Genomic DNA, 72,089 nt, shown 5'->3' with positions numbered 1-72,089 from the left:
AGAAATAAGCAAATATACCTGTAAAGTTCCTGTTGGTGACACCAAATAAACTTCCTTCATAAGAAAACTGGTAGAAAAAGACGGTCACATACTGCGCCAAGCTCTGCACCATTCGCCTTATAGGTCTGTTGAATTGGTCATCACTGATGAACTGTAATTCAAAAACCGTTAATATACAAAAAATAATACTAATAAGGCAGTAAATAACCTCGATGATACCAACGGAACCCGAAGAAACCGACTCAAGTCCAAAATAGTGAACCTTAACACGAACTGCTGCTAATAACCTGCTTGAGGAGGAATTGGTAAGATCATAAGGTGCCAAGTTTTCCACTTCTACGTCATATATTAGCAAATACAAACGCAAAATATCTAAAAATTATAAACAATTGTATCAGTTGCCTTAAGAGGCTCTGCATCATATTGATGTGTTGAAAGTACCCGCTTTTTGGTTACAATTTAACAATCAATATTTGCTGTGATAAGAAATATGTTACCAGGTATGACGCCTACTGCAGCTGCTTCGTTTGAATTTAACCCTAGAAGAACTGGTACTTTATTGAACGCCCCCTGTTGCAGTAGCTCGTCACTCATACCCACCACGATGGCACCGTCATGTTCTGGTTCAATTACTGGGCTGAAGAAAAGTCCTTCAAGGGGATTCTCTAATGTAATCTAGAAAATAAACATTGCACATCATAAACCAATCACAGATTTTTTCCAGTAGTTTTTTTAAAGCTGTCAAAGTACTTGAAGCAAATTATCAATTTTCTCAGTAAGAATTATTTTCTTACCAGTGTTGATTCTATTGTAGCGCTGCTTTGCAATGTTTCATAATCAACTTCTCTCAGTCCTTCTAACAGGACAGAAGAATTATCTGTCGCAATACCCAGAGATGATCCAATTTGGAACGCTATCCTTTTGGCTCTTCTGTTTAGTGACCAAAGACATAGAGATGAACCACTTTGCAGTATTGCCTTGTTGTAAAGACCTTTGAGAATAAAAAAAGTCATAACGATAACCTTCGATTTATTTTATGGAAATGTTGGTCTTAAAATGTGTTCAAAAATATCTTTTTTCCAAAATACAAGGTTTGAAGTTAAATTTGTTTATTTGGTTGTTTTTAAATTCCTAATAATGGAATGCTTTCTTTCTCTTAAAGTTTGTGCAAATGAATTGTCTATTGGAAGGCATGTTTTAGTGTAAACCAAAATTTAATCACCACACCAGAAACCTACATACGAGTATTTTAATCATTAATAGACACCAGGAAGTTTGAGAAAAATCTCACCAGTTGTCCTATTACTCAGAAGCAGATAAGAAATACTAGCTGCACCAGCACTCTCCCCGAAAATAGTAACGTCACTGGAATTTCCCCCGAAGTTTTGAATATTATTCTGAACCCATTCAAGGGCTAGCACCTGATCTTTCAAACCCCAGTTGCCCGGAATTATCGTGTCTTCGGTACTAAGGAATCCAAAAATTCCAGTTCGGTAGTTGAATGACACAAAAACAACACCTTGATCTAACAGATAGTCTGGGCCAGTGTTTTCGTATGTTGAATTGCCATTTATAAAAGTGCCCCCATATATCCAAACCATAACGCTTCGGCTTGTCCCATTTAACTAATTATAAAAAAAAAGAAGATACCAAATAAATTTGTTCCATTTCTCCACAAATTTAACGATATACATTACAAAAATAATCCCAGGCTTTATATTAAAATATTCGCAAGTTTGTACTTACGCTAGGAGTGTAGACATTAATAAACAAACAATCCTCCTGTCCTTCAACTGGATAGCTACCTTGTACACAGCTGCTCCTGTCATTCGTCGTATTAAGTATATCCGTCCAGTTTGAAACTTTCACTGGGGCCTAAAGTAAATTTTGGAACATGATTGCATGTACTTTATTGTACTTTATAAATATTAAGACAAGTCGAACATATCAAAAATTGATTTCTTAAAAAGAACCAAATCAAACAGTGATTTCGATACCAGGAATGTAGACATACAAAAGCTATCAAATCCCCAGACAATATTCCTACTTCAGAAAATTCAGTGCCGTAGAATTTTGCTCCTTAATACTTATAAAGAAATATTTAAAGTTTCTACGCCAATGTGTTGTTAAGGAATGATTTTAGAAATTTAAAAAGGTCATAGAAAGCAGAAAAAATTAATGAATTTTATAATTTTTTTCTATCTACCCTAAAAAATGTAGGTAACTTTTTTTTTCAGAGAAATACATATGTACAGGCTGTTTCAGAAAGACCTCCCGTAAATACAGGGGGTGATAATACGACAAAAAAATAAGAATTTTTTGTCTTATGAACTGTATGTCTATCTCCTCTTGTTTTCGAGATACAGAGTGACAAAATAAAATTTTTTAAGTAGATTTTTTTACGAAATTTCCAAACGATGCGAAATATTTTTATGAAATTTGGTATTTCGGGGTTTTTAAGGATGCCAAATACGCTGGTCTAATTTTTTTTTGGATATTTCATAGAGGGCGTTAGTTGTGCTACATTCCTATTACATTTTAAGTTCCATTTTTTTTTAAATTAGGTTTTTTACCATTCGGCTCCAATTTCTAATATGTAATCTTATTTTCAAAAAATAATGTACTCTTGCTAGAACTTCCTAATATGGACGGTTTTCGAGAAAAAAAGCTTTTAATTAATCTCTTACAATATTATGGTGTATAAAATAAGTGACTTTTCTCAAAGTAGGCTTATGTTAAAACTTATTGATTGATGTCTCATAAACAACGCGTACATTCTTAGTAACATTTTAAACTCTAATTTACCTTATATCAAAATTGTAATGATTGTTAGCGACTGTAGTTAATTAATTGTTATAATTTATTTAATAAAAATTAAAAAATCTATTTCTCTGAAAAGATAGTTTACATTTTTTAGAATAGATTGAAAAAAATATATATATAAAATTCATTAATTTTTCTACTCGATTTTTTAAATTTCTGAAACCAACCCTTAACTTATAGCCACCCTAACTATGTTAATTTTAATAGTACAAGAAAAAGTCAAGACCAATTTTATGTAGAATTTTATGCTCTACAACTTTTATAAGAAACTTTTTTTTCTCTTACCCCTTTTGGATTATTTTGAAAAACCACTTTATTTTATCTTCTTTCACGCCTAGCCGGGAGTTAAGGAAAGAATTACTGTCACTAATTGCGATTTAAAGGCCCATTCAATTGGACTAAAATAGTTATATTGAAGTTAGTTGTATTAAATTTAGTGCCTTGACTGGGCCTGTAACATTAAAATATGTACATCTAAAAAGTCAAATAAGTAACGAAATTCACATAAATTAGCTTTTAAATATTTTATTATCTCTATATTGATACTTTCAACATGCACATGCAACATAAATATAGCAAAATTATGTGTTCCTCGTGTAAGAGAATAAAAAACTTTTCACGAATTCCGTTCGAGCGTCAACAGTAATTCTTTTATTTCCCCCATTGTTATCACTTATAAAATACACAAAACATTACATTTAAACTTATAGTTATATTTAAAAAATTCGTCGATAAAAAAATCAGTATGAAATTCTTGTGAGACAATGCGAATAATAATGATAAGTAAATGATGGGATACAAATAATAACAAAGTTATTTTTTTCTAATTTTAACTTTTGTAAAAATTAGTTCAAAGAATCACGTTACATTTTTTGATATAATTCAATCTATTGCAACAAAGCTTACTTATATTTATCTTTCTCTCTGCACTTAGTAAAGTAGCACTTAACTAAAATATTAAAAATAATTCTTACACTAAATCGCAAATTTCCTAGGGGTGGTTCAGCGTAAGGAATCCCTTGAAATGCGTAATATTCCGCATTTTCGTCCACACTGTAGGCCTTTTTACCCCTGATTTGTCCACTTTCAATAGTTACAACTGGATTTTCATCACTTTGACCCAGACATTCGCGGAAATTTAAAATAGTATATAAAGTCAGAACAAATATTGAACTAGTAAAATACATTATCTCTCTTTAAAAGTTTTACATACATTAAATGAAAAAAAAAAGAGACTTCTATATATTTCAAAAAATAGAACGTACTTTATCTAGCAAAACAAATATTTAGTTTTCCTTATATGTTTTCATTTAATTAATTCTAAATTATAATAGAAGGATTAACATATTTAAAATTTTTATCAACAGACCATGTCAAAGGATGTTGTTGAAAGTGTAACTAATGCTCAGTACACACACTTTGATAGTTTGCCAAGTTGGGCTGTACAAGTAAGCCGGAGTAGGTTTACTGGAGTATGTGGACAGTATAACTATACTGATTTGGGAAAATGTGAGACAGTTTGATATACCTGCGCCGAAATGTTTACGCAGTCAAATCTAAACGTATTGAAACATAAGTAACAAAATTTTACACCACACCTCAACAAATTACGTTTAATAAGAAAAAAAACCTGAATAGCTACTACTTAGTTACGGTCGGGCTAAACAGAACCCAGAGTGCATAGTAAATATACACTACTCCCACCTTGCCCGGCACTGCTGTGCGATGGTAACCATGGCCACCGCTGTAAACACTTTACATGTAGGAGCGAGCTAAGAGGAGACCACGTATTCAGAGTTTTTCAAACGAAGCCGAGTTAAATTGACTACACATTACAAATTTAACATTTCCTACTTCTCATAAGGCTAATCTATTTAATTAATCATTCAGTATTTTTCAAAATTCTCGAACGGGAATAGTAAATGATTTCCGTGTTCTTTCACTGCGAAAAATTAAAGGAATCCTTGTACTTCAACATTTTCATAATTTACATTTTGTTCTCATTGTCTTACTAAAAGTGCGATTTCTTGTCCACAGTGTGTCCGTGGTAAGGGTGAATAAGAGGAAAAACTTTTTTATTTCAAATAGAAGGTTGTGAATAAAATGACATTTTATTCTTCACTTGTGTCACTGTACTTCGTTGAAAATCCCTAAAAATTATTAATTATCGGATATATCGGCTGACGTAAATATTTGTAAATAATCAAAGTAGGCCTATTTTTCCACAAATTGGAATTATGTAGTATCATTTAATTTGGAACAACTTTTCCTAATGACACTTTTCAGAAATTAAAAATATAAGTGTACTCTCGCGACATTTTTAGATTTTTTTATTTTCTGGACACCCTGTACATAAAATGTTAAGTTCCACCATGGCAACCTCATTTTAAATTCAAGCAAAACTTTGTATCAAGTGTGCCTTTTTTTCCTAAAATGTAAAATAAAAAAATGTTTCCTCTTATTGACCCTAACCGCGGACATACTGTATAAAACGCCAACCTTAAGTCAACGACACAGCTCAGAGACGCGCTGGCCAGCGTCACGTCCACATGCCAAACAGAAACGGGAACAACGGAATAATTTGCTTGATTAAAAACCTAATTACGTGACCGCTGTCTTTCAAATTGCCTCTACATCCTTCCTCCATAAAATCTGATTGGAATTAAAGCTGGCGGTAGTTGTAGTTGAACGAAATTCATTTCAGCCTCTGATTTAACGCGAAAGCTCCTTTAAAACGGGCTTTCAGGTAGGCTAATTGGAGTGTACATATCACGAACACGTGCCACATCAAGATGGCCACGCCGATTGTATGGAAGGTGCAAGGGGTAATTGCGCCAACTTCGTTTCATACATACAAATGGGTCGCTGATTGTCGCGCCGGCTCATCCGTATCGCTCGACTTTCAAAGAAATTTCGCGCTGGCGTATTCGTTGGATTTTAAAAATTAGAAATAACAATAAAAACAAAACAAACAAACAAAATAATGACACAACGGGCTCGAAAAACATTATTAATTAATTTACTGACACGCGACAGCCAGCGTACCGAGATTCAGGCAATGCGCGATCCATATAAAAATTTGGAATGACTATCCATTATTAAACTAGCCCGAGACTCTAAAACTAAGTAGACTGTTCAATGTGGAACCCAAGGAAAAACTGCCTGTTTTTCGGAGATCTCTCCTGAATTCGACACCTCGCTTCGACACGCTTTGGCATAAGTATGCCATGTTAATAGTTATCTAATGGACTGAATTTACATTTATATAAATAATTCTGTGACTAACTGGACTTAACAAGTAACCCTAGCCTTCCTCTAGTGACTCCGTGTAGTAATACGGGACGGATTAGTCAATCTCATTCAGTCTATTCTTATAGCTTGGAAAATCCGCCTAAAAAACAGCTATTTGATCTATTATTATTTTTCTAACAACTTCATGCACTTAGCGCGTTATTTGAAATATCGATTTTTCTCTTTATACCAGATGCTCAACACATGGCCCCGACAGTCTAAGTGAACTTGTTCAAAAAAACATTGCTAAATTTCATGGGGCCTTCTCCGAAGGACGGCCTTGTGGTGTCCCTAAACCTACTTGAAAGCTCTTAACTTTTTGATAAAATTAGTGTTGACTGAAATATTCAACTTTTGGCCCATCCGTTCCGAGAACTAACAAATAAATTACTACGCGTCCCGGCTTTTGTTACAAAAGTTTTTATTTAAAAATGTTAAAGTGTGCTCTAGTAAATTTTTGGTAACGTCACAATTTCGCTTTATGCGAACGTCGCCTTTCACGGGCAGGCAACCGGCGCCTCCGCCAGACGTGTGCACGTAATAAATGGCATTTTATATCGATAAATCGAGGAGTGATAGCCTTATTAATAATGACAAGTATGTGGTGGTTCAATACGCGATTTGTGGCTGTGCAGATCACATCAAGATGATAAATGATATCTGTCCAGAGCACTCTATCTAAGCCTGGCGAGATTTCTGCAAGCGATTCCCAGCTAATGAGGGACCACCTGGAGGGCATCAGGACACTACGGGATATCGCCGTTGTGGCAGGAAATGGAACGGACAGGACCGGACTTGTAAACAACACTTTTATGGTCAGTTCTCGGGGTCAATTTTTTTAAAAAAATTTGGGTCAAAAATCAATTTTTCCAATATATTGGAAAAACTATTGATTTTAGAGAAAAGTGTTCAAGAGACGAAATATGCGCAATAAAAAAACTGCCGATAGATTAAAATCGGATAAATTGTTTAAAAGTTATTGCAAAAAAACATAAAAATACGTGGAAAACAGCATTTTTCAATTATCCATAACTTGGTTGTTATTTGTTGGAATTTTATCAATATGCCTAAAAGTTGTGTTTTATTGTTATTCAAAAATGTACGAATGATGGGCGCTGTGGGCCCAATAGTTTTTGCAACATTCTATTTTTTATCCCGTCAAGGGCAAAACTGTATAACTTTAACCTTTTGTCTCTCCGAAAGTTATTAACAAAAAAAGATTTAGGAAGTCGATTTCTAAACCTTAAAACCTAACTTAGGTTTGTATTTAAATAGAATTTTGATTTATTGCCAGGGGCCCTTTTTTTTTTGATGACGTATCTGTCATTTTTTATCTGTGATATTATTACTATACTGATTACTGCTGATTCCTGGAAAAACGAAAGCAATTGTTTATTTTTTTAATTATCTAGCTGCCAAGATGTAACGGTAAAACACACCATTGTTATCATTCGGAAAAGGATTACTCCAACTACAATTTCACATAACTGCTTTCGCGAGATCGTTAGTTTTGGAAACTCAACCTCAGAATTGATAAATTACAGCCCTGTCTAGATATAAACACCAAACATGATCTAAACGCGGCCTTCTATGGTTTTGGTATCTAATCCAATAAAACCAAAACCCACGCAACTGCACAGCTCCAATTAATGGTAACCTAAATTGAAAGATGAAACCACCAAGTATACGTTCATTGTCTTACAGCACCTATGTGTTAAGTGTTCGATGTAAAAATAAATAATTGGATGTAAAGTCGATAATTAATATGATCTGTTCTACAAACAACAAAAAATGTTATTAGGGCTCAAGATCAAATGATTTTTAGAAGCAGATTCAAATATGTTGCTTTAATTAATAATATTTCGACAACTATAGTTGACTTCTCATAGGTGTGTTTTCTTCTACATTTTCATTTTCTTCAGACAAATTTAGGCAGATAGTAGCTAGGTTAACTATTTTTTTCTTATATGAACATAATAATCAAATTACGTTTCTAAAAATCCCGAACTCGCTGGAAAACACCTCAAGAAATGGAAATAGTGGTACGCAAAAAACACTCCGACACGGTCAAATCCAGATACCAACTGAATTTCATATTGGTGGTTGCTGGACACCTTAGTACCTCGTGTTAATAAACCGCCGCGCCGTTGTCACATTGCTGGATTAGAATTTTGTCGCTGGTTACTTCAACAACATGACCAAAATGATTATAATAAACATAATGAACATATCTGGGCGTTACAAAAGCACATGCAATTATATAAATCAAGACGATTTCAGCAACGTTTCAGTCTCAACGTTTGGGGTAGCATTTTCAACAATAATTTACTGCATGTAGATGTTTTAAATAATCGTTTAAATGCAGATATGTATAGAACATTCTTGGAAAACAACCTTCTCGATTTTATTGATGACGTAGGGCTTAATATTGTTCAAAATACGTGGCATCAGCACGATGGTGCACCAACACATAGAGGGAGACAAATAACTGCTTGGTTAAACGATCATTTCCCGAATAAATGGATAGGTCCAATAGCATGGACACCACATTCCCCAGATCTAAACCCATTGGACTTTTATTTATGGGGACATATGAAGCAGCTTGCCTACCATGTTGAGATCACCACCCGTCAGAAGTTAGTTGAAAGAATGCCAACTGTTAGTCTAGTTCGTCTTAATGGTAACACCAGTGGCAGTAAGTCATTTGACACGTACTCTATTCAGACGTCTGAAAACGTCTCATCACATTAAACGAGATTTGCAAGAGCGTGTGCACACCTGTAAGCAGCAAATAATATCACCTTGATAAAGAATTTGATTCGTACATCCCGGCAAATGTGATTATTAAACATATCTCCAGCGAAATAAAATCATAAAACCCAATAAATATTAAGTGGAAAGAAATCCGAAGACAGCATTTTGATCATATTTATTTTAGCGAATGTCGAACATACAATTCCAGGGTAAGGGGCGGAGATAACCCCAAATCAGTCTACCTTGGGGGGATGAAATGGACAGGCGCCGCAGAATCTCGCGATGTATCCGACGCTGGGGTTTAAGCGCCTCAGTAGAGTGAGTGGCGTCGTGACGGCTGGAAGCGCCTGGAACGCTGGACCAGGGATGAGGGTGCAAGTGGCAACGCCACGAGGGTGAGTGGACAAGTTTATGTTCCATTACATTTTACCTCCCTGGGAAAGTTTCAGTAGTTATCCTTTTTTCAACCTCTAACCTTGTACGTAATTATGTACACTAAATGCCGAAGAGATTAAGTCATTCTAGTAATTCTATACATATTTTTATTTCTTTTAATTAAGCAATATTTTTATTTGCATTTGCTGCACCAATTTAGAAAATCCAAGTTCATTTGTGTTGATCCAAAACTTTCATGCAGTATTGGCAACGAAATTCTCACATTAAGCTTTTCAAACAAGTAGAGTCAATGAACTTTTGTTCACATGTTTATTTTAGTATGTAAATAATGTCTGAATTCTTTATTTGTAACGTAATTTTAGTTTGTTGCCTGCTTATTTGAATGTTTTCAGCTAAAAATCAAAATTACTTTATTGTATTCTAGTACCTTATTAAGAACATGGTATGCTCAAAAAATATGATTACTAGCGTATTAAAAGTAAAGGAATATCGTATTGCAGTCGATAACTTCGTAAAATTAATTTGCTAGTTATTGAACTTGTTCGAATTCGAAGCTTGAATTCTGCGCAAAATATCAACTAGGACTTAAAATTATCTCTTATTTCAGTAATGCATTTATCGATAGATTGTAAAATGAGACCCTAGAAAGAGCTTGTATTTAAAATGAGAAGCCAACTCTATATCTAACTTTTGATACAAGATATGTATGTTGTTTTTCCATTCAGATCCAATATATTTCGCATTCACTACTCAAACAATACTTGCTTCTTTTTAAACTATCTCTTCTGTGAATTGTAAACTTGCCTTTGCTTCATAAAGTTTGTTTCTCATTCGCAAGTTAAAATGATCATTTAATTTACGTCGAAAAGGAAAGAAACAACATATCCACACGTGGAAAAATGTTTACTGTATCAACTAGATATTGACTGTTCCATTCTTACGTCGAATAGTGGTCAGAATTTCCCAATGCTAGGGTTTTTGTTCTCATAGTCATTGCATTCTTGTGGTTGGAATGAACAAACTGAAGGAATGTGGATGCTAAAAGGTATTCGTATTACCCTATAAGTATTCCAACAATTCACCTTTTGATAATAATTCGGAATACTTGTACTACATCTTCTCCAAATTGAATGACTCAATTCGATTGTTAAAGGAAAGTAGTATATCTACAACACTAATATAGTAATATATTTTATTTACTCTGTTATCTTTCAGTGTACACATTGAAAACTGAACTAAATTTTAATAACGTCAGTACTGTAAGTCTCTTAATCTTTCAACTAGAGTTGATGTGAGTTCATAAAAATGTAGCTTCGTTTATTAGGATCTTAATACTTCAAGTAGTAACAGAAAAGTTAAAGCAGATAGACAATATATCGACTCATTTGGTTAAATTGGATGAAGCTGAATCGAGTAATCGAGTTAGGATTATTTCAAACTAACTACACCCATAATAGACATTAACACGGAAATCTAATCCAAGTATAGTATTTAGCCCCAAATGAAATCCCTAAGTAAAGGATAGGATTAAGCTCACGGAGAAATAATAGAAAGCGAAGTTCGGGATTTGGGAAGCCCACCACCTAACATGGCATTGCCATAATCGCTTTCCCTAAGAGGGGGACAATCTGAGTTCTGTACAAAGTTATAAATAAAAAAAATCAGGAATGGAAAATCATAACAGTAGGTTTCAATATTCTAAACAAATTGTTTAACCAATAATAATGTTTGTGGAAATATTGCAGAATATCAACGGAAACAAAATTCAATCATCAAAAACAATATTTCGTTAGGTATCTGTAAGTACGCCGCACGAAAGAATACTTATCCTTTATTATTTGATTTAACTTATTGAAAAATTACACTGAAGGTGAAATGAGACATTGTAGAATAATACAAATGATGCAAAAGCTTATAAACATACAAATATTATGTTTCTAACTCTGGATACGATATAGTAGTTCGCTTTGTTTGGTATTAAAGAGCATATAATTTTAAGATATTTTTATAAATTAACCTCATATGATTCAAGGGAAGTAAGAACACACAAGCAAATAAAAAATATACTACCAGTTGCTTTTTTAAATTACATTTGAAGTTAAACACATGTTTAGAATTCTTTCTTCGCTAAATCTGTGATTTGATTACAGATGTTTATGTCATAAAGAATATTACGAAAAATAATAACAAATATATATATCTAATACTTTACTCAAATTTCAATGCAACTCGCTTGACAATAAAACTAAGCCTCTTCCCTCGCAAATAAATCCGAGCTCTGAAGCTTTATTTCATTTCATATTCAAGAAATACAACCGGTTCTAAACTTAGAAATTCTTCTGTAAACTCTAACAGAATAGTCAAAATGTAAGCACATGGCTGAATGTATAAAGGAGGTAATTCATTCTCATTCGGATCATAATCAACGACAAATTGTACCGGTGAAAAGATTTAATACTAAGGCCACAAACAGTTATGCTATGCAAAATTAAAAAGAAACAATTCACATGTCCGGAAACGATCCGTTTTCGAGATACTGGGTATTGACCAAATCAATTCAAATTTGGAACACTGAAATTTTCGCAAAAATTGTATTATTTAAAAGAAACAGAGTATTTGAAACCCATACTCTTTTCGGAAGCACTCATTATATTCAAGAAAATTATCTATTTCTTTGGAGTTTGGACTTAAAAGTTTGGAGCAAGTAATTCATTTTTAAAATTAAGATATAATTTGTGATGACATGTGCATATTGTCAGGAAGAAATTTTACAGTTCGACATGAACTTTGATATATTTTGATTTGGGCATCATAAGACATTATTGTATTTAAATAAAAAATGGCTATTAATTACTTTCGCAATATTCGTTTTCGAGTAAATAATTAGTAAACCGTGTACCAAACAACTTGTACTTTCCAGGCCTACTGTTTTTTTATCCAAATGAGAGATGTATTTAAACGGAAAACAATACTTCCATTTCTTTGAAGTATTACCGCAAACAAAAGAATGCCGCAGTTAGAATAAATGGGACGTTATGCGCCAGTTTTTTGTTTCAGTTAAACGCGAGGAAGAAAAACGCAAATCGGGGAAGTTTACTAGCAGGAGAAATTCGAAATATAACATAGATTGATGTTTTTTTTTTTATTTTGCAACGCGAAAATATTTAAATAAAATTAAAATATAAAATATATAAAAGTAAATAAATTATACTTCAAAAAGTTTGGGACGATATCGAAAAACTCCATTAGGTAATTTGAAACGTAATAAATTTTAATTTCAAGGGCTAATGGGAATTTATTTACGTAACGCAGATGTTGCTAAATTACACATTGGGATACGATAATTAAAATAAAAAACCGTTATAGTTAATTTTTCCAAAAATTATTCGTATTTGTAACATTATTATTCATTCCTCAGAATTTTTTTTTAATATTGAAAGGTATTCAAATTAAGATTGCATTATAAAAGCACTTCACTTTCCATTTATAGAGATATTTTTACAATAAATATTGCGTAAAACTGCAATCTCTATGCAACACTCTACTTCTGCTAAGGCAATGCAGAAAGTTAATTATACTACGTTCGTTTTATATATTCCAATGAAGTAAATAGTGATCAAGCGCTTGCTAAACTTGTAGCTGCAAAACTATTGGTCGAAACGGATCGAATGGCGTCCTCACCAAAGGACGAATACAGAATCATGTGTGATTTAATTTTACAAGTCGAAGTTCCCTTTTCAACGACATTAATATGGTCGCCTAGCCGAGTGTGTTGGCCGGTGGATTTCGATCTGCCGAGTTAAGCATCACGGACGCAGGCTGGAACTTGGATGGGTGACCTAGGGCAGGCTCGGGTAAGGAAGGAGGTTGTACAAGGGGCCTAATAAGGCCTAAGTGCCGCGGTGGAAAAGCAATTCCACCACCCTACGGCATACAGACAGAATGCCGTTAACTGTTGCTGACGCTTCTTAAGTTGTTGCATTGATTGAAGATGGACGTAGTCATCTATATATGTCTCGTTCGTTGGGAATATCTCGTACTGCCGTTCAAGATGGGTGGAATCGGTATCTGGAGATTAGCAGAGTCACGAGACGACTAGGATCCGGAAGAAAAAGAGTAACAACGGCGCTTGATGATCGTTTCGTTGTGCTCATCAACACACTGAAGGATCGCAGGTGAACAGCAGTTCAACATGCAAACAAAATGGTTTATCTTCACGGAGGCCGGCCACAGGACCATCGTAACTGAATATTTAAACAAGGTCGGTATTCGTAAACTTGATTGGCCCTCATGCCGTCCGGACCTTAACCCAATTGAACATCTTTGGGATAAACTTCAGTGGTCTATTCGTCGTAGACCAGTCTTGCCTCATACTCTTCAAGAGCTAAAACTGGCCCTTCAAGAAGAATATGAAGCAATTTCCCGAATACGCTTAAGAATTTTGGTTTGACTCAATTTCACGACGGTTGAATGCTGCAATTCAGGCTGGAGGAGGACATACACGCTATTAACAATAATCAGGAGGTCCACCATTAAAAACACTCACCATATTTTTTTAGACATAAGAAAAAAGTGTATTTTTGTTTCTTTTCTGTAATTGTTTTAATTATATATAATTTTGTCTTAAATAATGTTTTTAGTCGAGAAAATAAAGCACTAAAAACGGCCTTACCTCCGAAATCTGTGCAGTAAGATGGATCGTGATGCAGTTTTTTGCATTCGATTCATTAGAGCGTCCAGAAAGAAGAATGCATTTTGAAAATTGCATCTCGAAGAGTTAAAAAATGAAAAATTTATAACTTGGAAAATATTGACGGAAACGAGTTCAATTTTGCTACTCGGGGATTTTTGGGGTCGCTGAACACGAATATCACGACGGCAACGGTCTCCGAGGTACCTAGTGCCCAGGGTGGCCGATTTCCACGTCGTCTCCTGGAGTTTTGTGAAAATTCGTTATAAACCTAGCCGAAACTCGTTCCCTCGGGGTTTTTGAGGTCGCTCAACATGAATATCACGACGGCAACGTATTCAGTGACCCCCGAATAGCAAAATTGAACTCATTTCTCTTCGAGATGCAATTTTAAAAATGCATTTTTCTTATGCACCGATGCAATTTTCATTTCTCATTTACATTCTCAAGTTACATTAATTAATATTTAGGTGCTTTTATGAAATATTTTAGGGCGGACGGTTTTTTTGCTGGTGAATGTAGATTGTAGAAAAGGTTTTCTGTGACGCAAAATACCTTATTTTTGACAAATGACATCACCCTTATAAATGAGGATATAACTTTCCAACAAACTAGTACCGTCCCATTATGTCAGCTTAAAATATGCTGTGTTAAGAAAGCTAATTAATTCCTTTTAAATCTAGTTTCAAAATTCACCTTTAGCCTAATTAAACTGTTTTTAACTTTATTTACAGTCTTTTCAGCTCGCCGGCAAATTGTTTTAAAATGACACAGCAAATAGGGAATGTAAATACCTCCCTAATTAACTACAACGTGAATTAAAATTGAAAACTTTCCAATTTTTCCCTCAAACTTTTTCAATTCCGTTCTCTGGCGCGGGGTAACTCCTACGTGCGCATCAGCATAATGCCAGAAATTTCGCCGAATGTGTACTAGTTTTCAAAGGGATATTTAAGAGTTAATAACGCGCATCTAACGGGACGTTGCCGAGCGACGCGGCGCATTAAATGTATTTAAGCGCCGGCAGAAGCGCTGTGCAGTTAATCTAGATGCAAAATCGGGCTGAACTTTTCCCGAATACGTGTTCAAAAAAACGAGAAAACTTGTAAATCCGAAAAAGGGACGGGATTTCCTAGAGTAACAACTATGTATTTCGATATTACGCAGTACTCGTACATACACAGCAATAAAATTAGTTTATATGCTCCCACTATAGTAAATAGTCTATTAATACATTGCTAATACATCAAATCCTGTATTAGCCAGTAACGTTGCCGATGTTCTTCGGCATGAATGGCCTGTATATGTTTCTGGATTTGCCATATTCAGGAATGAAGCAACTATTGAGGGTACGTTCGCCAATGTCTTGTGTTAGGCGAATTGGGCGCAGAGAAATATATTTTTTGCATATTTCAACAGCAGTCACGCAAAATCACACGCATGCAAAATACGTTAATATTTATTGACACAAACCTACTTAGAAAAGAAGTAGCAATACCAGCGTCTGAAACAAAATCACCACAAAATACATTGAAACTTTTAGATGCAAATAACTGAGAAATCGATAAAGTTAAGTGACCTGAACAAGAGTACATTATTTATGTAGAATTGAACGTTCTTTTAGATTTTTAACTTTTTTTAAACGTCAAAATAAACTTCAAATTCGTAATTCTTACACCAAAAAACCTGACACTACCAAGTTTCAGAGTCATGATATCAAAACTTTCTCAGTTATTGAGAAATTTCAGAATAAATTTGAAACCTTGAACACCCTGTATTTCTTAAACTCAAATGAGCTCAAACATAATATTTTGGTGTCTAGTATCTCCAGCTTAGTGTTGACCCATTCCTTCTGACTCACCCTGTATATACATAACAACATGTAAAAGGTAAAGAGATATTACCTTAATCATTAAATATTCTTTATCGGAAGCCCCAGTCAAAAATTCTTCAATATGCGCTGTTTCCAATACTGCAGCTTTTTTTGCTTTGTATCTTCTCGATTCACTCCTCAAATAAGCAGTAAGCTTTTTATATTTTCCAATATCTACAGGGTGGTCCAGATTTTAATAGACAAACTTCGGGAAATTATTAAACAGCAAAAATTAACATCACTTTGCTCTATGAACATAGGCGCAGAAAGCTACCATTTATGAGATACAGGGCGTTGAAATGAACAAAAATAAAACAATTTTTTAAAATATCTGGAAAACGGCTTCATCAAATTTATCCGAATTTGGTACCCTTTTTTTTTTCAATTTCTCCTAGTTCTGTATGCATACAGTCCAAATTCGAAAACAGTGGCGGAGAAACAATGATATCGTTCCCCTATTTAAAGTAAAACTTCTACGCCACTGAATTAATTGTTAATATGAATACATTTTATAACGATCTGAAACATTCCGGATGAAAAAAAATTCTTTTAATTTTGTCTAAAACTGAATGGTTTACGAGTTATGAAACATATTATCCAAGTACCAAATCTGGCGAGTTAGGAGGTTAAGGTCTTCCGTTATGACCCTTTGAATGAAAGTTCCGTCGTCAAATTTTGCTGCAACTCGATGCATGTTCAATTTTTCAGTCAAAATTTCATGGCATGACCCAATTGAGATGCTAATCTCTTCTGCAATTTCTATGGCAGTTAATCGACGATTTACAAGCACCAGATCTTTGAGTTTCTGAACGTGGAAGTCATCAGTCGAAGTCGAACGCCTTCCTGGTCAAGGTCATCTCCTTAAGCTTGTTTCCGTGAAAGTTTTCTCCAGTTTCTCGCAAAATTTTACTTTGTCCCAGAAAATCGCATATTTCTAAAACCGTCACTAACACTTAAACACGTTGCAGTCAAATAATAATACCACGAAAACTAAATGAGATATCAATAGTCCAAGAACATGTGGTTACTGAGGAGGTTATGCGCAACGCAATGCTGCCAACTGCATCTAAATAAATATGTCCATCAATGCGTAATTCAAAAAGTTCCGCTATTTTCTGCTGCACTACTGACATAAATTTCCATAAACATTCCACTACACTACACTACACTACAGTATACTATATTCACTTAAGAACAGTGTATTTGTTGATTATAAACAAAGTTTGTCATCAGTAACAGCAACATTTAAAGAATAAAGGCAAGAAGAAAATCTGCTTTCACTTAACTGTCACAGCAGTTGTAAGAAAATTTTCTCTAAATCCATTTCTAGTTCCATTCATTGCTCTATTCAGAAATATCATTTTCACTCGATGTTTGTCAATTCTGAATGTCCTGTCCACATTATATACCTACTTGTCAAAGCTTTCCTTTAAAAGAAATGTCCCTTTTTTTATATTAAATGTTTGCCTTCAAGATAATAGAAAAAGTAACTTCAAGAAACGCAGAAATTTTATCTAATCTGTAGGTTCCCCATCCTAATACAGACAAAGGCTTCATAAGCACGTTTTATGAGCAGGTCTTTGATCTAAAAGGACGACGAAAGATGACATAAAAGATCTTTTTTCACATTTTATAGAGGGTCCGGTTCGCAGGAGGTCCTTACGCCACAGGCAAAGTTAAGGAGAAGCCGTTAATAATAATGGTCACATTTCCTCTGTCAATTCACCAACCCTTTATGTGCCTCAAAATCCGACCAGTTTTGAGGGTCCTGACATCTTGGGCAAGCTTTACATTAAATATTCACCTATGTTTTTAAAGTTACAATAGAGTATGTCTTATAACTAGAACTCAACATTTTCGGGTTGAGTAATAAATGTATAAGCATCGATTTAATTTAATTAATTGTTCATGTTAATAAACAATATTACAAACATGATACATTTTTTGCACGTTTTTGCTGGAGAATGTGAACAAAAATACCAGCAAAATATATAAAATATTTCACAATTCATATACGAATATGTAATGTAAATGTAATTTTATTCATGGTAATTTTATTCACGGTACGAATACCTAAAGCAAAATTATCTTCGGACTGACCTTTAATAATGTTGCGCGTTTATTTTAAACGGAATTCATTATTCAGTATTAAGGGAGTCCTTTTATAATATCACTTAAATCGTTTAACACGCGCAAGTTCTAAATTTGAAAGGATTCTGGATACAACTACCAAGTAAACGGGGCAAAAGTTGCGACGAATTAGAAATATTTTCGAAATATGTTTCTCTTTAATTAAGTACCTACTCGTTTTGGGAATTTACATGATTTAAATTTTTTTAGGTGGATGTGAGAGGGGGCAAGCAAATTTTTTTCTGGATTACCTTTAGTACAATTCACATAATAAAAGTGTAGATCCCTAAATCTGGGCGAGGTCCGAAACATTTTCAAAATTGCAAAAATGTTTAAAAAAATACCTATTTTATCTGAGTTTTTTAATTATATCTTGAAACCTATGCATTTTGAAAGAATATTGAAGAGGAAAAAAGTTTTAGAATTGAATTTTGTACAATATCCTATATGTGAAAAATGTTTAAATTTATTACCGATCTTGCAAAATAGCAATAACTGATGAAAAAAAGGCAAAATAATCAAGTTTTTTTGATATTTTTTTTTACATATTTTAGTTGCTCCGAGGGCATTCTAATTTTGGTAAAAAAAACTTTAGAGTATAATAAAACAACACACCAAATTTCATTTAAATCGGTGAGATAGTTTTCGCAAATTAATTATTGAAAAAAATTTTGAAAAAAAAAATTTCGAATTTTCAAAATGTTGCACAGCCTCAAATAAAGCGTCTTGAGAAATTTTTCACATTAAAAAGAACGCTCAACCCTTCAAATCATTTTTGAAAAATTGAAATCAATTGATTAGGACGGCCAGAGTAAATTTTTAAAATTAACACTCTTTTTTTTATTTTTAAACAATTAGATTACATTTATCAATTTGCAATTCAGTATTTTTAAAAAATTATAATTTTAAAGTATAAACAATTTAGCAATAATCTTTGATCCAGTGGCTTCGTTTTTCCCAGTTCTAAGCTGGAAAAAAATTTCATATAAATCAGCGGAAAAGCTGTTGCTCGCACGAACGAAAAGTGACTCAAAACACGAAAGTGGGGGGGGGGCGTTCGCTCCGAAACTGAATTCGGAGGTTTAAAATGTGAAGGTACGAAAAAAATTGCATTATCTCGACTTCTAATGGACCAATTTCGATCTTTTTTTAATCCGATGTCTCGCGAGCCAAGGAATTCGAATATCTTAATGCCAACTGTCTAATTTGCACATATTTTGTTATAAAAAAGTTTATTATTTATGCATTAAATATACTGTATATGCTATTTCATTTTTTCAATTAAAAAATTTGTTTACATATATATTTCAACACTGAATATGAATGTATTTAGTTATAATTATTACAATTATTTAAATAATTTTTTTAAACAAATTAAAACAAAAAAAAATATTTTGAAATTTATTTTTTTGTTAAATACAGATAAAATTAAGAAAAGATAGTATACTTTAAAATTATAATTAAAAAAAAAATTAAATTGTAAATTGATATATGTAATCTAATTGTTTAAAAATAAAAAAAAAAAGAGTGTCAACTTTAAAAGTTTACTGTGGCTGTCCTAATCAAATGGTCTTTTCTATGCAAAAAAAATTCATGTATGTAGATGCTTTATTTGAGGCTGTCCAACATTTTTAAAATTCGAAAATATTTTTCAAAAAATTGAACCGATTTTAATGAAATTTGGTGTGTTGTTTTATTATACCCTAAAGTTTTTTTTTACCAAAATTAGAATGCCCTCGGAGCAATTAAAATATTTTTAAAAAATTGTCCAAAAACTTGATTATGTTGCCTTTCTTTCATCAATATTTTGCAACATCGGTAATAAATTTAAACATTTTTGACTTACAGTATATTTTGAAAAAATCAATTCTAAATCCTCCTTTTCAAAATTCTTTCAAAATGCATAGATTCCAAGATGTAAGTAAAAACTCAGATAAAATAGGTATTTTCTTAAATTTTTTTAAACATTTCTGTAATTTTGAAAATGTTCCGGACCTCGCCCAGATCTAGGGATCTACACTTTTATTATGTGAGTTGTACTGAAGGTATTCCAGCAAAAATTAGCTTGCCCCCTTTTACATCCAAAAAGTGGGATTTTTCGATAGATCCGCCCTGGTCTAAATAAGAAATGACGTGAAAATTTGTTCCTATTTATTATTTGAGAGCGGATTAATAAAATATCCAAATAGTTGCGTATTATTTTTTATAAAATTTGCCTGCGCCGCTGTTTTTTACTGTCTTGTCCACCTAGTAAAAAAGCCACGGGTCTCACTTACCCACAATGTCACGAGCCGCCACTGAGTCACTCAATCATGAGAACATTTACTCCGTTTTAGGTAGAATATGAGTTTATCTGCAGAATTTATTTAACGGGTGTCTATATTTGAGTAAAAGTACTCAGTTTTATTTCAAATATCATCACAAATAAGTAAAATTATAAAAATGCTCAATATTGAGTGAAAATGTACTCAATAATTTCACTCAATGTATCTTTATTGCTTTCACTCACACCGATTTTTTTTTATTTTTATCTTGTTTGTCAACACCCACCCTGTAATTGGACCTTACTATGATGTAATATTTCGTTCCGTACAAACTCCAGATCCGGATCTGAGTGCTAGAATAATGTAAATACACATTAATGCTCGCCCTGTACTTCGACAAATGAACCATTTATTCCTACCTACACATTCCCTCACAATATCCACCGATAAATCTCCGCCTTCAAACAGGCATTCCGTTGTTTATCCAACAAGTGTCCCCCATTGTGCGGGGTAGATGGATAGTCGGCAGTCTTAATGTTTCGTTAATTACGATCCGGGTACGGTGTCGTGGATAACTAGATTTAAAAGCGGCGAAGCTTAAATAGTCCGCCGCCGCCGCCGCATCTTGGTAATCAGATATCCTTCTGCCCCCCGGCATTTATTTTGTAATTACGTTTTGGTCTTAGAGCGGGGTCGGCCACGTAACCCCGAAATGCCCCGCCAGCGGCGGCGAGCTGGCTTAATGGGATTTGTGGCTCACTAGGCTCGCTGTGGGGCCCTGCCGCTAATGCCGTTTCATTCCGAAACGTCTGAAATTGGTTGCCATACAACGGCTGGTAAAAATAAGGTATGTCGCGAACGACAGCCTAAGGAAAAAATTTTTAGGGTAAACAGAGATCCTTCCATAAAAAGATTCTGTCTTCATAACTTTGTCAAAAAAAAATGTAAAACATATCTGTCAATTGTAATCTCAAGAAATCATTTTGACAGTTCGTAAAAGATGCCTAAATATAACACTGTTAAGAAATATTTAAATATAGTCAATTTTAAAATAGTTATTTAAGATATAAGTGTAAAGAAGGCATTCTTTATTGCACGTACAGCGATGCTAGTGTTTTTAAATCCTATGTTTTAGATGCTTTGTTTTAGAAGCTATGTTTTAGAAACTGTGTTTTATAAGCTGTGTTTTGGAAGCTAAGTTTTATAAGTTATGTGTTTTAGAAACTATGTTTTAGAAGCTATGTTTCAGAAGCTGTGTTTTAGAAGCTATGTTTTAGAAGTTGCGTTTTATAAACTGTGTTTTAGAAAATGTGTTTTAGAAACTGTATTTTAGAACCTATGTTTCAGAAGCTGTGTTTTAAAAGCTATGTTTTAGAAGCTGTGTTTTATAAGCTGTGTTTTGGAAGCTGTGTTTTATAAACTGTGATTTGGAAACTGTGTTTTAGAAGTTTTATTTTAGGAACTGTGTTTTAGAAGTTTTGTTTCAGAAGCTGTTTTAGAAGATATACTTTAGAAGCTGTGTTTTAGAAGCTATGTTTTAGAAACTGTGTTTTAGAAGCTATGTTTGAGAAGCTGTGTCTTAGATGCTATGTTTTAGAAGCTGTGTTTTATAAACTGTGTTTTGGAAACTGTGTTTTAGAAGCTTTGTTTGAGAAACTGTGTTTTAGAAGCTGTGTTTCAGAAGCTGTTTTAGAAGATATATTTTAGAAGCTGTGTTTTAGAAGCTATGTTTTGGAAGCTGTATTTAATAAGCTGTGTTTTGAAAGCTCTGTTTTGGAAACTGTGTTTTAGAAGCTATGTTTTAGAAACTGTGGTTTAGAAACTATGTTTTAGAACCTGTGTTTCAGAAACTATGTTTAAGAAGCTTTGTTTAAGAAGCTATGTTTTAGAAGCTGTTTTAGAAGATATATTTTAGAAGCTGTGTTTTAGAAGCTATATTTTGGAAACTGTGTTTAATAAGCTGTGTTTTGAAAGTTCTGTTTTTGAAACTGTGTTTTAGAAGTTATGTTTTAGAAACTGTGTTTTAGAAACTGTGTTTTAGAAGCTGTGTTTAAAAGCTATGTTTTAGAAGCAATGTTTTTTAAGCTGCGTTTTAGAAACGGTGTTTTAGCAACTTTGTTTTAAAAGTTGTGTTTTGGAAGTTGTGTTTTAGAAACTAGTAAGTGCAATAAACATCTACTACGTTTTATTTTCGATCGTACAAATTCTCTTAAACTTTGAGGGCTTATATTATTCGGTTATTACGACTGAATCAACACATAATTATTAAATATTAAGCGTTCTTTTAAAACTGTATTTCATTAGTGTGATTGCGTTAACGATAACATTAAGTTTCGGTAACGAGTAGCAGTGTGAAGTCTATAATACAGATCATATATCAGTTTGATGTGAACCGTATTTCATCTTCCCTTGACGATTACAGACCGCGCGCCCCTGCCTTTATCTGCCAGGTTTACATAACGCCATAATCATCTTAATATTAATTCTGTATAATCCTAATAATTACACAGACTATTCCCATGAATCGCTTAACTTGCTTTAATTTTGGTGCTGGCGAATTAAAATTTATCAGCGGTCTATTTACTTTCGTAAACGAAATGTTTCGCCTCGTTTTAAACGTCACGAAATATAATTTCACAAGAAACTAAGTTCCTTGTGCATAATTAAAGATATAATTTGCCTCCTAACACACCATTAGATCTCACTGTTAAATTTAAAATGTGAAATAAAATTTTATAATGTATTTGAATTAGCTGCTACAAAAATATCCGTTTGTTTCCACATTTTACCTGGGATTGTTTCGTTAGGCAGCTTCTCTTATATAGAAATAATAAATATTAATATAACAAACTTATATATACATTAAAATGTTTAGATATAATTCTGTTATATTAATATTTATTAATTCCATATCAGAGTAGCTGCCTAATGAAATAATCCCAAATAAAATGTGGAAATAAGAAAAACTCTTTGTAGTACATGTTTTGTCGCAACTATATAAAATAAATAAACAGTACACTGTAAAATAAGAATCACTCAAGTTCACTTCACACAAACGACAATGAAATGCACGACCAACGTCCCTTAGCAAAAAAACTGGGATTGTTCACCGGCACGCCAGTCAGTCAGGGCAGGCATTAGGATGCCGAATAAATTGATCGATGCGAAGCCTCAGATCAGAGGTAGAGATATACATGTTATTTATTGCCCATAGCCCATAAGGTAGTTGTTTCCCACAATACCAGCAGTTCGGTGTAATATCTGCGAGGTTTGATTCGTTTTGTATACCTGTATTTCTGATATCGAAGAACATTGTTTAATGCTTTTAAAATAGAGTAAAAAATTACTGGAATTATTAATTGAAATATTTGCATAGACTAACCTAGACAATTAACACTAGTTTTAATTTTAATATCATCGTATCAGTCACGATTACGTATTTACAAAATCTTTTACAGAAATTTTGATATAAAACAGCGAAATAGTTCTAAATTTGCGAAAATTAGTCATAATAAAAGTAAAAAAATCATTAAAAAGGTGCACAAATCCTCCATAGTCAAGGGTTTGACATCTAGAAACATTAGCCTGTGACTTAGAATGTCAGGAACTGAGATGCAGGACCCTTTATATCGTATACATGTACATGAGTATATAATAAAGTTTTTTATCAACTATAAACTAATTAGAAATATATCGAGTACATTAATTAAAGACCATTAAATATAATTACCCCTTGGTCAGTAAACATTATATTAAATTACTCACCCTCAATTAACCATAAATACATTGATAAATAATGTATTTTGTAAATCAATTACTGGCACAAAGGACCAGTTGACTCTCGGAACTTCATTATAAATGGAGTCAATTGAATGATGGTAGATCAAACGCAAGTAAGCAACCTAATTATGGAGAAGCGATAGTCTGCAACATGAATCATTAGTTGTCGAGAAAATGTACCTGCATCCCATTTTCGACGTCATATTTCAGCTATTATTAAAGATACAAAGGTGATGTTTCGGGAAAGTTAGCCACTCGTTGGAAAAAATCTTCAGGCGAAAACAACCATTCAATGAGGTATTTCACGAGGTTTTTCATATTCTTACAAAAAAGTGTCTATTTATTTATTCCTAAATACCGTATTACCCCGCTACTATTTTTGCAATAATTTTAAAACGGAAAACAATTTTTCCCTCCCACATTATTTTTCAAATTTAATAAACGAGTCTTGTCAAATATTTAAATATGATGTAAGCACCGACATGGAACGTCAATTTCATTCTCCGCAATTTTATCGAAATGAATTTTTCTGTGTCAATAAAATAATTGTCAGTTACAGCTCGATAACCTGGATAATTCGCACACTGAAGTCGCTGTATTACGTTATTTTCCAGTACCTGAAATATATATTTTCTCGGATATCCATCTGTTGACGAGGCGGGGAAAATTTTTGAGAGATGTTATTGGAAAACATGAAAGGGTGTTTTCCATTTTTAATACTTTTTCAATGCATCTGTGCCCTGCTTCTGTAAGTACTTTTATTTATTTGCACATTATATACATATACGAGTTTTAATTATTTCCAATTTATCAACTAAAATATGTCTCAATATATAAAATTGAATCTAATTATTTTAATATTTTCGTATTCTACTATTATTTCTCTATGACATTACTTTATCAAAAAATTGTTTTAGTCTTGATTTGGTGCTGCGAACCATATTACTGCATCGTACTTCAATTTTGGTTCGACCCTCCCACTACAAATGTGTGTGCGTTGCAAGCATCGTCAATTATCCCAAAAGTTACGGGTTTCGAGGCATCGTAACCGACTTTTAACTGGTTCGTTGTCGACGAAACCTGCAATACATGGGATATTCCCAACAAGGGTACACGCAGGAGTCTGTCGAAAGGCTTATAAAACACAAATAGGATAGTTCATAGTGCCGCTAGCGAGGGCGCTGGCTGCAAGTTGTGGGTAATACAGCATAAGCTTTTATCAACAATGTCTTTACAGAGATATCTGTGGTAATCCGGATCATTGTTCAATGGTCTAAGTGTGATAATGTATCGTTGTGGTTATATGTAAAACTTGTACGTATTACATATTTGACATTTAATATCATCATGTTATTCTAACATCTCTCAATATTTTTGTTATACTTATTTTTATTTTTATTTTGTTTATATAAGTCGAAAGAAAAAGGTAATTTACACTGTTGCATAAAAGAAGTTTACACTGTTTCTTGCAACCTTTTACTGATCTGTGGACCAATTGTTTGTTAAAGTGTCTAACTGGGAATTATTTCAATTCTTTAAAAAACAATTTAACAGTTCTTTTTGAAGATATACCTCTTGATGTATATCAGGGAATGTAATATTTACAAATTTCCAGAAAAGTACTTAACTCCAGTTCAATAGCTCTCTCATTGCCCAGACTTGAATCCTTTAAACTTTTATTTCCAGGAAGAATTGAAAACTTTAGCATTCGACAGAGAAATCAGTGATGTTGAAAAATTATAAGGCAAAATCCATTTTTTTTGTTAATATGTGTGATTCTTTAGACGAGCTCGCTTATACCTTGACGACGCGCGCCATTATTCCATGGCTAGAAATTGGCCTCAATGATTTGGGATCGAGGGGGATTATCCCTCTTTATCCTGCCTCATCTCGTGTAGGCCTGGACAGCCTTCGTAGGTGGGCCCCATCCGTCGTCTACCCCGACCGCAAATGCGGCCGGTGTAGGCGCTTTGTGGGACCTCCTTTTGTCCTGGCTGGGCCCCGCCGGCTAGGGCCCTTTCTTCTGGCGCTCTTCTTGCTTCGCCGGCTCGTCTGTGTAAACCCCGGGGGTAGTGTCATGTTTATGTGTGGTATGGTTGGGTAGGGTAGTNAGAAGAAAGGGCCCTAGCCGGCGGGGCCCAGCCAGGACAAAAGGAGGTCCCACAAAGCGCAACTTTTTGACCCTGGGTGACCACCCCAACGACTGGGATGGGGCCCACCTACGAAGGCTGTCCAGGCCTACACGAGATGAGGCAGGATAAATAGGGATAATCCCCCTCGATCCCAAATCATTGAGGCCAATTTTTAGCCATGGAATAATGGCAAAAAGTTGGTGTCTAGGTCTTTTGTGTTTGTCTGTCACGTCGGGTACGTAGTCAACGGCTTGCCTGAGGAGGGGATTGTCATGTCTAGCGGCTACGTCAAACCGATTCTCCGCGTTTTGTCTTAAAACCTTGACGACGGATGTGGCGATATTGAACACTTATTGAATGTGTCACACCAGAATACTACTTGTCATTCCACCTCCATTCCAATAGTTCTGAATATGTTGTTTTCAAATAAAGTTAGTTTTTCATTTATTTTTTTTTCTCTTCGCATAAAGTTATAAAGTTATACCCAAAACATGACTTCTACGACTACTAACACCCTGTGTATTAGGCTATTTCAGTAACTGTCGATGAATCCCACCCCGCACATCTCTTAAGGCTAGCAATAAACTCCATCATTAGCCAAAACAGTTCGCCTGGAGCAGCGCCTAGTGTACACATCCTGATATACCAATCCCAGATGATTAACTATTGATTTTAGTATCCAACTTAATTGTATTTACACCAACTGGTTGTTTTAAGACAGAGTCGTCAGAAGTTTTTTTTGAATTTGTTACAGTCTGATAATATTGTGCGAATATATCGATATTTGCAACTGAAACATAATTTTGCAATTAACTTCGAATCGTAGAATGATTCTAAAATACATACATCCGTATCACATGGCACTATATAGAAATGTAGAATATTTCACGTTACTAATCCTTACTTTTTTACCAAATAAATTTGGAACAGAATAAAATGGACATTCCAAATCCACCAATTTCGAATGATGTTTGTGTTATTACGGTCTATTATATTAGCAGCTTTTACTGGCCAACGATTATTGGTTTTCCATTATAGAAAAAATACTGCAATCGGTTTTTATGAATTGGATTTGGCTAACGCTGATTGAGGTGTATGCTATTCAGAAAATAAAATTGTCCAACTCCAAAGCATACCATAATATATGCCATACTGCCATCCACCACGCCACGGTCACTAGATAACCTAATGGGACGATGGGATGATTTTGTGACTTGTTTTGAAGTAGCCATATATTTTTATGTCAACGTGGACAAAGCACCGAGCAGTAAAAATATTTGCAAGTGATTTAAAGAAATATATTTTGGCACGAAATATTTAATATTGGTATATAAATTGGCATACATCAATAACTGTAAGTAAAACTAGTTTATGTTTTAAAATAATTATTTTTATTTTATAAAATTTGTATAAAAAAAATATATAGAAGAACTTACTGACAGATTTTACATATATTTTTAAATCATTTCAAGTTTTTAATAAAATGTATTTGTTACTTTCGCTATAGAAGGTCCATGCACGTGAGATGAGACTGCTGATGTCACACAATCGAATCAGCTTTTACCGGAATATATTCCGGATTACTGATCATCCTCACAGTCGCTTAACTCCCCTTTAACCGGTCGCATTTTGTACACGTGTTTCCATATTTCGTAAAAACAGACTGTCGACTGAAATCGGTAAGAGACCACCAGTGGCATCGACACGTGAGTGATTATATTCCAGGACAATATGCCGTAAAAGTCCATCTGGTTCGGGTGGGAGACCGATCGATTATTTTTAAGTCTGTTCACAATCTGAAAAAGAAACAGAAAGTTCGTCGTCGAAAAGATTTAAAATTTCCCTCTAACATTAGAGGTAATAAACAAAATTATATAGTTGTCGGTATTTTGATTTTTTAAGCTTAATTCGAGATCTTGGATAGAGAAGCAACAATCAGGACCGTAAGGTAAATGTACCTATTTACGATCTGTAAAAAATCTGCGTTGAAAAATATAATATTTATTATTTTATAAAAATGTTTATTAGATGGAGGTGGTATGAGTGTGGATAGACACCCAATGAGCACATATACGTTTTAACAACGTATATTAAACGTGTCACATGTTAAATAACCGTTGTAGGTTACAAAATAAACCGTTTGATAAAGGTGAATATAGCAACGATTTAAAAACAACGTTAATAAAACGTACATCTAAACTCAAATGAACATCATAGCTGCACAAACACGTTTAAATAACGTTTTACAATTAACGTTGGAAACACTGTTTGTATGAACGTTACCTAAACGTAACTATTAAAAGAAAAACGATAAAGACATTTCCAAACGTCATATGAACGTTATATATAGTAGTTGACCAAACTGATTACTTTTACGTCAATAAAATATATATTTTGACTAATTAAATCAACGGTTATAAGCAGATACGTTTAATTAACATTTAATAGTGACTCCTGTACAATGGTTTATATAAAAATGTTATGTGAAAAGACAAAAGGTAGCATCGGTTTAAAACAACGTTATTAAAACGTATGTCTCGACTCAATTAAACGAATAGGTACATAAACACGTTTAGGTAACATTTTAAATTTAACGTTGGAAACACTAATCGTGTGAAGGTTGAATATACTTAATTTGCAAAAGCAAAAATGACAGAGCTATTTTTAACAATTATGGGTGTAAGAAAACACGTTTAAGAAACGTTTAATAGTGACTCCAGTAAAACGTATAATTTGGCTACATTTAACAATACAAAGGTACACGTTTTGGTAACAATTAGAAATTAACGTTAGAAGTAGGTGTACTGTTTCTACGAACCTGAAATAAAGATAAATAGATTGAATATTGCGGAATTTGAATTTTTTATATCTTAGTTGCTTGATATATGTACTGTTTGATGTTGTATGTATAATTTTAATTTAACAAATAAATTTATGCAACCCACTGTGTCGCTCGATCCGACCGCACAGAGGTGATCTCCCCCCTACTGGTGGTATGCACCCGGTAGGGAGAGAGCGAGACAGCTATCGCATATTGCTATTAGTACTCGTTTCTTATATTAACGTGAAGTTAAACAGTGTGTTTCGCAGAGTTTCGCCTGCAATAACCTATTTCGCAGTAAGTATACAACTTATACATATATGTATGTACCTACCTAACGTAGTTTAACAATAAACATGTCTATTCAAATATAATGTAAGACACATTTTTTAACAAAATTTATCCAAACAAGGGATGAGAGTAATAAGGGGTTTGCACCAAAAAATTTACAAAATAACATAACGTTTAAGTAACGTTTTTGTCATAATATTCGAATTCTAATACCTACAGTCCTGGTCCTTAATGTTTTTGTAAAATGTATATAATGTCCTATATCCCAGTTCAAGACTTGGTAATTAATGTTAAAAACCAATTTAAAGAAAAGAAAATGTAGAAGAGGGTGAGTTTTCCGTAATTAATAAATTAAACTTATTTGTCTAACAAATATGAAATCAATATTGTTTATTATATAATATTATAATGCAAGTGTAAATTTTGTAAAGTTTCTTCTCTTGCCGAAAGTAATATTAATTAATTAATGTATGTTATGAGTACAATTATCGGTCATTATGAGCTGTCTATATTATAACATGTTTTTTAGGAATAGTGCTCCCATATACATGTATTCGAACTTAAATAGTAACTTCGACTGAGGCCATCCCTTTACACGTATAATTTACATCCATTCAAAATGTCATCCTTTAAAATATTGTCTAAAAGGCAAATGCAAAGGCAAACAAAAAAAAGGTTGAGACTATTGAAAGAGCAATGTTACGGTGACAGAAAAAATGAACCATTAACTTCAGTGCAAGCAATTCCGAATTTTGTGGAAATAAAAGCTCCATTGTCAAACATATCATTATTAGTTTCAGAAAAAGAATGTACAATATCTCCGTCTCAGCAGTCGTCTCCTACCCAAGACGATACGAATTTATTATATACGCCATTATGTCATTATACAGTAGATTCATCTAATTCTAATAAAGAAAAATATGTGGAACAAAACCTTTCAGATAGTCTACGGGAATGGACATCTCATTACAATATAGGCGTAAAAGCGGTTAATGATCTATTAAAAATACTTCACCCTCATATTAATTATTTACCTATCGACTTCCGTACGTTAATGAAAACACCGCGACAATTAGCTACTATTAAACTCATGAATGGGGAAATGTTTTATTTGGGCATCCTAAATCAATTACTACTTAAATTAAAATATGGTTTCAGGTCAAATGAAAGTATGGTTATTTTGCAAATAAACATAGACGGCTTACCGCTTTTCAAGAGCTCTTCTACAGAATTTTACCCTATTCTAGGTTTATGTTCAAATTTGAATAATCAAAGTCCATTTGCAATTGCATGTTTTTGTGGCAGTGGTAAACCGCTACCTGTTGAAAGTTTTCTGAAACCTTTTTTGGATGAAGTTCGGGATTTACAGGTGAATGGAATCAATTTTGACGGAAAACGTTATGAATTCAAGATAAACTGTTTTATATGTGATGCACCAGCGAGGTCTTATTTAAAGGGTACTGTAGGTCATACTAGTAAACATGCCTGTGAGCGATGTGTAATAATTGGACGTTACAAAAATCATCGCATTACTTTTGCTGAAAATAGATCTTATCCACTAATTGACGACAAAGACTTTGAAATAAATGTGAATAAACCATTTATCAAAACAAAATCTCCTTTGCTGGATATCAATATCAAATTAGTTTCACAGTTCCCCTTAGATCCAATGCACCTCATATTTTTAGGAGTAGTTAGAAGACTTCTTTTGGTTTATTATATAGATGGAAAACCTCCATTCAAGTTATCGCACAGACAAATTACATTACTAAATTCAAAAATTATGATTATAAAATCACACCAACCAAGCGAATTTTCTCGAAAATGTAGATCTCTTTTCGAAATTAAACGATGGAAGGCCACTGAATATAGAAGTTTCCTTCTCTACTATGGAGTTGTATTATTACGAGATGTTCTTCCAAAAGACCAGTACAAGCTTTTTCTTCTTCTTCATAGTGCCATTATTATATTATCAAACAAAAATTATATTCAACTTTATATTGACAAAGCACAGTCATTTTTAAATGATTTTGTTAAAGGAGCGTGGAAGATTTTCGGCGAAGAATTTGTTGTCTACAATGTTCATAGTCTTCTGCACTTAATTGATGATGTGCGTAGATATGGTCCAATAACTACATACTCCTGTTTTCCGTTCGAAAATTATTTACATTCTCTTAAACGAAGTGTAACCTATAAACAAAAACCATTACAACAGATTTATCGCCGTTTAACTGAAAAAAATAAATGTTTAGAAGAAACAGTCTGCAAAACTGATTTAAATAGTAATAATACAAAATTTACTTCCTCATTTAAATACAACGAAATATATGACTTTAACAAAAAATTGCTGTCATATAACTGCAAGAAAATATTTTTTTCTGATTACGCTCTTTCCAATACATTACCTAATAACTGTGTTATATTGTCGTCAGGAAAAGTTTGCTTAATAAAAGAAATTACAGTAAATGAAAAAACCATCACTTTTGAGGGCGTAAGTTTTGCGTATAAATACGATTTGTATACTACACCCATATCATCATCAGCCTTAAATATTTTTTACTGTACAGGTCTTGCCAACAAACATGCCATTTCCTTTAGTGACAAACAAATAAAATATAAAGTATTTCTTATTCCTTACAAAGAAGGATTTGCTTGTTTTCCGTTGCTTCATGCAATTACTTAATGTTCATTAAAAAACTAAAATACATGTTTTTAAAAATCCTACTAATTATACATGTGTAAAAAATTGTAATTTTTTACATTTTATATTTACTATGTATATTTTATATTTACTATGTATATTTTCGATCAGAAAATTACATTTTTTTTGCACGGATAGTGACTGTACCATTACACTTTCAGAAGTCACTGTTAATGTGAAAAATGTACTTTTGTATTGTGGAGTTTTGTAAACGGTATGGTGCTGTCGAATTTGCTGTTGTTCCATTGCTATGGATCACTAAAAAAGGGACTAAATGTTATTGGCCATCCTCAACTAACAAGAAACCACTACACATATTTGTACAAACCTTTCCGCTGCCTAATAAAAATTGGAGGCAATATAAAATTGAAAAAATTCATTTTAAAACAGGTATGTCGATAGAAACATAGGTACACATAAAAATATTTTGTAAATATCTTTATTTACTTCCAGAATCATACCCAGCTGCAGAAAGAGAACTAGACAAAATAATTACAGAGGTGGAGGACATAATTAGCGCATCGAACGCTTCTACTGAAACCAGTGTTATTCGAAAAAGAACATTGTCAACAGATGTCAGCGACTCAAGCGATAATGAGGATAATCCCATACAACCTTCAAATTCACAACGTAAGTAGATTTTTTTTGTGACTTCAGTTTTCAATATTTTTTTATTAAACATCCATTTTACAGAATCGGGATCTTCAACCGCTGCAGTCATAACTGATATTTTACCAAACGCGATTCATAACGAAACAGAAATGCTGAATATCAATTTGACACAATGGCAAGCCCCAACTACTTCAGTCACACCTAACTGTCCAAGCGCAATTCCAAAGCAATTGGAAACGCCAAACGGAAGAAATTCGACACCATCAGCATTGTCCGAAACTTTAAGCAGTAACGTAATTATTGATGGTACATAATAATATGAGCAAATTTCCATTTTTAGAAGGTGCATTGCAGATGGGGTGGAAAATAAATAGCCTACCTAAATATTACAAATATATTATTTTTTTATTCATTTAAGCATATATCGAAAAAACAGTTTAAACATATTTTTATGATACAAGGTGACTCAAAAAAATTTGATGTATATTAAACTCACATATTGACGGCCATATTCTCCACTTATTCTACTAGCACCATTCTAGATAATATATAGGTAAATTTATTAACATCTCATTTTTTTTCAGATCAGATCTTCTACAGAAGTTCACGTATGTGAATTAAATAATAATGACTTGCAAAATGATTCATATGAGATTTTTTTTTAAGTAATAAAACAAAGAAAATGTACATATAAATATAATTGATTATTAATCATAAAAAATAAACATGAAACTATTTTATTACTATCACTTACTGTCACTTAGTTAATGCTTTTTTCAGTTTTTATTCACAATGAAAATTGAAAATATTTCTGATTTTATAGTAAAAGCATTTGCTTAATGGAATTTATAATAATATAATATACTACTGTTTTATTGGACCTTCTGCAAGATCAAGTAACAATTATTCATTTAATTCTTCAAAGAATTGCAGGTTTTTGAAATTTTTTGGAAATTAAAAAAATAATATACCTATATGATTTATTTAAAATCCCCTGTATATGTTGCATTTCTTTTTAAAAAATCTCAGTGAGTAGCTATGAAGATAAATTATTTTAATGAAAATTTATATCATTTATAGAGTTTGAAGAGACCATGTTGTCTGCTGTTGCTAACTTACAAACGCAACAAACACAAATGTTATTGACATTGAATGAAATATTAAGGTACCACAGAAAAATTGCTATGGAAAACCTAGTCGAACCCGACAATTTACCAGTTTTTCCTCTGAAAACACTGGATGAATTTTTACATTTAGAAAACCTAATTCGTGATGATGATACCATGAAGCTATATATGGTTAGTATACATGTCAGTACGTAATAATTTCTTAATTATTTACATTTTCTTTTGTGGCAGGTGAGGAGATTGGCAGCATTGGGGGGTTCCGGGGTAGAAAGTATTACACGTAGAATAATGAAATTCTTAATAAGCAACGACCTTGCTATTAATTTCAATTGGAAAGGACGATTTTCTAAAAAAGCATTTGAACACACCAGAATAATGAGGATAATTTATGGTAAATCAAGATATTAAATATTGTTATAAAATAATTATTTTCTAAATATTGTTTTCTATTATTAGATGCAGTCAAGCAGACATTTCCTGCCCGCGAACATAGCGACATGTTAGTTGCAAATACAGTGAAGGAATGGTTAAAGCATGCTGTTACACGAATCAAACAGGGTGTTAGACGACAGATTTTAGAAAGCCAACAACAATAAAATGGTACCGTAAACCGGGGTGACTATAATCCACTTTTCATATTGAAAGTTCAACAGTCTTTCGAATTGCATAGTTTGCCAATTCAAAAATGGTTTATATATAGGAAGAATAGATGTATATTCGATTTCATGAGTTTTTATGGAGCAAAAAATTTTTTTTCAACCTTTTTTAAAAAAAAACATGGGTGGCCATATTCACCCCCTGGTTTGGGGTCACTATGGCCAAGTAACTTAATTTGCGTTTAAACTATTGTGAACCCTTCTATGAGGTGGCTATGGCCACTAATAACTAAATATATATATATATGTATATGTTTTACAAATTCCGGCAGGTACCTAATTAAAACATACAAAAATTTCATGACTGATTTATTTAAAAGAATATTCATATTTTTACATAATCAACTTAAAAACAGATTGCCAAAACAAAAAGAACATAGGTAGGTAATGTGTCGCAATCTTAAACTAATATAAAAAATCTGTATATTTAAGCATTTCTGGGACGTCATAAATATTCCTGGAACTTTGTTTTACAGGAGCAGAAATCTTCTGCATGACATCTATTGATTTATACCACAAAATGTCCTCCTTTTCGGGCCACTTCCAGGAACGCACACCACATGCCTCCATGGTTTAACAAGGCACTCACTATTTTTTTTTTTTGCTGGATCTGTCCAGGAAAATACTTTTTGTCATATCTCACAATGACATAGTCAGGATCTTCATTAGTTTCTGAATCACTATTTGAAGGAGGCTTCATCCAGTTGTCGCCTTCTCCTTCCGACAAAGATATGTAACTTATCGACGAATCGCCATCACTCTCGCTGTCTGCCAGCTGTTTGGTAGATTTTGTATTTTTCTTCTTATTTCCTTTACTTTGTCCTACTTTCTTTACTTTTGTCTTATCAGGCATAAATTGGTCTACGATTTTTTTAGTCATCGTGCTGGTTCCTTCCCCTGGATCGGTGACATTCCTGTTTTCAACACTTTTGCCAGGAAGCACATCCAATTTTGTTTTTTTAACAACTTTTGTTTCTTTTGCCTGTCCATCACCATATCTTTTCTTGTCAAGAAATTCCAAAAGCGAGTCGTTTAGCATGTTATTACTCTGCAATTTTTCTCTGTCTTGCCTTGGCAATCGCTCTAAAACTAGAGTTCTGTCACACGGAAAAATTCCACATTTTCTGAAGCCAGATTTGAGAGCTTCGGGACCTGAAGTTTTTAAATCTTCAACCAATTTTTTCAAAAGCGACGGAAAATGTGACTTATTAACAACACAGGAATGCCTATTCTTATAATCTTCAATGATTTTTCGCCATTTCATTTTTAGTGGCCTAAAGTAAGCCACATCCAACGGTTGAGTTAGATGGGTCGTATTGGGCGGTAAACAAATAAACTTAATATCATTTTCGCGGCAAATATCTATCACATATGGACTAAGATGTGAAGATAAATTGTCGCCAATTAGCGCTTTTCTTCCAGGTTGTTTCTTCAAAATGGGCAGCAATAAATTCCAAACCAATCTTCAAAAATCGAGGCATCAAACCATCCGCTTTTGCTTCTATTATAACGTGCTCCTTGTGCTCCACCGGTAGTCCATGAATCGTATAGATTGGTCGCCTGATAAACAACATATGGCGATACAAGACTGCCACTTGCATTCCCACAAAACATGATCGATGTAGAAGACTTGGGGGAATGGATTATCCTTTCGGGATATTTGCATCCTCTTTTGGTTATGACTTTCTTCTTGCCGGGATCATCTGTGAGATTACTCTCATCATAATTATAAATGTTTTCTGGAGGTATTCCATCCAATTCTTTTTCCAAATTATCAAAATATTTGTTGAGGGTATCTAAAGATACTTCTGTTCTAGCATTTTTAATGTTTGAAGTCTAATTCTAATTTTTAAATTCTAGCCAACCTGCTTTTAAAACTTTCCCTCCATATTTCTGACCTAAATTATGCATTCATTATGTTATTGTATATTGTTATACTATCAATATATTATTACACATTCCTTTTTAAAATTTAGCTTCTGTTAGATATCTTACCCTTCTTCTCTTCTTCCTCAGAAAAACCGTTTCAAAAAACTGCCCTCGAGCAGCAAATAAAACTTGAAATTGCTAAAATACATACAGAATTTAACAATTGTTATTGTTTTTGTTCATTATTTTATATTTACTATAGCTACTATTTAGTGTCATTTTTATTGTTTGAAAATACTTTTTTCAATAAAATGTTTTTCTAGAGTTTCATTTAGTGTTTTCTTTACGTGTTTTAATGGTATTTGACAGTGGATTAAAGACGTATATTTATACCGTTGACACAACGTATCTAATGACGTATTATTATAGTATGTATAATACGTTTAAATAAAAATAGTTCTAGCTAGTAAAATAACGTTTCTTTATTGTGTACTATCATACTAAATCAAACGTCTTTTGTGACGTTTAAAGCTGGAACATAATTAACGTTAAATATTTGTATTAAAATCACTATAATTATACGTTCTCTTGTGGGTCAATTATTGCTGATAAAATAACGTTTGGTTTTCGTTTAAATTTGTAATAAATAAAACGTAATTTCTGACGTTTTAAGTTCAAATCCAGTCAACGTGTAATGTTTGTATTAAAATCAGTATAATTATACGTTACGATGTATGTTAATTGCAATGGATAAAGTAACGTTTGTTTATCGTGTATATTTATATTAAATAAAACGTTGTTCCTAATGTTTTAAATACGAATACAATAAACGTTTAATGTTAGTTTCAATAATACCTGTTATTACACGTTGCCTTGTAGGTGCTATTTAACGTTAGTTCCCGCGACATATAAAAGTTGATCATACGTTATACATGTACGATTTTATGATCACGGTTTTCAGTTATATATAACGTTATATAAACGTTCTTGTGTTCACTGGGCAATACACGCATTGGTAATGCGGCTGCAAATTGCTGTCACTAAATTTACTCTAGAAAGTACACTTTTAAGAAATGTTATATCAGAAATGTTTTAAAATATTTACATTTATACTTCTGTTATATATATTATTCTAAGTGAGTTTTTTAGTTCAATTTCTTTATAAAAATCCTAATAAATTCAAATAAAGAGGTCGTTAATATGCATCAATATTTGCCTATGTCTTATTAATGACCAGGTAGATCAATATTAGGATTTCAAATGGTTTTTTATTATGTACTTATTTTTTTCAACAGCAGTAGTAGAATTAAAGCATATTTACATCATTGGTAAACATACGCAAAAATTGTTTACTTTTTTCCGACCTATGTTTTACTGTTTATAAAAATGGTTATAGATTTTTAACAGGCAGTTATTTTTAAGATCCTGTATACTTTCTGGTTGGTCACCGTATATGTTTTTTGTGGCATAACTATCAAACCAACAAACAAGACAATGCCAGAGACTGCAAACAAATACTACAGACAGACATTTTTTAATTCAAATACCCTAAAATATTACATAAGCATTAAATGTTTTTTCATATCCGTAGTCTTCCTTTACCATCATGCCTTTCATTGTTTTTCCCACATAACGTTTACATCAATTGTTCCTCTCCCACATTTTATGAGAAAAGCAGCTCTAATCCGATGGAATTTGTCCCCTATATAAAGCAATCGATATGGATTCTACACCCTTCCTGTGTTCATAAGATACTTAAGAAGTATTTTCGAATAATTATGCCTCGATTTAAACACCATCGTTAAATATTATCTACCAAAAAAAGCAACTTATATTTAGATGCTCAAAAATGTATTAAATTTTAAATTATTAGGGAATGTAAAAATTGATAGAAATGATTACCTACTTTATATTTTTGTTGTTGCTGAATAAAATTTACATGTAAATTCGTTTATTAAATAAGATCAAGTTTTCCAAAAACACAAATACACTGTGTCTCAAAATGATGTAATAAAATTCAATTTTTTTTCAGTTGAAATTCTAACAAATCTCGAAAGAGGTCAATTAGTAAATATAAATTGTCACTTTTCTGCAATATTTTCTATTTTTTTGTAGCTATGTTTGACAGACCTATATCTAACATTACCAACATTTTTTTTAATAGGACGCTCTATATTTTATAGCATAAATAGATAATCCGTCTAAAGACGAATTCAGCGATATAAGGATATACCTACTTTTCTGTCATAGTCTTTAAAAAAATTAAGGAATTAAATGAAAACAATAATTTAGTATGTACTACTTTTTATATTATTACAACGAAAATGTTCAAAGTGACCCCCATTAACCATTGCACAATGCCCAATTCGGTTTTTAAAGTTATCAATTACATTTTGAATAAAATTTGGTGTTATGTTTCGAACTTCTTCTCTGATACGATTTTTCAATCCTTCGATAGATAGTATCTGGTCTGTTCACATACACTATGCTTTTTAGATAGCCCCACAAAAAAAATCTAATGGGGGCTAAGTCAGTGCAGCGTGGTGGCCGTTCAAGCGGACCTCTTCTGCCTATCCATCGATTTGGGAAAACTTCATTAGGGTAATTTCTTACATCGAGGCGAAAATGTGGATGTTGGTTGTCTGTTACCATCTTGTTGGTACCAGACATCACCAGCAGGCATATTGAGCTCATTAGGGTTAGGAAAAATTTATTCCAGGGCTGGAATCAGCTGAAAACGCAAAAATTCAAATAAATGTCGCCTGTCAAATTGCCCTCAAAGAAATAAGGTCCCAGTATGCGATTTCCTATTATTCCAGCCCAAACATTGACTTTTTCTGGCCATTGTGTATGTTTTTCTTGCATCCAATATGGATTTTCTGGGCTCCAAAACCTAGTATTTTGCCTGTTCGTTGTTTCGTTTAAGCAAAAAGTTGTTTCGTCTGTGAAAATTATGTGATTTTTTAAGTTGAGTTACCTTTCAAATAAATTGCTAATTTTCTCACAAAACTGTAATCTTCCGCCCATAGTATCATAGTATAGTATCATCTGCCCATAGTTCTTGTAAGACGTTAACTTTGTAAGGATGCCACTTTTGAGGCTTCAGAGTTCTGTGAACTGAGGACAAGTTGAAGTTGTCTGAGAGAATGGATGAGATTGTATCTTCGCATCCAATCATATAATTAAAATTTCAATCTCTGTTTTTCACTTAATTTTATGTGTTTATCGATGTGTTTTTTTTTAGCTTTAAAGCTTTAAAGTAAGTAGAAATAGATTATTAAAAAGTAGGTACGTCTTTTAAAGTACAGAAGAGACTATGCTTGCTTTAAATAGTCGTCAGTACGACATAAAAACAATTTTTTACATTTTTTTGATAAAAAAAATTGAAAATGTTGCAGAAAAGTAACAATTTCTATTTACTAATTTCAGCGATTTTTTTAATCTGAACTGGAAAAAAAATTAATTTTGTTCCAACATTTTGATACACAGTGTATATCAATAAAAATAGACTCCATTCTTCTCCATGTTTAGGAGTTAGGAAATAAACGGAAAAAGGACAATTATTGTCATTGTCATCTCAGTTTACATCCACGATTACATTGATTTCATGAAAAATTACTTCCCTTACTAAGATAATGGAATACAAAATATTTCCATACATTCAATAATTTTCTTTGGAACAGTGTATTGCTATTTATTTGCACACGGAAGACGAAATATAACACTTATTTTTATGTTCGATAACAAATGAAGTAAAATGTCTAGATTTCCTCAAAATGTGCCATTAAGACCCGTTTTCCAAACTTGAAAGTGTTTTATGTATGGTAATGTGAAAATATTTTATGAAAATATCTACAAAAGCTATGTGCGCTCAGTTTTTGTTATTTTTTTTATTTATTAAACAGCACGCTGAAGAAAATATACAGGGTAGCCCATCGAAAACGTACCGCAAGGCATTACAGGGTAGTAATGAACTTTTCGGCAAAATCCAAAAACAGGTAAAGTTTGCTTCTGAGGGGGACAACTTTTGGCGCAAAAATATAGCAAAATCTTCAACCCACTAAGTGGGGGTGCCATCCCCCCAATTTTTTTAAATGGGAATGGGGGTCATTAGAAAGGGCTTTTAATTCTCTATACATCGATTCTTACTTTTTGAAAATCGATCCATTATTTTAGAAAATATGCAGCTTTGAAAATACGAACAATATTTTTGACGAGAAATGCGAAAATCGATTTAATTTTACTTCAAAACTTACGGTATTAGCTTGGTAAATTCCTTCAAAAGAATTCGCTTTTTTTTTTTCTGATTTGCGAATTCTTTAGCCTGATTTTGGTGAGCAAAAAATTGTCCGCTTTTTGTTTCGTATTTAGATAGGCCACAAGAAGTTGCTAGATAACTGTCTTGTGACTTGTAGTTGAAGAGTACCAATACTGCCGAGTCTTTTAAATTGATTAATTATGGTGTACTCAATTCCAGAAAGAGTAGAAATTATTGAGCTTTTTTTCAAAAACAATGAATGCGGAAATCGGGTCGCCGAACTGTTCAACCAACGGCATCCTGAGAAACATGCGTCTGGAAAAATTGTTCGCGAATTGGTGGCCAAATTTCGCGAAACTGGCTCCGTTCATAACAAAAAGAGGCAGGTTGAAAATCCGGTACTAAATGAACCTACGGAAATAGCGGTATTGGGGCAAGTGGCAATGGATAGTACGCTGAGTACAATGCAATTGGCTACTGCGACAGGAGTGAGTCGTACAAGTGTCCAACGAATATTAAAAAAATACAAATTCCATCCTTATAAGATTCGGCTAGTGCAAGAGCTAAATGAAGACGATTTTGATCGTCGTTTGCAATTTTGCGAAATAATGACTGAACGAGCGATAAACGATAATTTCCTCTTTAATGTGTGTTTTTCGGACGAGTGTACGTTCTTCTTGAATGGTTTAGTGAATCGCCATAATTGTCGTTACTGGGCTGATACCAATCCAAGGATTTTCCATGAGACACACTCCCAACACCCCCAGAAGTTGAATGTATGGGCAGGTATTTTTGGAAATTCCATTGTAGGTCCTTTTTTCCTTCCTGGAAATTTGACAGGCGATATGTACTTGGATTTACTACAAAATGTCATCGACCCAGCTCTAACAAATATCATAGAGGACGACCCTGCTTACAATGAACACGAACTGATTTTCCAGCAAGACGGAGCTCCTCCACATTACTCGCTCAATGTGCGCAATTACCTAAATGAGACGTTTCCAGGACGCTGGATAGGACGAAGAGGTGCAATTGAGTGGCCCCCTCGGTCACCCGACTTAAATCCTTTAGATTTCTTTCTCTGGGGGCACATTAAAAGCAAAGTTTACAGCACTCCACCTGATACCTTGGAAGATCTGCGAGGACGAATCATTAATGTATGTCGCGAAGTAACACCGCAAGTGCTCCAGAATGTTCGACAACGGTTTGAAGACAACCTGTATCATTGTATGCAAGTTGGCGGACAACATTTTCAGCATTTACTTGACTAATACCGTAAGTTTTGAAGTAAAATTAAATCGATTTTCGCATTTCTCGTCAAAAATATTGTTCGTATTTTCAAAGCTGCATATTTTCTAAAATAATGAATCGATTTTCAAAAAGTAAGAATCGATGTATAGAGAATTAAAAGCCCTTTCTAATGACCTCCCACTTGACCCCCATTCCCATCTGAAAAAATTTAGGGGATAGCACCCCCACTTAAGGGGTTGAAGATTTTGGTATGCTTTTTGAGCCAAAAGTTGTCCCCCTCAGAAACAAATTTGACCTGTTTTTGGATTTTTCCGAAAAGTTCTTTACTACCCTGTAATGCCTTGTGGTACGTTTTCGATGGGCTACCCTGTATAATAAAAGCTTGAATTATCACAAATACAGGATTCTTTAATGTTGTGAAAACCTTTTCAAAAGGTAGAAGGGAGTCTTCTATGTATGCTTATTTCCAGAAACTGTGCAGAGTTACAGCCCTTTAAAGGGGGTTTTATTTTCCACAGTTGGAGAAACAAAGGAGAATGTAATTTAGGATGTTACTGTATCTTATCATTACTGTTACTTTATTTTTCATTGTTGTTGGAGTTGAAAATTTACAATTGAAAAATGGCATTTAAAAATTCGTCTCCTTAGAAACTTTTTCTGTCTCTTGCATTTCAATAAAATGTTCCAGTATTAATAATAAACCTATAATTAATTCTCTAAATTGATAATTTACTAATTTTAAAATTATATACATATTTATTATGGCCAGTATCTTATATTTTAATACGCTTTTCTTATTAATTTCGATATTACGATCCTGATTTCCAGCTTTTTATCCATAGTCACCAAGCCAGCTGTCATGGATACGTTTTTTTTGTTGCGTCAGAGGTACTATATAATTTCAAGTTAACTATACAAAATCACCAGCAACTTTGTACTTTAATAGGTGCTTTAAATTTAAAAATAAGAGAATTTAAAGTGGATGACGAGGTTAATACTCACCCATAAACATATGTTTATAACAAGCAAAAAAGTAATTAGTTGCCTCCCTGGTTTCTTACGCATTTGGGTTTCCGTGCGACATCGTCTCCGCCAGGCATCAAAAACCAAAACAGTCTGGCAACAACTCTGGATCAGAGCCGACAAAGGCGTAATTATTCTAAAAGGCGAAATTGTTAGGTGCAGAATTACAAAATGTTATTAAACTACTAACTGGGGAAACATTTCATGTGCTTCTCGTACATGTAAATGCGATGTACGAAATAAAAGAAAATTTAATCTGAAATCTTTTCGAAATGGATTAACTCCAACGTCAGACATTGTTTACCTCATTATTCCACCTTTTCCCTTCTTGGTCCCCATGAGAAAGCCCCCAATTATTTGAAATAGAAAGTACATGAAAAGTCCAGATTGCGTTACCAAAAGAAGCAGATGTTCCAATTCTAATCCCCGTTTTTCTTTTACAAAGCTAATGTCCCTCAAGGCTGCCATGCAGGATACGGCAGCGATTGTTGCTGTCCAAAATAATATGGCCTCCCATACGTTGACCTAAAAACACGCAGGCAGCAATTTAAATAAAATTAAAGAACCCTGAACACTCTACAGGGCGTCAATGAATTTATGTCAAATTTAAAAGGGGTGAAAAACCGAGTTAACCGATGTCTCAAACTTGTGTCGGAAGTTTAAGGTCATCGGGAAAAAAGCTAATTAAAAATGTGTTAAAAACTGTTTTGGAACTGCCGAAATACATGTATTTTATGGCGGCGAGTACTTTCAAGAATTTCTGTAACACTTTTTGCGAGTTTATGCAACCGGACTGTATTCGAAAGAGTCAATTCGTAATCAATTCGTCAATTGCTGTGTTGTTTTTCGAGAGTATATTTAATAGCCGTATTTCTAAGTTTTCTTTTGAAAATGGCGCACTGACGCGTGCGAGCGAATTGGATACGTCGCACTGAAGCTTGTGTACAAGCAAATCGAACATCTATAGAACTCAGCAATTCTCAAAAGGTAGCTCCTTGCAATGTTGAGGTAAGTCAGACTTTAAAATTATATTTCACTCAACTCAAATCCGTATATTTACCTCAAAAATATTTGAAAGAAGTTCATTAACATCCTGTATAATTAGAATATCTAAAATTTCTAAAGTCTAAAATGTTAATCACGTTTTATTGTCAATGTATGAAATTTTTACTCAAAATCAATACAATTTTTGGTGAAAACGAATTGAAATAATAACATCATGTGTTGAGTAACGTTCTGCCGACTATTTGTTCTCTTAATAAACTGTTGCTGCTACAAATGCACTAAAATAAATAAGAACATGTTTACTTTAATATTAATATATCTTCAACAGTTACTATATAAATGGGATATATAAATAATAAGGAATACGAAAGCAAATTTGGAATTCCTCTTTATTTCCTTAAATCACTGTCGCATTCGCCATTTCTTCGACTATTCAATATTCCTGGAACATATTCAAGTGGACTTGAGTTGATATACATTATGTAAAATACCTACAGAATGTTTGAGAAAACAGTAGTCATACAACAACAGCAGGTACCACAAATGAAAATTAACGAATTTATAGTCAATCTCAACCCAAAAATGCTTTGTTCGCCGACATTATGATAGCTAGTTCAGATTTTCAAACTTGTTTGATTTGTTACAAAATTTTCTCTAACAGAAATGTTTATTATTATCAGTTAAGGTCGACACAAGAAATATCAATATGATATTAGACATTAGTGACATCTGCATAAGTTAGATCATTAATTGCTCGCTCCATTATTATGCATTTCTGACTAGGAAGAACACAAAGTTTGTCTGCTCCCACTATAGTAAATAGGCTATTAATACATTGTTTTTAAGGAGGTAAGTGGATTTTACCTCCCTCCGGAAAAAAGCGATACAATGAATATTTATAGTAATTGTACAGTTATTACATTTAGTAACATTTTCAGCTACATAACTTTCTGCAGTTGTGGCTGATTTCCACCGACCATGTCTCTTGATTGCGAATACATCAACTTCTGTATTAGCCAGTGACGTTGCCGATGTTCTTCTGAATTAATGTATATGTTTCAGGATGTTCTAGTTTCAAAAACTGTGCAATCTTATTAGGAATCATAGAAAGGGTATTCTTGCCGACTGGTGTAACATCTACCTGCTTCATAGCGCATAAAAAAGCGTAAAATTTCAGTTTTGATTTCCAATCTAATCTTGATATATTTCTTGAGAATTTATAGGTGGGAAACAGAACCAAACGAGAAGTGATTGTAAACGTATGTGACATACATTTTTAGAATCTGGAATTGTAACTACAATAAAATGCCGTCGATTTTTTTTTAAATTGACGTTGTCCATAGTTAGTTTGCATAACTCATTAGAACGGCAAGCTCCTGCAATGCCTAAGACCGTCAATCCCCGCAGGCAGCATTTGCTGCACTTTCTATTTGAAAATCACTTTAGAATAATTTGAAATATAAGAGCTAACATATAAAAAACTAAAAAGTCATGTCATAAAGCATTATAAAGTCCATTCGTGTAACATAATGAACAAAAAAATTGTGGACATAATCCGCGCGATGTAATTTCAGCCTCGATCGAATCATGTCATGAATTGCAAATTCTTCAAAAATATCGTCGCCTCTGAATTTCAGTTTTATAAAGTTTGATTGCTATTTGTCAATTACAGTATTTGCATGTGAAAAACGCAAGTACGAGATGTACCCATGTTAACAACTTGCTTAATTAATTTAATCTAACTAAATAGAACTAGGTATAGTTGCCTGTACTAACTTTTTTATTCCAAATAATCCCTTATAGTCCTTTACGTTACACATCATCGCAACAAGAGAATTGAGTAAAATTTACAATGTGCGAAAATCTAAAAACTAATAACTAAAATATAATTTATATTGCCGCTGCGCTACTCAAGTACCTTTATTTTCATGGGACCTCAGTATAACGTCATTAGCTTTATCTTTACTTAAATAATTTAAAAATAAAAGTATGCAACACTCGAGGCTTCCAAAGTTTACATGTGGGATAAGTTCATTAGCAGCACTTACTTGGAAAACCGTGGCGTCTTTGAATTCTTTGTAGCCGACGAGCTCAAAAAACATTATTAAACTGATGATTGTTACGGCGAGCGCCAGGATCCCGCTGAAGAGTCCTTTATGGGCTTGGGCGCAATCGACGGAAAATTGACTGTGACTTCTACCGTAAATTACATTACAACCACTTTGTCCTGATATTTCTGTTGAAAGGTCTTGAGTTGCTTCTGAAAATTAGATTTGATGGTAAACAATGTTTGAGTGTAGTACATTATAGGGCAGACGCCATTCGTCTAGAATTTGTGTTATCGATTGTTCTCGGTTATAAAAAATTTGAACTTCTGCCGTTCCTAATATGTTGCACTGCCACTGAACAGTAATAAAAATGTACTACAAGCAAACAGTTCCTCTTCTATTAGCATTAAATTGTAACAACTAATCATGTTTTGATGCAAAAATGGGTTTATCTAACTAAAATTTATGTTTTTCTTTATTTTCTCAGAATTGCTGTATACAGGATGTTTCTGAAATAAGGTTGAAAAGGATGATAGAGGGCCGTACCTTTGATATCGAAGTTACCGCGCGCCGCAGTGTGAAATCGCTGATGGTGGTTTTGATGGTTTGAATTTTGTTTTTGAAATTGCTGAAATGTCGTTTAAAGGTAATACAAAAATTAAACTAATAAAAGAATTACCAACCAACAGACGATATGCTCTACAAAAATTGTTGAAAGGTGTTTCCATGTGCTAATAAACATGCCTCCAAATGACGGTCAAAATCAGTCCGCATCAGCGTTGCCAGTGTCAGTGCTAAAGTACTGAAATTAGTGATTTTCTAGGATTTCCAACACCACAGAGATACTTTTTTGTTTCGGTCTATGAAAGAGAATTACAAGAAAAATTTTTGTATTTTGTTTATCATAATACATTTATTTGCAAGCTCTGTTAGTTCAATGTTCTGTGGTTTATTGAATATAAGCAGTATGGACTACATTGAACAGAAAACAGATTACAATATTATGTGGTCGTGGTGTAATTTTCTAGTTTTGTAGTACTCTGTGGTCTGTGGTAGTTACTGTTCAGTGTTATGGTTATGTTTTATGTTACTGGTACTGTGGTTCGGAGAGATTTCTAATTTACCAGAATCAAAGGCGAGTTACAAACGCTTGACTTCGAACTTTTTTGATTTAAAGTACTCGATATGAAAAATGGAGTAAAAGAAAAATGTTTCAAAAATATTTGTTTATTTGTCATGAATATAATTAGTCTGCTTCACAGTAGTGCTGGTGCAGAGAGAATTTTCTCTCAATTAAACAATATAAAAACGAAAAATAAAAATGGATTTCTTCCTAGTACAACAAACTCTTTATTATTAAGTAGAGGGGTTTTGAATGGATTTCCTCGAATTTTTTGGTTAATAAAAATGTAAATTAATAAAATACTTTTGTATCAGTACTTTCTTTCCACCGAGTACCAAGTTTCTTCCCACTTTATTACTTTCATATTTACATGTCTTGCAACACTGGTCCGCATACGTGCAAATACTCCCGGCATTTGTCGAATCTCATAAGCATTCTTTTCGAACACGTGCACAAGATGCACAGGGTCGGCATACATTTATGGTTAATTTTCTTAATTAATTTTCTCGAAAACAGAAGCATTTACACCTTCAGTTACAAAAGTTGCTCATTTTGGTACCATCTATCACACTTTCCAAGGAACGCACTTATTTCAGAAACACCCTGTATACAGGGTGTCCTCGGACAGTTTTCTAAGAAAACATCATTCATGATAAAAAATATTTGCTTTTCTTAGGAAGTCACCACCATTGCTCATAAACATACACATAAGTGATAAAATGTACTGGATGTTCATAAAATTAGGTCGTGTTAAATTGGTTTAGATAAAAGAAAATTATATTAAATAAAACTTTAAAATGACCTGATACAGACAAACTAACCTCCAATTCGCACTCAGAGATCCAAAAATACACTATTCTCAATCTGACCTCTAATTGACCTTGATCCCGTTTGGGGTGGAATCGATTAGTTATTGTAAATAATAAAAAAATATTTTTTTGGCCAAAATTGAAGAGGACCGAAACCCGGCCTAATTGACCCCTTCCCTTTACTGAATTGAATCTGAAATAACGTTTTTGAAATTAACTTGAGGTTGACATTTACAACAAATAACATGCGTTTATTGATTATTTAAAAACAATAATATAAAAAGTACGACTTTAGAAAATATATCTTAGAAAGCAATTTACGAAGTCTGCAGACAAACTTGCTGCCGAGTAAATACAAATTTAAAGTTAGACCAATCGAACCGTAGGCCCCGAGCTGTTACAGCGGTTAGTTAAATTTCTATTTGACTCAAATATTTACAACGACGTGGCCTAAACATCTCGCTGCGACAAATTTTAATTAACCCTACATACCTCTCTCGCCGTCATTTGCACAGTTATTCTTCCACATAAGCGCCAAAATCACGGCGCACAGCAGGCTGTACTCGACCGTGCAGGGCGACAGAAATCCCTGAACTTTGGTCAAAATCGGCTCCATTATATTGGATTGCATGCAATTGGACTTGTGCTCGTAGAAGTTCTTCGTTATGAGGAAACTGTTGGAATTTATGAACTGGAAGTCGCCCGTGGACAGGGTCTGGTTGTCCCTGGCTGCGATCTGTTGTCTCTTTTGCGCTGACCTGTAGATGTCTCCTTTGGTGTCTAGCACCAACACGTAGAACCATTCGCAGAGGTTGGTCGCTATCATGTGCATCAGGCCGAAGTTCGCGATAAATTTGCTTCTCATAACTCCTAAAAACTGTTTTTAAGATCATAATTTGAGACCTGTTTATTTACACAATAATAATAATTTTTCTTTAGTGCGACACAAATTACTAGTAGTCCAACCAATTACACTTGGAGAAAAAAAAATTGTAACACCGACTTTTATAAGTGGAAATTGTAAAAGGGCTTATAATAAACTAAAAAATAAATGCGTGAGCAGGGTCAGCGGAGGGTTGATTTGGGGGGTTGAAAAGTTATGAAAAATTGTATCATTGGGATTTCTGGCGAAAGTTGACGTTAAACAAAGAAGTATCCAATAGAAAAGTTGTAGATCATGCAAAAATCTACAACTTTTGTAGAGGTCACTTTTTAACATAACCTCAAATATTCCGAGAAAATGCGAAAAACCGTTTTTTTTTTCAGATTATTCGTTTTTTATTTCATATTTCCGCAAAAATAATTTAATTTTAATGAAACTTGGTGAAAGTATACCTTTCTCTGTCTTAAATAACCTCATTTTTTAGATAAAAAAATCAAGAAGTTTCTGAGATATTCATATTGTTTGTCCTGGAACACTTTTTGTTCAAAGAAAAATTCTACTGAAAAAAATCATCGTACAGAGTCCTGCCGGATATACTTTTTGGTGAAATAAAAAAATTTATAATCACAGTTGCAAAACAGTAAAAAATGACTTGCAGCAATGAATTTTTCAGTAATTTCAGTAATTTTTTTCCGTCTAAATGAGTTATTTTGATCGGCCTATAGATCGTTATTTGGCAGACGGTAAATATCAAGCTTTCATTACTTTAATTACTCCGTCTCGTGGTGGCGCTACTGATCCGGGTATTCTCATTTAATGAATTGCTTCGTGACCTAAAATAACACGTAGGTACTCACATTTGTATGCGAAAATATGAATAACATTTCCATTAATACAAAAACGATCCTTAACATGGGTTTAATTGCTTTCAGCAAATTATCGCAATCCCCTTCCGATGATAGCTCCCAATATTCGCCAAACTGCAAAGCGGAATAAATTACAGAACCAATACCGAAACCTGTAATGGAAACAAATAATATGCAGTTAGTTTTTATGACGGGATTATTAAAACTGTGAGTTGTGGGCTAATATTGCCTCTATAATTTTAAAGCTTTACGCGAAAAGAAGGAAGTTATTGTCTGCTTTGCAAAAAACACCGAATTGTAATTTTCATAATTAAAACGCATAAGTAGGTTAATTCTTATAGGTCTTATTTTATAATCAAAATTAGTATAATAATCGAATTATACAATGAATTCTAGTTTTTTGTACACAATAATATTATACCTACAGGGTGATTCACAAATGGTTACCAAAAATGACACCACGAATTCTTTGGTGAATTTTAAGGGGAGTTTTTCCTATAAAGTTTTTATCTAGGACGCTTCGTTAAAAATATACAGGGTGTTAAACTTCAAAAAATATTTTAAATTGTTTTAAATAATTTAAAAACCATTAAGTGAAATAATTTGAAATTGGGCGCATGTATTCATGTAAACTCTGTCCAAAACCTGAGGGCTTTTCCTCAAATGTACATGCTCCAGTGGCGGAGATACAGTGTATCGGTGGCATATTTTTCTAAATAAAATAGTACGCCACTGCTTTACGGTAACAACCATGATATTTTCGGATTCGTCCTTCAATTTTCTACAAATTACTACTCTCTTATGTTTTTCGAAAAAACCCTGAAAAATTTTATAGGATATAATCGGTAAAATAATAAAAATAATAACCTTTAAAATTCGTCAAAGAATACGAGGTTTCATTTTTGGTCACCATATGTGAATCACCCTATAGAACCAAAAAAAAAAATAAATACGTTATAATTGACTTTAAGGAAACATTCTTCTAGTAGCAATAGCCAAAGTTGGATAAAAATATTTTTTTTATATTTAAGAAGCATAATGGTAGGTTCACAAAATTTGGTACGGTACAATCTACATTTAGTGCTTGGGAAACTGTCAGTAATTCTACATTGCAATCACCATTCCCGTAAATACGCCTTATTAAACTCATTTTTGAATTAAAATATACTTGCATAATTACTATTGCATTCCATTTTATTTTAGAGCAGCATTGTAAAAATTTGCCCGGGTTTCCAAAATATTAGATTAAAAATAGAACTATATTTTCCTTTTTTAACAAACTACAACTTTTCTTATTGAAGAATGTTGTTTTTAACTTCAGTCGGAACTTCATTAAGCCTAAGCTTCAAAGTTTTCTGCTGTTTGTTATTTATTTTTGCTATTACACTATTCAACTGCGTTTATACAGGGTTAACCATCGATAGATCTCAAAAGCTTCTTTTTAGAGATATAACATTTTGATTTTTAATTATTTTTTCTTAAATTATGAAAGCCATTTGTTTTATATTTAGTATGAAGTGTACGAATGAATTGCTCTATTGATTTTACAAATTATTGTGAAAATCGATCAATCATAGACGTCCGTAAGGGCCTCTGATTGCCCCTGTTTTTAATATAATTTCCACGCCACTGGAAATTTTTCAAAATGAATATATTTTTTTTACATTGCGGTTTATTCCACAGCAAAAAGGTATCTTACTATTTTTAAATAAAATTCTTGGTTTTTGAGAAAAATGGCTTCTTATGGATTCATTACATGTAAAATGGTTAAGTTTTTCAAACAAAATAATACAGAATAAAATATTTAATATTGAGAAACAAACATAAATAACAATTTAATAATGCAACGTAAAATCAATGACTGAGGAAATATGTCAAAATACGTATAAACAATTGTTATTCTAAGAATCACCTTCAAGGATCATGAGATTTTTTTTTCAAAAAATCTGGGCCACCTACAACAGTTTATTTAAGTAATAAAATAAAGAAGTAGTTTTAGATGTTATTTTAAAATATTATTAACACGTAACTGATATATTCTGGGACCCTTCTTAATCACAAATTTAATTAGTGTCGTACATACTTCAATTAATTACCCTGTTTACCTAATTGTAATGAATCCATAAGAAACCATTTTTCTCAAAAACCAAGCATTTAATTTGAAAACAGTAAGAAACCTTTCTGCTGTAAAATAAACAGCAATGTAAAAAAAATATATTCATTTTGAAAATTTTCCAGTGGCGTAGAAATTATATTAAAAATAGAGATTTACAAAACCCCTTACGAACGCCTATGATTGATCTATTTTCACAACAATTTATAAAATCGATAGAGCTTCTCATTCGTACACTTCATACTAAATATAAAAAAATGGCTTCTAAAGTTTAAGAAAAATTAAATAAAAACCAAAAAAAAATGTGTTTTCAAGAGCTTATACCTATCCCTAAAAGGTAGCCTTTGGAAGAAAAAATGTATACTTCGAAATGACATTATTTTGATGAGATCTATCGATGATTCTAAGTCCTAATCATAAAAAGTGACTCACCCTGTATATATTCTGTATAATCTTGTTCATATTTAATTATTGCCTTTTGTTAAACTATACTTTTGAGAATCTGTAATTTGTACCGCAAGACAAACATAAAATTCATCACTAATGTATGTAAGAAAAATAGGAAAATTTTGCAAGAGCAATTTTATTGCAAAATACATTGTTTTAATATTAATAATATTCCAAGAAATATTTTAATAAAGTCATAGGCGTAGAAGTTAATATTTAACAAAAAGATTAACCTCTTCTCACATATCTAAGACACTGGTATTTGATATGAGAAATTACTAACATGGTAAATTTTTGGATGAATTCCTCTTGGATAAATAGTGGGGTTATAACGAGCGTTCAAATAAAAACGTGGTCGAAGTTGGCTCTGACACATTGGACGTAGGGAGTAGCTTATAGCGACCAACTTAACCTCATTTCTCAACGAGCTGTATAGCAGCTGTCAGTTTCAATAACGTTAATGACTATATAACTTTATTTTAAAGAATAATCGTGATAACAATAACAAACAATTAAAGGAGCTGCGGAAAGTGTCCCCCTCCCTGTTACAACAATAAATTAAAGCAGCTGCTGAAAGTGTCCCCCTCCTTGTTCCAAGCACTTTTCACACCTGTTCCTCAGAGAATTAAAGACATTTTCTAAGATGCTCGGGGTATTGTTAATTTCACGAATCTTGTCTAGAAGTCGAGCCAGCAGATGGTTTAAATCAGGAATAGGCAATTCAAAAATAATGTTTTTAAGGTAAGGCCACAAAAAGAAATCACACGGCGTAATATCACATGACCTGGAAATTCATGTTCAGCATTGAGACTTATTAGTCGATTTTGGAAAACTTCCCTCAACATATTCATCGTCTCGCCAGGCTTCATCAGAAAAAAAGGTGATATTATGAAGTTCACCGTAGTTGTTTAAAAACCATTCACAGAATACAGCCCGTCGCGGAAAATCAACTTCATGAAGTTCTTGCTGACAAGTTAAACGATAGGAGAACAAACGCAAATCTTTTTTTAACACTGTGTGGCAGGTACCGACTGATACTCCCACCATTTGTGATAAAACACGTACAGAAGTTCTTGGCGCATTTTCCATTATTTGTTGGACATTTTCTTTTAATTCTTCAGTCCGCTTTTTAGGTCGGCCGCTTCCTTCTTTTCTTGTTACACTGCCCGTTTCACGAAAAACATTAACACAACGCTGTACTGCACTTTGAAAAATTTTGTACTCAACAACGCCGGGAAATTGATTTTGAAATTCTATGAAACATTCCTCAATAGAATACTTCTATATTCCATCAATCTTGCGTCCATTTCTAAAGTAGGACTCTATGATAAACACTTTTTGTTCTTGAGAAAACACCATTTTAAACGCTTTTTAAAACGAAAATATTCAAATTGATAGCGGCGATATAGCACTTTGACAGATGACGTTAAAGTTCATTTGCTATACGCTACGCCCTACGTCCAAATTTTCAAAACCAACTTGACCACGTTTTTATTTGAACGCTCGTTATATACAGCAGGTACTTCCGATATTTTTTCAAGGGTAATATGATTTTGACACCCTATATGTGAGTAAAATAGATATCCTTATGAAAAATATTTTAGAAATAGCCAAAATTAGCAAAATCAAAATGTTTGTTAAATACGTTTTAGAAATAAGTCACTGTTCAAGTTAGAGAATGATGATTTGATCCAGGAGAATCGGGTATATTGTTTCGGAATAAGTTGGCATGATTACCTGTTACTCCCATCCTAAAGTAAAAACTACCATAACGAACATGCGAATTCCGTTTCAGACGCTGTCCCTCATTGGGCTCGTTAGATCCCTCTGAAAACAAAATATAAATATAAAATAACCGGGTACTTCGTTATGGAGGGATTTTGGATATAAACCTTTTCAACATGCGACCTACTTCTGCATCAAAGACTTCTTTTTAAGTAATAGGGATCGTTGGAGGAGGACCGAGAAATCGACAACGTCTTTATAAAAAATTCCGACCGAAAATAAAAAATATGCGGTCATCTTTATTAAAGAATAAAAATGTGTTCATGAAGTTTGTTATGTCTTTACTTTCATTTTCAGTCAATTTTTCTTCAATGATCACATGAAATTTAAATCACAATATTTAATTTTGACACAGTATGTAGACGCATCACCATATTATCTTAAATGTTTTTACCTTGATATGCAGTGTACAACCATCTTTCTTGAATAGATTTTTCTTTCACTTGAATTACATACATGTACAGCAAAAATAGAATGCTTCCCACATACAAGTAGACATAAAAACCCTAAAAACAAAATTCATTTGCAATTGAGACCGAAACTGTAGAGCACAATAAAAGTTTATTTACTGATATTTAATCTTCGGTCTAACATCTAATAATATAGAGATAATACACAGAAACCCTAGTGTTGTTATTATTATCTTGGAACTTAATATGTCTACCTACAAGATAATTTGGTATCAATTAAGAAAGGAATTCACACAAAATTGCTCAAAATTCTTTGCAAGTAAACTAGCAATATCTAAGCAACTATATATTAGAGTTGTGAACTTTATTTTGTACCTTACATCTTATTGTTTACTTACATCAAAAGTGTCGTGGTTGGAAGTGGCTATAGCGTCCGTTACTGGCAATGCTATTCCCAAAATGACCAGAATTTTCGCATAAAATACGGATATCGTATGTATCATGGCTGCACTGAAATGAAAACAAACAGTCATCAATACTAATGATTCGTTTACAATGAACAACCAATACTTCTACCTCGAGATAATGCGTTTGCTGATTGGTTGGATAGAATCTCGTGAAAAATTGCACCAATCACAACCGACGAAACAAAATATTGTGTTTTAATGTAATCTTGATCTTATTGTTTTAATTTTATCGATACTTCTCTTCATGGCCAATTTGATAGGTCTGATATGAGAGTATCCAAAAAATAGAAAATTGCAAATATCTATAAAAGTAATAACGGTAACTCTATATGGCTTGAAAGGAAATTTCAATCTGCATACGACAGAGTAAAAAAATTCAGGGTGTTCCATTTAAATTAACAAAGTTATAGCTATTTGAAATTATCAAAATGTAACAGCTTAAATGTTTTAATTTACTGGTATACCATATACCATTTAGTGTTACTTGTACCCTTTGCAGATAACAAAAAATCCACTTGATATCACGCTCCTGAAAAGAGTTACTTTTAAATATTAATATCTTAAATTCTATAACTTCTAGGTATAGGGAATATTTAATAAAATGGCCCTCAAATTTCACGTAGAATGCGAGAATGCAATAACATATAGGGTGTCCACTTAAAATAACGAAGTTGATGTCGATTTCCGGTATAACTAGAAGTGCTGGATAGTTCTAGATATTTTAGTTGTGTTTGCCCCAGGGACATTGTCATGTTACCAAATTTTAAAAATTTTTTGGAGCAGTACTTTCCTAGATATCGATCGACGCATTTCCCGGTGGGACACCCTGTCTATATTTTTTTGTAAAACTACATCTCAAAACAAACAAAATGCAAAAAAAATATTCAATTAATCATAACTTCTTGAGGGTTGAAATAAAAATTTGAAAAAATTCATGAAAACTACTCTAAATGGATACTAAATAATACAAAAAATCAGGAAAATTAAAAATGGTCCGTTCACGACCTCAGTGATTGCTATGGAATACTCTATACAGGGTGTTCTGAAAGTCCGTCAGGAAACTCAAGGAGGTGATTTTAGGGATTAAAATAATAACAATGTGTAATTAATTTTTTTTTTGAATTGTCAAGTGTTTACAAGCTACAGCTTGTCAAACTTAATTTTTTAGTCTTTTTAAATAACTTATTTAATTCAAGTTCGATCATTAGAAATTATGATATTACGAATTGTAACGAAAATTGTTTAAAACAAATATGTTTCATTTTTCACTATATTTTTTTTTTTTTCGGCATTGTGGAGAAGATAAGGTTAATAAATTTACTGATCATATTTTATTTACTAAAGCTGGTTTTACAATTCGTAACACCATAATTACTAGACATTTATTTGAAGCATGGCACCTTGATTACAGAAATAATCATTATTTATCAAAAATTTGATGTTTAGTAAAACTTCAATAGCGATTTAATGCTAAACGGTTACATTTACCGACTTGAATATAGAGTACATAATTTTTTCTAATATTTATCTTTTCAATAATGTTAAAATTTCTGTAATGTCTAGCAATGGAAAAAACTTATGAACAAAACAATTTTTGAGTTTTAGGTAAAGTGCCCTCTAGCGGCGCATAATTAAAGTTTTCTCTGATTGCTCCAATAGAGCTTGATCTACTTAGTTGGTGTGTCAAATGAGAGACTAATCGAAATTGAATTAAATAAGTTATTTAAAAATAAATATAAAAAAATTGAACTTTGACAAGCTGTAACATGTACACAATTGACAATTCGAAAAAAATTTACATTACATACTGCTATTATTATCACTTCCCGGAGTTTTCTGATGGACTTTCAGAACACCCTGTATATAAAACTAAATCATCAATATGTACTTCAACAGATCAAGATTTAGATAGAGCCAAAATGTCATTACGTTTTATTCCAAATACAAGGTTGTCATTAGAAACACAATAATAATTAATTAATTGTAAGTAATGTTTCAAAACAGAAACCCCATCCTTTTTTAATTAATATATTTTTTTAATTACGTATTATCTTAACTCAATTTTTGAATTATTCTTCCAACAACTAAGTAAGTATAAAAAAATAGAAAGATATTTTCTGTAACTAATACCTATATTTTAAAGTACTATATACAATAAAAACTAATAACAGAATATTATCTTAGCATTGAAAATAAAATTATAGAGATGACAGAGTCCGAGGCATCTGACATTTTTTTAAATACATTCGAAATGACTCTTTAAAGGAGAATGGATATATAAAAAATTGCACACAAACCCATTAAAGGGATTGAAGGGCAGCCATATTTTAGATAAGATATTACTTACTCGCCTCGCCTCCTCCATTTTGTCGTCCTTTTCGCCCTATACCCAACTTCCGAACATTGTTCGGTATCCAAAACCGGCACGGATTGATGAAATCGTTCTGTCCTGCAATAAGAAGTAATTTAATTGTTTCTCTATAAATTGATTTGCTAAAATGTTACCTCAGTTGACTGATTTGGTCCATAGTGTAACATGTTTCGTGATACAATGAAACTTGACAGTGCCAAAACGGTGATAATTATTCAAATAAATATAACTTTGTTATTTGTGTCCCGATAGGTGGACCGTTTTCCAACTAATTTATGGCATTTACACTAATATATCGAATTCAAGGTATGTAGAATGTATTAGGAGTCAGATTATATATTTTTTATTTGTATAATAAACGCGGATATCTGAAATGACTGTATTTAATTTAAAAATTGTATACTTGTCCATATTGCTAAAATGCACTGTCCAGGAAAGAAAATATTTGGGATGGGAGTATTATAATCAATTACAATTTACTTTTGTGCTAAATTTGTATTCTTGCTTCAAATGTACAATGTACAACACTTGATTTAAGGTATGGCATGCGAGAAAATATTTTCTTCTTTCAAAAATTGAAAATTATTTATTTATTTAAATACTTTAAATTTCTACCCAGAAATATAATTTCTTTCTTTAAAAATGGGCAGCATTTAAAATAAATATTTGATACTTACGGTTAAACGAATTCTATTCTTAATTTTATGATCTCTACATAGATTTTATAGAAACATGTTTTGTATTGTATATTATAATGTATCGTTTGTTTAATACAAAATTGAATAGTGTTGGTTAAACGATTGTATATACTTATTTTAAAAATATGTTTGGATATAAGTATTTCTCAGTAATAAATAATATTTTTGTTTCAAACTCAGAATACCTAATACAACAGCTAGGATCATTCGTAAGTTAAACAAACCAGACATAGGTCAGTTTGGGACTTATTGATGGTTCATCATTATGTCATTAGAAGGATCCAGGAATAACATTTACGGCAAATGATTACATTTAAAGCTTTCTGCTCATTTGATGCAAATACTTCTTTTTTTTCAGTATGGTTCCGCAGAATTAAATTCACAGAATACTTTATCACAAAATGATTCAATTTAGTTCAAACTTAATAAAAAGTGATGTTTAATTACTTTAAAATACTCCCAAATAATCGGCTGTCCCTAACCAGTGATTGTCATAAATTGAAACCCATTTTTCTCTGGTACGATGTCACGGTAAGTTAATATTTCAAAAAATGTATGCATTTCCCTAAAATCTCTAAAAACAAAAAAATTTACGACTCTAACATGGTCTAAATCGAAATATTTTCAACCAGGGAATCTACCCTTGAATTATGACACATTCGCCTAAGGACAACCTGTACCTACATAATGGCAAATATTTTTCTAGCAAAGCTGTTAAATAAAATAACAAGTATTTTGTCATCATTTTTACAAAATGCCCAATTTTGTATGTACAACTGGAAGCTGTGCTAACATATTGTGCATACAAAAAACGTTACAAAAGTAATAGGTATTAATTATATAGTACCTATTGTTTAAGCAGAACAAAGAAAAGACCACATTCTATACAGGGTGATCAAGGTTTTAATATATCTCTAATCTATTTCATGTGAATGTGAATTGTAGTTATATAACTCTAAAATTATTATTTCTGCGAAAACTATTCGTGAGATTCTCTGTAGAAATGCGATTATGAATTCAGTGCAATGTGTCAAAAGTCTAAGAAATCATTGGCTCCTTATAAACTATCAAAAGTTCTACGCCAATGATTTTTTAGACTGACACATTGCATTATATTTAAAATCACATTTGTAACGAACATTTGTGGAAGTAGAAGAATTATTTTCGATTAATTAAAAAATCAAAATTCTCGGGCTCGTTCTTCGACCGAAATGAACGAAATCTTTTTCTTAGAAGTCAATGTAAGTGTTTCTTAGAAATCAATCAATTTTCAGTGGAATTGAAGCACTGTATCTCCACTATAATTGATTTATTTTGACTTGAATTTTAACTTCTATTATATCAGTCAAATTTTATCAGTATACCTCTGAGATATTTCAGAAAATGTAAACCATTTTTCTAATTTCGATACTTCTAATTATTTGTTGTATAACTTGGTGAAATTCCCTAATTAAGCATGTACCACCCTGTATATCAGTTAATATACTTTAACTAATACAGTCTGTCTTCAAAGATGTAATATTTTTAGCCCAATTATGTTGATATTTTATATTTACAGTATGACATATTTCATTTACTGCAACTACTTTAAATATATCAGTAAATATTTGGATAAAGAGTTATTTTTACCGTCTATTTGCATATTTTATAGACGTACGTAAACTTATTCTTTAATTGTTTGATGAAAAAATAAGATTTGGAAGCGTGTCAATTATTGTTTATTTATTTAGATTATCAAAATTCCATTAGTGCTATTTATTTGTTATATTCTAAAGGGAATTGGGAATTCATTGGGAATTAGTCATGTTTAATTTTAATATTAATGTACAGGATGACTTTTTTTTAAATGTTATGAAAGCATAATGATAGCTATACAAAATCTTATAAAGTATAAATACTATCTCAATTTTTTTAGAGTACTACCAAACATCATTTATAAAATAAATTGATATATAAATTTCTTATGTAATTCAATTTCCAATTCCACATACTGATAATATTATGAAAACACACGTAGAACATCACGAGTGTGACTACAGGGAATGTTTATTATCCATTTTCCGGCATCCTAAATTTTCGTCGCAGCCAACGAACTTAGCTGCACTGAAACTGTTTGCTTAATTATTACCACATTTTCAACGGCTTTTCACAATTCATATATCTAAGTAATCCAAGTGAGCCAAATTCTATTTAAACCGAATGAAATCATCGATGTGTACTTCGGCTGTTTCTCTCTAGATACACATAGATGTTCATCTTGCTGTGATAATGATATGATTAATTTAATAACCTTTATTCAAGGGTGCAGGGATAGAATGGATAAACGTTGGAAATCTTGCAGATTGCACAGTTCTTAGCACATTGTCGGTTAGTTTGAATTTATGTATGGTAGTTAGATATATGATTTAAGCCAAAAAGAGCTGGCAAATGACCATTTTGAGACTTTTTGTTTCGGCAAGCTGAATTTATGCTATAGATGCTAAATACTATGTACAATAACATATTAGTTTCCACTGTCATAAAAATGGGGGGAAGATTATTTACAGGCTGGTTAATTGTATAATTTTTACGTAAATTCACGTTTTTCACTTATAACTTTATCCCTTCATTTCCACGAGAAAACAGTAAAGTACTTTCTTTTTCGTCTTCAAAAGATCTACAAAACTAGCCTTCGAGCGCCAAAAAATATTGTTTAGATCAAAAGTTATAAACAGAAGAAGCATATTTATGACTTTTGAATTAAACATTTATAAACTGCGTTATTATTATCAGAACTTTTTTGCATCGCATCGTCTCATTCCTTATCACTGTCTAATAACTCACACGAAATCTGGTATCGGTAAGTTGAATAGTTTACAAATTATGGCCTTATAAACAAATTAACTAATAATTAGTCTGGACGTTCCCGAGCATCTTCCACAATCGCACTGATTTGTTTCATGGTAGAATTTTATAATTATACATTGAAATCTATCATTTTTTTTTAAAAATTTCAAATTTGCAACCTGGAATTTTGTTTATTTTTTAGCCTTAGTTGAAAAATGAAATATATGACGCACCCGCGTGATATAGTTATATATTATTACATACTCGGAATGCTTATAATGCTTATGAAAAGAGCTTTAGTCAAAAAAAAATCGTCCAGATTCGTTGAAAAACAACGGAGTTACAGACTGTCAAAGTTGACGGCATATTGTTAAACAAATGAATGGAAAAAAGTTATAAGCGAAAAACGTGAATTTACGTAAAACAATCTTCCCCCCCCCATTTTTATGACTGTGGAGACTAATATATTATTGTACATAATATTTAGCATCTATAGTGATAAATTCAGCTTGTCGAAACAAAAAATCGCGTCCAACTCTATATTTCCTGGCCTAGATTAACAAAATCAAACGGAAACTTTCTGATACAGATACTCCTCAAGGTTCCATCTTGGGCCTTTTTCTTTAATTTGTTCACTAATTATTACCAATTTAGATGGGGCCAATGTCTTGTGCGATTTGAATAAATTGCCTTTGAATGTTATCAAAAGTAATATACTGTTAGTCCAGGAAAAATCACACCCTTTAATTACAAGCTGAAAGAACAAGCCATGCATACAGTGAAATAAATTGTTGATACGGGTGTAAAATTCGACTCAAAATGAACTTTGTGGCCATACTGAGAATATCGTTCTGTCTGCTTATAACAAATTAATTCACAAAGTGAACCTATTAGATAACCTCAAGAGCAACTTTTGGATAGATTTTCATAACTCAGCTTTTCTGACAAACAAAAATGTTGTTCCTTAATATTCCTACATAAAGGGCTGGTTGCCACATCGTCGATTTATAACTCTTGACATTTCGAGAGACGGAAGTTCCTCTGAAACTGGAGATCTACCAATATATTTATCGTATCTACCATTGGAACACAAAACTTGATAACCTTTTGTCTTGTCTAGTAACAGGGACATACGCTTTAAGTTTTTATTATTTTACATAATGTATCAAAATTACATTGTTATCCAAAAACAGCTCATTACTGAAAATAACAACAAAATTTCACTGAAATGTATGTTTTATTAACCATATTCTACTGCTCACAAATTTTCGCAATTCTATTAAAACAAATTTAATCACAGGAGACTATAACTACACAATAACTACAAGAGAGGGAACATATGTGGTTTGTAATGCGTCTTAATTTTGTATGAAGATTTCCATATTTCGAACAAACATATAGTCGAGTGGAACCTGTAGAATATGGCCATAGGCATGGAAATATGCGTGATGATGGTCCACGCCCATTCCCCAAAGAACTGTAGATGAGTTGGTCGGAACTCAGCTCTGTTCTTCTCCAGCGTGTTGATGGTCCACATGGCCATATTTGCCACTATGAGGAAGGTTATGAGTTCCCTTCCGGGTTTTGTTTTCGTTTGCTCGATAGTCCTGCACCTCCTAAACCAACCGTCTAAGACGAACATAGTTTGGAGGCACGTCTGGATGAAGGAGAATATTTCTGCGGCGAAGCCTATTGGGCTCTGGGAATCCATGGTGAAGTAACAGCCGATGAGGGAGAACATGCAGTAGATGAACATGCCGGTCTGCGCCACCACGAGCAGCGTATTGTCCAAGCCGATTCCAGTATATCCCTCGTTATCTAAAAAATATAGAATTAGGAAAGTTACTGTTATTTACTCCATATCTACAGTGAGTTCCACAAGAGAGATTCTTCTGTAACTCTGCAACTGCAAAATTTATAAAAAAAAAATGGTTTTAATAAAAGTTGCCTGCAAAGAAGTCAAGTGAAATTCTCTCTTGTAGGCAACAAATTAAGGAATATAACAAGTATATATCCAGGGTGTCCCATTTAAAACGGATATTTGTCTTTTCTGAGATACGAACGCAAAGAAAAGAGAGATAAACTTACTTTCCCACCAATACTAGTGATACCGGAATATCAGTACTGATGCTCAACAGGTAACATTAGACAGAACGAGATTGGACTTCATGATCGAAAAGTCTTAAAATGTGACTTAAAAAGAAAGATGAGCCTTCCTTTAAGTAAACAAAAGGGAAACGTAGCGAAATAATGTACTGATTCTGCTAAAAGTTCAGCTTACACAGAACAAGATCATAAATCAGATCATAAATTACTATACAAAAATCGGTTAGAAGAAGACATAGATCCAGAAAATAATGGGTAAAGAGAATAGATTAGATTTTAATATACCTGTTTGTAACGTCGTTTTGTATTTGGTCTTAAAAAATTTGTTTTTATAAAAAGTAAAACTTATCTAATCTAAATCCTAATATGTTCTTGGATAGTAATTGGTTAAATTTTCCGGTAATTGTGATATCCTTGTAAGACCTGAAGATGAGGTGTAAAGTTAGACTTCGAAACCGGTTGTCTTTTTAAAAAATAAAGGATTGTGAGATAAATTGGACTTTTTTCTTATTTCTAAAATAAGTTAAAGAATAGATTCATTAGAAAAAATGTTAAAGGAGCAGGTGAAGTAAATGAGAAGCTGAGAATATAAAAATAAAATATCAACCGTTCCAACAACATTAATAGTCCAGTTGGTAGAGGTTGGGCGTGTGTCAAACCATGATAACCCGGAAATAACTACACAGGTCTACTTTAAATGATGAGTACAATAACAGGCTAATTTGCTGACAAAGTATTTTATCAGGAAAAAAGTTATTAACAATTTAATCGTGAAAAAAAAAATTTTTAGTAGTTTTCTTTAAATAACTCAGCGGGGTGACTTTGTACGAAAAAATGCTTAGGACATGATTTTGTTCGTAATAAAAATAGCTACAAAATGGCGGTGGTCCGATTACGAAATTTGCAATAACAAAGCCGTGAGATTGAAAAAACGGTATAAAACGCCAATTTTTTTAAGTTGCTGTAAAAATGTCAATTATAAACAAAAAGTGATAAAACTTTCGAAAACTATAGTTCAATATATATACAATAATGACGCTAAAGCCGAAAATCAGGAGAGCAAAACTTTTTGTTCTATAAGGTGTTATACATTCATCGGCATCTGAAACTCGAAACTTTGCCAAATTTGTTCGAAGCTTTGCTGACACTTGAAATTTGGTACACACATAGTGTAAATATGCAGAAACCAAAAGCAATTTGCAAAATTCAAGTATCTTCATTTTTGCAGTTTTGGTAAGGTTTTATACGTCACCCTAGTTTTATACGTCACCGTTTTTTTAATTTTTGGACGTATATTTATGTATATTTATAAAATATTCCATTACGGTAGATTAGCCAGCATAATTACCTACAATTTAAAAAAATATATATTTTCATCGTTTAGATCCTAAGCTACTTAACATTTTGCGCCTGTTAGCCGTAGTCGTACATTATTCAACATATTAACATAAAACAAAATCGTACGTGTGGGGTAAACCTTTAACTTTTCATTTTCGAGCGCGAGCTCCGCTCTTCGGCGCTTGTATACTATTAGAAATATGCAACAGTAAATTTAAACAATTGTTTACTTAAAGTTAAAGGTTTACCCCACACGTACGTTTTTGTTTTATGTTGATATGTTGAATAATGTACGAGTATGGCTAACAGGCGCAAAATGTTAAGTAGCTTAGGATCTAAACGATGAAAATATATATTTTTTTAAATTGTAGGTAATTATGCTGGCTAATCTACCGTAATGGAATATTTTATAAATATACATAAATATACGTCCAAAAATTAAAAAAACGGTGACGTATAAAACTAGGGTGACGTATAAAACCTTACCAAAACTGCAAAAATGAAGATACTTGAATTTTGCAAATTGCTTTTGGTTTCTGCATATTTACACTATGTGTGTACCAAATTTCAAGTGTCAGCAAAGCTTCGAACAAATTTGGCAAAGTTTCGAGTTTCAGATGCCGATGAATGTATAACACCTTATAGAGCAAAAAGTTTTGCTCTCCTGATTTTCGGCTTTAGCGTCATTATTGTATATATATTGAACTATAGTTTTCGAAAGTTTTATCACTTTTTGTTTATAATTGACATTTTTACAGCAACTTAAAAAAATTGGCGTTTTATACCGTTTTTTCAATCTCACGGCTTTGTTATTGCAAATTTCGTAATCGGACCACCGCCATTTTGTAGCTATTTTTATTAAGAACAAAATCATGTCCTCAGCATTTTTTCGTACAAAGTCATCCCGCTGAGTTATTTAAAGAAAACTACTAAAAAAAATTTTTTTCACGATTAAATTGTTAATAACTTTTTTTCCTGATAAAATACTTTGTCAGCAAATTGGCCTGTTATTGTACTCATCATTTAAAGTAGACCTGTGCAGTTATTTCTGAGTTATCAAGAAAATGTCACCAACAGTAACTTTTCGGCCTCTGCCGACTGGAGTATAAAGAAAGATAACTTCACTCAAAGTAATAAAAAATATTTATTAAAAGCGTACCTATCTTGCGATCATATTTCAGTTTCCTCAGCTGTATCATAGCTGCCACTACAGCAACGGTTGTGATAATGTACAACATCAGTTCTACCATGCTTACTTCAAATTCTGCCATTCTGTGATTCTGAATGCCATTATGTGCAGCGTTACTTAGTACGAAGAACATGATTAAGGAAATAATCGTGAGCACAATGACCTAAAAAAAATAAAAATGCCAAGAAGCAAAAATAGCAGTAAAATGAAAAATAATTAATTCGTACTGTTCTCGGTAAACTTTTATATACAGTACATTTTCGCCATCAAACATACCATAATGCCAGCAAAAAGACCTCTATGAGCGTTTGAACAGTCCACAGTAAAGTGATGATTAGAATTGACCACTCGACCTCCAAAAGGATCTAAAGCAGAGAAGGGGGAGAATTAATGAAAAAAGAAAAAGCACTTTTCAAACCATTAGTATATGTATATAACAAACAGGATACTAACTGAAATGGAAATGAGTCGCGACCCTCTCGTCTCTCTGGACATTGCTAGTAGTCCTAGCGCCTGGCTTGCTGTCCTTGTCGCTGCTTGGATCCAAATTCATATCCTTCACCCTCTTCCACATCTCGAAAAGTATGACGGCGCATATGAGGCTGTATTCAATCGTGCAGGGGAATAGGAATGGGCTCGCGCTAATTACCAGGGAGCCCATCACCTCACCCTCCTGGCAGTATTTTTTGCCGATCATCGAATTTGTCGTATTTTGTTGTTCTAAAAAAATGTATGAAAATATTTATAAATGTAATTTCTTCTCAACATTAACAATTTACTTTTAAAAAATTGTAAAATTGTCTTGAATATTGCATATTTAATCTGGCACTATTTTTGCAAAAAATACCAATTGTCAGTATGTTACAACTTGCTTCTTCGAATGGTTAAGACATAAATAGTATATTTTGTAGCAAAATAAGCTTTACTAAAATCAAATCATTTTCTCAACACTGGGTTAGTTGCTAATTTTTAATCCTGGGGCATTGTTTAATACAGAATGTAATCTTCGTGCTCTCCATTTACCAAAAGAAATGTTAAGCCCAAAGTTTTATTGATAGTACGCTAACTGACAATCGTTTTTTCAGCAAAAATCTGATTGATATAAAAATTCTGAAATTTTTCAGGATTAAGGAATCAATTGAATTTATTACTGGCTTACCTCCTAGGTGGATAATCTCATGCTTTGTTTCTTCAACCAACACATACAACCATTCACATAAGTTTGTAGCTATCATATGCATCAAACCAAACCTTGCAATAATTTTGTGCCTATTGAACTGGACGTCCTTAAAGAAAAATAAAAAGTTTTATTGCAATTCCCACATAAAATTTTATCTAAAACATACACCCCACAAAAAAATATCTGTGCATCGGACTAGACTACTATATCCTTACATTTTCGAGGTCCCTGAATCCGAATCCGAGGTTCGTTTGACCTTTTTTTGTGGGGCTGTGATAATTGTCACTGCACAAAACATTATCTTATACTTACTATCAGAGAGCAACCTACTAATCTGTAGCTGTTAAAAATCATGGCTAGTGCCGTGTTAGGCTTTTAACTAATGGTATTGTGGGAAACAACTACTCTGCTGGGTACAGCTTTATCCAGTACTGAATGAGGCAACAGATATAACACACTTCTCAGTTATATCTCCTCATACTCGAAACATCTGGGTAGATCAACATCCAAACAGTCCAAAAGTCATTGGTCGTGGTCTCACCTATAGCATACCAATGAGAACTAATACTCTGCTGACGAATTATCTGGATGGAGCTGTAGTCCGCAGAGAAGTTGCTTCCCACAATGTTATTAGTTGTACATATTTATGGTAATACGTTTTCATTCCATGCATTGAGCATTAGTCAATTTTTTTAAACAGAGTTTATATGAATCTATGATTTGTATAATCATAAAGTACCTTGCTATTAAGGAATATAAACTGCACTTGAACCAAAGTTAGTACCATCCTAGTAGCTGGACATATTGCCTCTAAGATGTTAGAATGGCAATCAAGATTGTTCTTAACTTCAAAGTAACGTCCAAATTCGAGACCGGAATAAACCATACTGCCTATCCCGAAAGCTGAAACAACAGCACTGTTAATAATTATTAAAATAAGTATATGCTTAGCAATTACTGATTCATGTTTTATTCATAATGTTCACAATAGAGAACATTGTATATAGAAAATTCTCCCCCCTGTGGATTCACTGAAGCCCCTGCAAAAAGTATGAATATTTCCTCAACAATGCCATTGAAAACTCGAGTGAGTAGCGCTAGCTCGTCGTATCATTTCGAGCAGAACTAATCGATACTAACAATTAAGTTATAAAAGGTAAAAAACTGGAAGTACACTCCGCTAAAATGAGCCGTAGTTGCAATTAAATATACCAAGGGTCCGCAATGAATTCTTATAATCCAAGAGCAAGGCAATTTGAAATAAGTTTAATATTTCTGCAATATTTCGCCAAGTAATAATGTCACGAAATTTTGGTATATTCAGAACAGAAAAGTAAAATGATTGCCAATCTCTACTTCAAATTTTAATTTCCTGTAGTTATAAATGTACAGGACGTGGACAGGGGTATTTTTCTTGTTTTTTATTATATTATTATTTATTATATCATTACTAATTATAATTAATAAGTATCAATAACAATTATGCCAACATAGCAATCATGCAAAAAATGTTTAGTTTCCCAAATAATGCACAAGTTACAATATGCATGGCAATTACTGTTCATTCAGATAATTATAGAATTCCAATGAATAATTTGAGGTTTGACACTCAGCAGGGGCATATTAATATCGTCTCATTAAATCATATTTATTCCTGCCTGCTGCCGGTTGCAAAGTCAATCGATATGGTTGGCTATGTTTAATCGCAGGATTATTGGGCAAGGCATCCATGAATTTGTTATTGAAATGTAGTTAGAGGGGATTTACAACTATTGTTGTTGTTTGGAGGACGACGGTAATTATTATTTCCATACTATGCGGTTTGTTAACAACTATTTGAGCGGATTCTATTGCAGCTAATACTACTTAAACATGTCATTACAATTATAGCAACTAGAACTGCAGTTGAAAGCTGCCTTTAATTGAATTTTTTAAATTTTTTTAACTTTCAAATTCGGTAAGCTATACTTTTATCCACCATATTTTTAGGTGTGACTTCATAAATAACCTGACAATATAAACAATAAACTTATATATAAACAACAATTGTTTCCAATGTGCTACATTTAAAACATTTAAAATCATTTTCGGTATCTGTAACCAACGCTGATCTAAACTATTATTGAAGTAGACGACTAGTTGACGAGTGGTGTCGCCCACTATGGGCCGCCTCAATCACTCCTAAGGGAAATCAGAATTATTTATTATCCTTGAACTTTTAAGTATCAGACATTTGTGTGAAGTGGTTTGTCAGACGTTGATAAAAGTCATCCTTAAGTGAAATAGGAACGACCTTATTGTATCTACATAGTTACCAGATAAAATAGGGAGAGATTTTAGTCTTTCCATAATTTTAATTAAAAAAACTCTTTTGTGAATATTTTCATAAATCTTAGTCTTAAACTTTAGCCTGATTATGATTTTTTATATTAATATTTATGTTAATAAAAGATTTTTTGTTCAATAAGAAGAAAAAACCAATTTTTTATGTGAATTAAAAAGTCTTATCTAGAAAAAATACTACCATAGAAAAATTTTATATTTCACTAATCTATACAAACATATAGAGCCTTTTATTAAAAAAAAAACATATCTTACATTTGAAAATAAATGTTACAATATTTTTCGCTCATAACAGAGCGGAATTTGTTTTTTGTTGTAACATATCCTCTTTCATTGATGTTATTTTTTAACGGACAGCAAAATATCTAATTAAACAGTACCATCTAAATTATAGAACAAATAAATAACTTAATCATCACTTGCCTATAGCTCCTAGACGTAAGTAAAAGCTTCCATATTTGACAGCAGACCTGTGTTGTTTTCTTAAGGGATCTGATTTTTCTTTGTCTACAAAATAAATATATATTTTTTTCAAATTAAATAAAATAAAACAGATAAACAAAATAAACTAACAAACTAACGTGTACAAAATTTTTTAACAAATAATACCTACCTAGTACTTGATTCTAGAAATATAATAGATATAAATACTTACTATAGGAGTTAATAAGATCCTCCACAGCTTTTTCTCTTATTAGAGAGGCATACATATAGGCCACAAACGAAATACTCCCTAAATAGAGATATAAATAAAATCCCTGATAAAAGAACGGTTGCACATCTTTAGATATAATTTCGGTAATGGGAAACGCCATTCCTAGTACAACTAAGAGTTTGGCGTACAAAGCTGATAGAATTATCGTCAACGAGTCACTAAAAAGAGACAAAATCACCTGGTGCAACTACGTCAAAGTTTAAAGTCGTAAGTTCAGAATAAAATAAAAGATATAAGTCTAAAAGTAAATCTAATCAACAACGATATTTTTAAAGCAAGTTTTGTAATTGAATGTTTCTTACTCTCCAAGCTTTCTGTTGTTTCTTCTGATCCGATCTTCTTTCGTGTCCGTATCCTTCTTAATAGAGCCCTCACTCTGACCATTGAATAATCTAGAAATATTGTAACGATAGAAACATATACTCGGCAAAAGATCTACTTACCCAAGAAGATACCGCCTCTGGTGCATAACAGCCTGTGCAGCTGACAAGGCCATGGCTTGAGATGGCCTTCTGAGAGCTGCTATAATAGCAGAAGGTCTCCTGGAGGACAAGGCACTCTCATGTTCGGAACTGCGTCGGCTTACCGAAAAAGATTCGTTGTTTGGTAGTATTATCTGGGGTGGTACCATTGGCACTTGAAGATACTGCATCTCTCTATGCTCCCCGTGAGATAAAGGTCTCTCAGGAGAACTGGAATATAGTCGTATTTTACATAATCGGTCTCTATTCGTCTTCAAAAAAAATACTCTCCTCGTTTAGAATCGCTAGTTGCTTATTGCGGATCTCTCAAAATTAATGTAATTTACGTATAGACTCTACTGTCAACAGTAAGAAAAAAGTTCTAATAAACGTAGACCTGAAAATACTTTCTAAGGGACATACAGCCCCTTGAAGAGTGGGGATAGAAGCCACCCCAACTTTTTTATGGGTACGTTTAACAGCTCCCGTAGGAGCATTTTGGAACCTGTGCTTATTAGAACTTTTTTCTTATTTTTGCATGAATAGAATCTAATGTCTAAAAAATATATCAGGAGTATGAGCAAACATTACGATTTTTTTACTGTGTTTGCTTTAATACTTAGAATACTTATTTTTTTTCTCTGATTGCTTACGTCAGTCGATGTAAAACTGAAAATTTAAAGAGTAGTTAGTGACGTAAACCAATACAATATTTGTAAGGATGAATTATAAAAAGTATACCTACATTTCCTACAAAAATTAAATTTGTGTAAGATTAGTTTAAGACCTTCCCTCAAAGAAGTGTATGTCCACAAGCTACCCTTGACCTCATATATATTTTGGAGGGTCGTTTCAAGTTGCGCACAATCTAAATAAGTAATTCCTACCCCTAGAAGTCACACACCCAGTAAGAGTACACCCCACAATACAAGGGTTCAATTAATACTTAACTCAATTTGTAATTAGGAACATTGTCTAAACAATCAGTTATCCTAAGTTACTGGAATCGCGTAATAAAAGACACTGTAAAGGAAAATTACAACTTTTACCTTCTTTCTAAGGGTATGTTATATAGGTAAGGGTTTATGGAAATCTTTAGTAGTGAAAAATGGTTTTTATTAGATTTAGAAGTACCACACCTAAAGTAGTTGCTCGATCACAGTACGGAATAAGTAACAATTTTAATACATATAATAATTTAGGAGCATTAACCAATTAAAATCTACAATGAAAAAAAAAATTATGCAAAAGTATGCAAAAAAAGGTAATACGATAAGATAAAGGAAGAAGAATTTTCACAAAGAGAAGCAACAAGTTTTAGTGGCAAAAAGGCAGCAGAAAATGTAAGTACTCGTATTAAAGAAAACAATGGGAGATTTCATGAATGAAAGCGCTTTAAGAAATATGATTTTAAGCAATTTTCACAGAAGCAAATACTACAAATTACAAAAAGCTTCAATAGATTTCAGACCAATATCCTCTAAAGGAAAGTAATTTTCAAAATCAGCTGAATCCCAGGTTTTTATAACATTTCGAAAAATCGTCTGACACGAGATACAAAATTAACAAACTTTCTGTTGAACCAAAAAGACAGTCAGACATTTTATTTGTAATTTCGGAGTTGACTTACATCCCGCGAAAAAAACTGATGAATGGGCGGATCGTAATTACAAACTTTGTACTAAAAATTTACTTTTAGTTGTATCGTTTATTTTAAATTAGCACGAAATGATAAAAATCCTTACCTGTTTTCCTCCTGCACTGTATCCATTAAAAGTCTTAATTATATTCCTTCCCCGGTGTACAGTAAGCTTCTCTTATTAAAACTTTGCTAAAAAGGACAGAACTTACGCGCCTCCTTCCAGAATTATTGCGGATGTAATTTAGAAGAGCACACCGAAAGGAAAGAGCAAAATAGTTTTGGAATATATTTCCAAAGTTTTCTCTCGCACAGACTAGATAGAAATAACTAATTTGAATAAAATCTGAACAGGTACGTTGCGAGAATGAGACGAACGGCGACTTTTGTTTACATATAGGTGTCTGTTTGTTTTAGCAATTGGAGAAATTGACACTTATCGTACATTTTCATTGAATTAAAGATTACATTGACGCTATGCGATACCTTTTATTGAATTTTAATGTACCAGGTACGACTATTTGG

At 32.7% G+C, this 72,089-nt stretch overlaps 5 protein-coding genes across 5 annotated transcripts in view; 2 read left to right on the top strand and 3 right to left on the bottom strand.

Moving 5' to 3' along the window:
- LOC108906386 (venom carboxylesterase-6-like) overlaps positions 1-3,977 on the bottom strand; it is a 4,003-nt gene extending 26 nt beyond the window's left edge. Inside the window, exons 1-7 of the mRNA XM_023454166.1 lie at positions 3,798-3,977; positions 1,747-1,875; positions 1,292-1,625; positions 795-991; positions 498-675; positions 209-372; positions 1-151 (exon numbers count right to left, since the gene is read on the bottom strand). The exon at positions 1-151 is cut by the window's left edge and continues 26 nt beyond it. Coding sequence (XP_023309934.1) covers positions 1-151; positions 209-372; positions 498-675; positions 795-991; positions 1,292-1,601 — 1,000 coding nt within the window. The 5' untranslated portion in view covers positions 1,602-1,625; positions 1,747-1,875; positions 3,798-3,977. The remainder of the gene's footprint in view (positions 152-208; positions 373-497; positions 676-794; positions 992-1,291; positions 1,626-1,746; positions 1,876-3,797) is intronic.
- Positions 3,978-27,576: 23,599 nt separating this feature from the next.
- Positions 27,577-57,226, bottom strand: LOC108906385. Its single transcript, XM_018709614.1, has 11 exons — positions 57,204-57,226; positions 57,046-57,147; positions 54,630-54,741; positions 54,216-54,327; positions 53,774-53,863; positions 49,468-49,628; positions 48,220-48,604; positions 45,796-46,007; positions 43,047-43,267; positions 42,722-42,878; positions 27,577-27,929 (listed from the first exon to the last, which is right to left on the bottom strand). The coding sequence occupies exons 1-11, from the start codon at positions 57,224-57,226 to the stop codon at positions 27,714-27,716; spliced, it is 1,791 nt and encodes a 596-aa protein (XP_018565130.1). The 3' UTR covers positions 27,577-27,713.
- LOC108906484 lies at positions 29,191-33,513 on the top strand. Its single transcript, XM_018709757.1, has 5 exons — positions 29,191-29,251; positions 32,108-32,336; positions 32,400-32,576; positions 32,640-32,864; positions 33,143-33,513. The coding sequence occupies exons 2-5, from the start codon at positions 32,129-32,131 to the stop codon at positions 33,172-33,174; spliced, it is 642 nt and encodes a 213-aa protein (XP_018565273.1). The 5' UTR covers positions 29,191-29,251; positions 32,108-32,128; the 3' UTR covers positions 33,175-33,513.
- LOC108906485 lies at positions 33,567-34,564 on the top strand. The gene is made up of 3 exons (XM_018709759.2): positions 33,567-33,856; positions 33,917-34,076; positions 34,142-34,564. Exons 1-3 carry the CDS (start codon positions 33,653-33,655, stop codon positions 34,279-34,281), a joined length of 504 nt encoding a protein of 167 aa, XP_018565275.1. The 5' UTR covers positions 33,567-33,652; the 3' UTR covers positions 34,282-34,564.
- Positions 57,227-61,811: 4,585 nt separating the features above from the next.
- On the bottom strand, positions 61,812-70,422 carry LOC108906424 (otopetrin-2). Its single transcript, XM_018709661.2, has 11 exons — positions 70,349-70,422; positions 69,908-70,156; positions 69,767-69,856; positions 69,405-69,622; positions 69,173-69,256; positions 67,146-67,309; positions 66,386-66,512; positions 65,680-65,946; positions 65,503-65,591; positions 65,197-65,389; positions 61,812-62,411 (listed from the first exon to the last, which is right to left on the bottom strand). Exons 1-11 carry the CDS (start codon positions 70,420-70,422, stop codon positions 61,915-61,917), a joined length of 2,052 nt encoding a protein of 683 aa, XP_018565177.2. The 3' UTR covers positions 61,812-61,914.
- Between the last annotated feature and the right edge of the window lie 1,667 nt (positions 70,423-72,089).

This window comes from Anoplophora glabripennis, unplaced genomic scaffold (assembly GCF_000390285.2).
Source record: "Anoplophora glabripennis isolate ALB-LARVAE unplaced genomic scaffold, Agla_2.0 scaffold47, whole genome shotgun sequence".
Taxonomy (NCBI): Eukaryota; Metazoa; Arthropoda; class Insecta; order Coleoptera; family Cerambycidae; genus Anoplophora; species Anoplophora glabripennis.
The sequence above is the reverse complement of the archived record's forward strand: the minus strand, read 5'-3'. Positions and strand labels throughout refer to the sequence as shown.

Excerpts from the sequence above, each read along its gene's own strand:
- LOC108906484 (XM_018709757.1), top strand. The coding sequence starts at position 32,129 with ATGTACTTTTGTATTGTGGAGTTTTGTAAACGGTATGGTGCTGTCGAA. Across the intron at positions 32,337-32,399 it reads AAAAATTCATTTTAAAACAG|AATCATACCCAGCTGCAGAA; the intron begins GTATGTCGATAG and ends ATTTACTTCCAG. Across the intron at positions 32,577-32,639 it reads ACAACCTTCAAATTCACAAC|AATCGGGATCTTCAACCGCT; the intron begins GTAAGTAGATTT and ends TCCATTTTACAG.
- LOC108906485 (XM_018709759.2), top strand. The coding sequence starts at position 33,653 with ATGTTGTCTGCTGTTGCTAACTTACAAACGCAACAAACACAAATGTTA. Across the intron at positions 33,857-33,916 it reads ATACCATGAAGCTATATATG|GTGAGGAGATTGGCAGCATT; the intron begins GTTAGTATACAT and ends CTTTTGTGGCAG. Across the intron at positions 34,077-34,141 it reads AATAATGAGGATAATTTATG|ATGCAGTCAAGCAGACATTT; the intron begins GTAAATCAAGAT and ends TTCTATTATTAG.
- LOC108906385 (XM_018709614.1), bottom strand. The coding sequence starts at position 57,226 with ATGGACCAAATCAGTCAACTGAG. Across the intron at positions 49,629-53,773 it reads CTTTAGGATGGGAGTAACAG|GTTTCGGTATTGGTTCTGTA; the intron begins GTAATCATGCCA and ends TTTCCATTACAG. Across the intron at positions 27,930-42,721 it reads TTATAAACATATGTTTATGG|ATTGTGAACAGACTTAAAAA; the intron begins GTGAGTATTAAC and ends TTTCTTTTTCAG.
- LOC108906424 (XM_018709661.2), bottom strand. The coding sequence starts at position 70,422 with ATGCTCCTACGGGAGCTGTTAAACGTACCCATAAAAAAGTTGGGGTGG. Across the intron at positions 66,513-67,145 it reads TTATATTCCTTAATAGCAAG|GACGTCCAGTTCAATAGGCA; the intron begins GTACTTTATGAT and ends TTTTTCTTTAAG. Across the intron at positions 65,592-65,679 it reads CGCGACTCATTTCCATTTCA|ATCCTTTTGGAGGTCGAGTG; the intron begins GTTAGTATCCTG and ends TCTCTGCTTTAG.